The sequence below is a fragment of the Dendropsophus ebraccatus genome, chromosome 4 (genome assembly GCF_027789765.1).
Source record: "Dendropsophus ebraccatus isolate aDenEbr1 chromosome 4, aDenEbr1.pat, whole genome shotgun sequence".
Classification (NCBI taxonomy): domain Eukaryota; kingdom Metazoa; phylum Chordata; class Amphibia; order Anura; family Hylidae; genus Dendropsophus; species Dendropsophus ebraccatus.
The window spans coordinates 56747085-56819173 of record NC_091457.1 but is presented as its reverse complement, the minus strand read 5'-3'; the positions used below and the strand labels follow the sequence as shown (position 1 = coordinate 56819173).

Genomic DNA, 72089 nt, shown 5'->3' with positions numbered 1-72089 from the left:
TACGCTACGATACCAAATATGTTTATTTCTTTTTACATGTGCTTTGGGTTTTTTTTTTAAATGAGGAAGGGCTGCAATTTAAACTTTTATGGGGGGGGGGGTGTTTGATATTTTTTACAGTTTTTAAATCCCCCTTAGGGTCTATTACAAGCAATCATTAGCTTGCATACACTGGTCAATGTTTGCCATTGCATAGAACTGATCAGGGTTATCTGCTCTGTTCTCATAAAGTCTGCCTTAGAGGATCACTGATTGAAGTATTTTACCTCCAGCTGTCCAAGAAAACGATTGTGACACCTGCAGTCTCGCTGTGGGGGTCCCGATGGGACAGTGTCAGGAAGAGCTCCTGTTAGTGACACCTAAACACCAAGATCACTGCTGCCTGTCATTGACAGTAAGGGCCCAGCTGCTGAAAGCAGCCTCTATAAAGCGAACTCAGCTCCTGATTTGATTATGTAGATGTACATCATGGGTCCTAAGTCACAGGCTCCCAAGACATACATGTACGCCATGGGCTCTTAAGGGATTAAAGTGACTTTCAAAGTTCTGACTTACTAAAGGTCCTTATACAATATAGACTATTGTCAGATTGTGGCAGGTTCAGACACCAATCTAAAGTGTATGGGGCTGTCTAGAATGACTACCGACATATAATGTCAGTGGTGTCAGTGGCGACCCCTTTGTTTAGAGAGAGATAAGCCACAGTGAGTGCGCTCTCGCTGCAGCTTACCCCTCTCCATCCTATAGAGAACGCAGGAATGCTCGGCCGTGCCAAACATTACTGGGTATAGGGAGGACAGGGGGCGGTAGACATAACTGACGGTCATCAGTTATTGAAGGTGTATGGCCACATTAAGGGCCCTATTCCACCGGACGATTATCGTTTGCATAATCGTTAACGATTAACGATCTCAAACGACCGCTATTGCGAAAGACCTGAAAACGTTCACTCATTTCCATGGAACGATAATCGTTACTTATGATCGTAATTGCGATCGTTTGTCTTCGCTATTTATTCGCTATTGCGTTCGTATCTATTGCGAACGACCGAACGATGTCTTATTCAATGCGAACGATTTGCGAACGAGCAACGATAAAAATAGGTCCAGTTCTTATAAAGCGATCAACGATTTCTCGTTCGGTCGTTAATCGTTAACTGCATTTCAACCGAACGATTATCGATTAGATTCGAACGATTTAACGATAATCTGAACGATAATCGTCCGGTGGAATAGGGCCCTAAGGCTCATTTGCCTAAACCTATCATGCTGTCATAATATGAAGCATACCCCACCTAGTCATTGTTCCCAAGATTGGTCCAGACATTTGTACACAATGTTCTGGCACTTCTAGGTATTTTAGTGACTCACTACTTGTTTCCATCTCAGTTAAATATATATAACTTGCATGCCAATTGCAGTCTCAGATACAAATAATAATAATATTTATTTCTGTAGGGCCTATATAAATAAATCCTTTTAACACAGTCCCAATCCACAGTGTCTGAACCGGATTCTACTTCCTTAGGGTACACAGTTGGTGTTTCTGTCAATTTTTTTTACATATCCAGAGACACGTCAAAAGTTTTGATCAGTCAACAACTGGGTGTTCAGATCCCCCCCACCAATCGTTAGAAGAATTGTCAGAGCAAACATTTGTCTTAGCTTTTTTTATCGCTTTGTGTAATAGAGAGAACGATCAGCCGATAAAGCAATCACCTGATCGTTTCTTAAGGTCCAGACCGTAAATTGTTGGACGTGCATTGCTACGTGTAATAGCGATCTGTGGCCAGTGATTGGCTGAGCGGCCATTGGACTAGCAGTGTAGAGACTGGAATAGAAGGCACAGCTGCAGGCCCAAGAACACAGGGGAAGGTCCAAGGACACCAGAGAACGTGGTAAGGTAAGTTAGTACTTGATTATTTTACACTTAAGGCAAGGGCTGCACGGACATCGCCAATGATGTTCATGCAGCCCTTGCTGCCCGATAGTTAGCCTGTGCAATTGCTCAGTAAACTATTAGGACCCTTATAATAGACACTGTTTTCTGCAGTGAGATAGAAAAGGCAGAACAGGAATCACTTAGCCAAGTGTTCCTCTTGGTTCTTTCTAACAATCTCTAGGACATGTCAAAATCTTTTTAAAGTGACATCGCCCATTTAACTTGACAGTATCAATTTATTTACACCCTACTCTGTTGCTGCATGTACAGTACCCGCCACTCATCACTAACAGAAGAATTACTACAGACCAGGATCCCTGTGTCAGTCTCTGTATTGGTCTATTGCTCCCCAGCCAATGCTCTCTCAGACACTATACAAACCACGTTACATAAAGAGCATTGAGGATCTCCTCTTAGTCATCCAAACCTATCACATTAAGAAAATCATAAATAGTGTGTAATAGTTATAATACCAGAACATGGTCAATTTGTAGCATTTTCCAGAAGAGTTATTGTCAGCAGGTGGGTTCATGTTAAAGCATGATGAGGGGTTCCTGAACTTTTTGAGTTTATTGGCATAAACATTGCTATACTGTCTCATATGATCAACATTACAGCATTACAACATAACCTAACATTTGCAATGGTTCATATGGTCACTTAGAGATCATCCCTGCAGATTCTAGAGAGGAAAAGTATAAAGAAATATGTACAAAAAAGTATTCTATTCCTGTTTGGGCTAGAATTAAAACTACATCAAACTACTCTGTATAATCCTGGCTTAGTGAGCATTTCCTAAATTTGAGTGACACTTTATAGTTGTAGACCGCTTGGTTGACCTCATACAGTGCCCTTGTCCAGTTGTGATTTCTCATTTATTTTATTTGCATTAATAGGCTGACTCACAGTGTGAGGTGATGTAGAGTGTCTAGGATAATAAAAGAGATTTTTCACAATTACACAGGCACTTTAGGGGCAATCTTATGTGCAGACTAATAAAGAGCTTTTCTCGGAATAAAGATCACACATCCACAACCAAATAAGAAGATCCACAAGTTTACATACCATCAACACCCAATAGCTTATAGACAATCCGAGGCCTTCATTGTTCCCAATCTCTTCCCTCTCTTGTCCAAAGCAGGGCTGTAAGGAGTGTGGAATGTCTATGGAGGAACCCTAACAAACTTATTTCACCTCTCCTATCTTCTCACTATCCAATAACCCAAAACTACACTTTGACAGCTTCTGCTCCCTCCTTAGGCCTAAAGTACATCTGGCATCTTTCCTCAAAAGTGTAAAAAAGAAACATTTCCGGGCTTGTCCTGTGCAGCCAACTATGGACCCTTCTCTAATTTCCCCTTAATCTGTAAGGGTCCTATTCCACGGAGCAATAATCGACCGAATCTGCCTGATTATCGCTCCGTAGAATAGAGACAACGATCAGCCGATGATCGTGTCATCGGCTGATCTATATTTAGGTTCAAACCTAAAATCATCGGGCACCAACCGCGCATCGCTGCGTGGAATAGTGATGCGCGGTGGGCGACCGACGATTTTACAAGCACCATGCTTTACCTAAACATGTTGCAGGGCTTCTCCTGCGCTCCTTCTTCCTCCCAGTCCCACGTGCAGCGGCAGCTTCAATGCGGCCTGTCTTAGCCGCTGCGGCCAGTGATTGGCTGAGAGGTCTGTCAGCTCAGACAGGCCGCACTGAAGCTGCTGCTGCACGTGGGACCGGGAGGAAGAAGATGCGCAGGAGAAGCCCTGCAACATGTTTAGGTAAAGTATGGTGTTTAAATAAGGGCTGCAAGGACATTGGAAACGTTGTCCCTGCAGGCCTCGCAAAATGATTATCGGGCCGTCTAATAGGCCCAGTAAACAAGTTTGCATTATCGTTCAGGTCCCCATCGGCCCGTGGAATAGGACCCTTAACTCCTGGAAAAATTGGTCTACTCTCTTGTAACCGATAACTTTCTTCTTGACCCTGTCTAGTCCAGTTTCTACAGAAACCACTCCAAGGTGTGAAATTACCTATCAATGATTAAATCTCAAAGCAGCTACTCTCCTGGATCTCTATGCAGCATTTCACACTAGATCACCAGATCCTCAATATGCTGTACTCTATTGGCCTAAGCTCTCATCTGGTTTTCTTTCTACCTCTCTGACAGCTCCTTCAGGATATCATTCGTTGGCTCTATGTATTCTCTTCCCTCTTAGACCAGTTTCATACATACAGTATTGGGCTATGTTCACAGTACGTAAGTTTCCGGCCGTATCGCGTTTCGTGAATAAGCGGCCGGAGACTTACATAGTTTGCGTACAATAGAAAGTATACGATGTACGGCTGCACAGTTCACACTACGTATGAACTTACGCCCGGATCGTATGCGGCGCCGTAAAATATGAACCAGAGCATTGTTTGCGGACGAAAATGCCGTAACTTACGCCCGTGCCGATCCAAAAGGTCCTGTGGGGTGTCCGGGGCTAGGCGAAGCTTTCCAAGTAAAATACCGCTGTTAGATCGCTACGTAGGGCGCTCGGGAAGCGTAAGTAGACTACGGGCGTAAGTTCGCGGTCCTTACGTAGCCAGCCGCAAGTAGCGTAAATCTCCGGCCGGAGTTAACCGCGTATATGTCAGGCCGCAAAAATTTTTTCGCAGCCGGACATATACGCAGTGTGAACATAGCCTTGCAGTGGATTTCACACTGCAAGTTCCACAGTTCATCACCTCGCGACGCAGCCTCGCAGAACTGCCAGCCACGTGCCTCGGACCGCCACCTGGTCCTGCCATCCGGTGCCTCACCTCCCACATAGAAAGTGTGGAAACCATTAGCACACCCGGATCCGCTTCTCCAGGCAGGCGCAGCCTTGCCAGCACATCAACCTACAGTCCCTGTTGATATCCACCATACAGACTCCTAGAGAAAGGTGCCTTCACCAAAACGTCGGAATATGTCTGTGTTTACCAGTGTTACAAAATAAATGATGCACACAAGCACTTGCAATTGAATACTCGAGACTACCTTGTCCTTAATTTTCGATTATGGAACCGGTGGATTACTATCTACATCAGAACAATAACACCAATAAACTGGGCGATCCAAAGTCATATCCATCAGGGAAGCTGTTCCCCTAGTGTAGGTGTAAGGAGTAAACCTATTCTTCTGTTTCATTAAAGAGGTACTCTGGCCCGGGGGTATTTTTAAGCTATGGCCGGGGAGAGGGTGGTCTCAAGGCAGCTCAGCCATTCAGCGGCCGTAGCAGAGTCCCGCCTCGGGCGCTGAATGGCTGAGCTGCCTTGAGACGCCACGTCTCATGCCGCAGCTCACACCAGTAAGCGGCCACGGGACGGGTGTATGGGGTGGCGTGATCTGGGACCCGGCGTTGGAACCGAGGAGGTAAGTGATTGCTGCCGTCTATAACCGCCCCCTCCCCGGCAATAGCTTAAAAATACCCCCGGGCAGGAGTACCCCTTAAATACTGGTGGCTTGTATACTCCATGTAAGTTTATTTAAGCTGATACTGATGACTGTGAATCCCCAAGTGTTAGCCAGTTCCTCCACATGTTGCTTCTCCTACTTCTTCAGAGGTCATTTCTGTGTAATCATAACAGTTACAGAATGAGAGCAGCCTAAGCTCTGCTGTAGGTTGTGATATGGGAAGGTCTGGAGGTTACATTCCTGCTTATGGTCTGCAAAAGTCTGGAACATTCCTTTATGATATAGCTGGGTGAGGTATTTAGCACCTTATTGTGGTCAGAGTTTTAAATTAAGTTATTGGAGCAATTCTGGGAGTATTGGATTCCTTCACACAAAGGTATGTAGGGAGACCTCCGCCCCTCTTATTCCTATCTCCATAGGTTTCCACAAAGGAATACCGAGTTGCAATAATTGCAGCTACTTTTGATGTATAGTGCTGCAAGAATTGTATGTTCTTTCTATATATCAAATTTGTTAAGAGCCGCCTCCAAAACTAGCATTGGATTATTCACCATGCCCATAAGCAGCTTAATATATATATTGGCAGGGCCAGTCTGCCTACAATCTGCCTTTACTATCATTTTTAAAATATCTATTTGGCCCACCAACGAGAGGTGACCAACTTTCTTACTTATAACTAAGCTATATTCTCTATTGTTGGAAGTATTTTCGATACATTGAATTTTTGGATATCACTGTCATTGAGTGTTCCTAAATAAGTGACATTAACAGTTCTCGGAGTTCAACATATTGTCCACCTCATCATACATATTAACCTAAATTTGTTTGGTTGGCTTTAAGTAAATTAAGCTATTTTAGAAACTTATTTGGCATACTTTACAGAATGTCCTCCATAAACCTCCGTCATCTTGGAGATACCATCCTTGTCTGGTAGACCAAGGCCATCCCTTTTTTCTCTCTCTCTCTCTTGAGGCAGCCTTCCACTGGGCCACACGTTTCTTCTAGTTATATTCTGTTGGGTGCAGGGTATACAGTATGTATTCTACAAACTCTCTTTAGCTGATCGTTTTCTTTTCAAGGAAGAACCCCTTTCCCATTCTGTTATTAGACTGGATGGCCCATAGTGACTGTGCTGCTAAAGCTATGAACAGAAAGTAACAATATTCACAATATTCTTTACTTCTACAAACACTGCAACATCAAACTAGATGTGCATTTCCAGAAAAAAATACATTGTACTTTAACTGTAACTTTAAGAGCAACTTTGGTACCGGCCCTTTATGAGCAACTTTGGTGCTGCCCTTTAAGACTGACTTTGGTGCTGTCCCTATTAGACAGACTTTATCGCTGTCCCTTTAAGAGCGACTTTGGTTCAGCCCCTTTAAGAGTGACTTTGGTGTCATCCCTTCAAAAAGGATGTACCATCAGGTACATCCTCTTTAATATGACCCACGGATAGAACCGCGCCATCACAGGGAAGCCAGTGCAGCAGTTGGTTTTTGAAACCGCAGACGGCCCGCCCCCAGTGGGTGGAATCCCCTGCCCTTCTATGATGCGGGCCCCATTGATTCTAACAGAGCTGCCTCATCCCTGGTACCAGTGGATAGAATGGCGCCATGCACACGAACCGGGCCGTGGTCCCAAAAAACAAAAGCGGCTTCCCCGTGGCACCGCCGTTCTATCCATGGGTCATATTAAAGAAGATTTACCTGATGGTACTTCCTCTTTAAGAGCGACTTTGGTACTTGCCCTTTAAGAGCAACTTTGATACCAGCCTCTTAACAATGACATCCACAGTGGCTTATAATGGTAAAGAAAATTGCTCAAATTGTTGAAACTTGTAGTTATGTCAGTGAGGCAAAAAAAAAGAAAGACCTGCCATCTTCTATTGGCCAATAGGGGACATGTGACAGCATGGATGGCGTCAGGCATTGACTGAAGGGCCTGCGTGTTTCTATTGCCAGTTACATTTCAGCTGTTTGGATATGTGCTGTATTTGGCTGGTTACCGCTGTGCGCTGTTTGAATTCCTGAACATTCTGCCATTAATTTCTATGGGAATTTTTAGTCTTTCAATGTAAATTTCTTAACCCCTTCAAGACCAAGCCTATTTGCACCTAAAAGACCAGGCTCATTTTTCAAAATCTGACCTGTCTCACTTTATGCGCTTATAGCTCAGTGATGCTTTAACGTATGCTAGCGATTTTGAGATTGTTTTTTCGTCACATATGGCACTTTATATTAGTGGCAAAATTTGGTCACTACTTTGTGTGTTTTTTGTGAAAAACATCAAAATATCATGAAAAATTGAAAAAATTAGCATTTTATGAACTTTGAAATTCTCTGCTTCTAAAAAAAGAAAGTTGTATTACATAAATTAGTTACTAAGTCACATTACCAATATGTCCTCTTTATTCTGGCTTCATTTCATAAACATATTTTACTTTTTTAGGGTGTTACGGGGGTTAGAAATGTATCAGCAAATTACCACATTTTCGTGAAAGTTTCCAAAACTGATTTTTTTAGGGACCAGTTCTTATTTTAAGTTGATTTAGGAGGTTTGTATACTGGAAACCCCTATAAGTGACCCCATTTTGGAAACTAGACACCTTAAAGAATTAATCTAGGGGTATAATGAGCATTTTAACCCTACAGGGGCTGGAGGAAAGTATTCACCATTCGGCCGTAAAAAAATGAAAAATAAAAATTTTCCAATAATATATACATTTAGATTAAAGTTTCTCATTTTCAAAAGGAACATGAGAGAAAAAGCACCCCAAAATTTGTAACACATGTTCTCTTGAGTACTACGGTACCCCATATGTGGGCGTAAACCACTGCATGGGCACACAGCGGGGCTCAGAAGGGAAGGAGCGCCAATTAGCTTTTTCAATGCAGATTTTGCTGAAGAAGTTTCCGAGCGCCAGGTGCATTTGCAGTGCCCCTGTAGTGTCAGCAGAGAGAAAAAAACCCATAAGTCACCCCATTTTGGAAAGTACACCCCTCAAAGAATTCATTTTGGGGTGTGGTGAGCATTTTGACCCCACAGGTATTAGAGGAAAGTATTCAAAAGTAGACAGTAAAAATGAAAAACTCGAATTTTTCCAATAATATGTTTGTTTAGTTTGAAATTTCTCAATTTCATGAGGAACAGGAGAGAAAATTTACCCCAAAATCTGTAACGCAGGTTCTCCTGAGTAGAACGGTACCCCATATGTGGGCATAAACCACTGTATGGGCACACAGCCGGGCTCAGAAGGGAAGGAGCGCCAATTAGCATTTTCTCTGCAGATTTTTCTGAAGAAGTTTCTGAGCACCAGGTGCGTTTGCAGAGCCCCTGTAATGTCTACAGAATAGAATTCCCCCAAAAGTCACCCCATTTCGGAAAGTACACCCCTCAAAGAATTCATCTTGGGGTAGGATGAGCATTTTGGCCCCACAGGTATTAGAGGAAAGTATTCAAAATTGGCCAGTAAAAATGAAAAACTTGAATTTTTCCAAAAATATGTTGGTTTAGTTTAAAATTTCTAAATTTCACAAGGAACAGGAGAAAAATGTACCCCAAAATCTGAAACGCAGGTTCTCCTGAGTACAACGGTACCCCATATGTGGGCATAAACCACTGTATGGGCACACAGCAGGGCTCAGAAGGGAAGGAGCGCCAATTTGCTGGAGCAAAACCGCAGCTAGTAACAGTTATTAGAATAGCACAGTTACTAAAATACAATAAAAAAAATTAGATTACAGGTAATGTGGGGTGGTTACGGACAGTCTGGGGTGGTTCCGGGTAATCTAGAGGTGGTTACGGGCAGTCTGAGGGGGTTACGGGCAGTCTGAGGTGGTTACAGGCAGTCTGGGGTGGTTACGGACAGTCTGAGGTGGTTACGGGTAATCTGGGGTGGTTACGGATAATCTGGGGTGGATACGGTCAACATGGGGTGGTCACAGGCAACCTGCTGTGGTTACGACAACCTGGTGTGGTTAGAGGCAACCTGGGGTGGTTAGAGGCAACCTGGGGTGGTTGCGGACAATCTGGGGTGGTTGCGGACAATCTGGGGTGGTTACGAACAATCTGGGGTGGTTGCGGACAATCTGGGGTGGTTATGGACAATCTGGGGTGGTTACGGACAATCTGGGGTGGTTACGGACAATCTGGGGTGGTTACAGACAATCTGGGGTGGTTACAGGCAACCTGCTGTGGTTACGGATAAACTGAAGTGCTAATAGGTAATCAGAGGTGGGTACCTGTAATCTGGCGTGGTTACGGGCAATCTGGAGGGGGTCACTGGCAATTTGGGGTGGTTAGAGGCAAGGTGCAGTGTTCAGAGGCGACGTGCGGTGGTCAGAGGCGACGTGCGGTGGTCAGAGGCGACGTGCGGTGGTCAGAGGCGACGTGCGGTGGTCAGAGGCAAGGTGCAGTGGTCAGAGGCAACCTGCGGTGGTTGCGTGCAATCTGGGGGGTTACATGTAATCTGGCATGATTACGGGCAACCTGGGGTGGTTACGGGCAACCTGGGGGGGTTCAGACAATCTAGAATTGTTACGGATAGAGTGAAGTGCTTATAGCTAATCTGGGGTGGTTACATGTAATTTGGGGTGGTTACAGGCAATCTGGGGTGATTACGGACAATCTGGAGGGGGTCACTGGCAACGTGCGGTGGTTACTGGCAACGTGCGGTGGTTACGGGCAACGTGCGGTGGTTACGGGTAATCTGGGGGGTTACGTGCAATCTGACGTGATTACGGACAACCTGGGGTGGTTATGGGCAACGTGCGGTGGTTACGGGCAACCTGCGGTGGTTACGGGTAATCTGGGGGGGGGGGTTAGGGGTAATTTGGGAGTAAACTGCAATTATTACTATAATAAAAAGTGTGTGTTTTATTTTTTTGTATGTTTGTCACTTTTTGTACTTTATACATTCATGTTCACTGTATTACTATGATTACTGTGATATTTTCTATCACAGTAATCATAGTTCAGTGACAGAGACCAAATTGGTCTCTGTCACTTTAAATTTTCAGAGCTTGGCTGGTTGTGGAGCGCATGCGCACTTCATAACCAGCCAGGACACGGAAGAGGAAGGAGCTCCAGGAGCAGGTGAGTATATGGGGAAGGGGGGGGGGTGACTGGGGGACGGGGGTGACAGGGGGGGTGGGGGGCGACTTGGGGGGTGGGGGGGACATCACTTTTTATCCCCTGTCACCAATCATTCATGGTGACAGGGGATAAAAAGTGCCGGCGGCACATGGCACAAGCAATCAGCGGTATATAGTATATACCGCTGATCGCTTGTACCGGGACCCCACAGGGGGGGTCCCGATGACTGCCCCATGCTCTCCGCTACCTCCGGTGGCGGAGAGCATGGGGCTTTCATTCATGTTTCTTTTTTGATCACTGTGAACAGACATTAGTCTGGGGGGAGGTGGGTTTAGTGACTGGGGCACTAGGGGGCTGATCTGGGGTCTGATTTTTACTTATTTCATCTCCCCCCACCGTGGATTCACGGTGGGGGGAGATGAAAAACAGCGGCGGCACCAGCCCATTAGTGACCGACGTTTCGGCGGTCACTAAGGGGTTAATGGGGGTCAGCTGCGGAATCGCAGCTGATCCTCATTATCTCCGGTGCTGTACACAGATGAGAGCGGGATCGCTGTCCCTGCAGCGATCCCGTTCTCATCACAAAGCCCCTGTCAGTCAGGAACGTATATGTACATTCCTACTGCACGGGGCATGTGCAATAGGAACGTATATATACAGATGGCTGACGTGAAGGGGTTAAAAAAGACAAATTTGATCGAAACCAAAAAGTACTTAGCTCACCTGTCACCACGAGGGCTTTAAAACGCAGAGTCTGTATGCAAATCGGTTCAGGCTGTATTAAAAGAGAAGTCTGGACATATTTAAAATCTGGCAGATGGCAGGGGGAAATTTAATCTGGAGTATGAATTTACCTTCAACATACCTCCATCCTCAGCAACGTTTCCATGCACTTAGTTGTTTACTCCTTGGTCCAGTAACACTGTTAGGAGCACAGGGGCACTGTTAAGAGTTCTGCCCCGCTGGCTGGCCCATTCCATTGACAATCATTAGAAGGGGCGGGCCCGTGACGGATTACCACTATGGGGGCGGGACAGTGCTCCTAATGGTGCCCCAGTCCTCAACACGATCTTACCGGCCCGTTGCAGTGTGTGGGAACGGCTCCAAGGATGAAGGTAAGAGACATACCTTCATCCTTGGTGCCTCCTCCACAATAGGAGGCTCTCAGCAGGTAAGATTTGTCTAACCTGCTGATAGTTCCCCTTTAAAAACACATAATAAATGCAGCATAAATCATATATGTCATTTATAAGTCTAAAGAGAAGATGGAGACCGCACTTCCAAAAGAGTTCACACTTTATTCACACCAAATGTAATGTTTCGGCTCAATGTGTAGCCTTTCTCAAGCATCGATCACTGCTTGAGAAAGGCTACACATTGAGCCGAAACATTGCATCTGGTGTGAATAAAGTGTGAACTCTTTTGGAAGTGCGGTCTCCATCTTCTCTTTGGATATCCTATACGAACCTGGGTCCGGTTTGGTGAGACGTGCACCCGCATACTGCAGTGCTGCTGAACATATGTTTTTGGATTGATCATTTATAAGTCTGACACATTAACTTTTCAGGACTTTTGGTGTTGGGCAATGAATGTTGATAAAAACGAATCCTTTATTGTTAAATCTTTTGTTTCCCTATAGTTCTTAATGGTGTTTAACACTAAGTTAATAAGAGATGGTTAATAAGTGATCTATTTGTAGTTTCTCTCTAACCACAACACTTCCAGACCGCTGGTGGTGTTCATCATAGCCCTACAGATGTAAATAGCAGTACTTAAAGGACATATCTTGCCTTAGGTACACATCTCAAGTTTACATTGGTGCGGTATACGTAATAAATTCCAGACATAGGTCCATGGCAGACTCATCTAGAAAATCAGGAGATGTCTCCATTACACGGAGGGCAAAAAGAGCCGATTCCTAGTAGCCTTCACCAGTCAGTTTCTTGCAACCATTTCTACCCATTCCCAGCTGCAATACATAAAACATTGAGAAGATCTAACGCATACCTCCTGCAAAACAAACAAGGTTATGTGTACAGGGGATTACGCCGCTATTGCTAACACATATAACAAAAACCCTAGGACACATACCTATCCAAACCCCACCCCCACCCAACCTCCTCCCTCCATTCCCTCTTGTTCCTCCAAATTCCAAATGGACCTCAGACAATTAATGTAGCAAAATGTTGTGATTCAAGAAATTTTACCCAAGGATCCCATATTTTATATGCTCTGACTTCTCCATTTACGTGGAATAACTGCTCTAGCTGCTAATAGAAAATAACTAAATAAGCCCTTTCTCAGAGCTGGTAGGGAACCTGGGGTAGCTACAATTTTTTCCTTCGAAATACATTCATTGGCCAAAAAAAATCTGTAACATAGTGCATCCCCACCATATGTGAAGTATAGTTCCATATGTGAAGTATGGTTCCACAGCACCAACATTTATCCGAAACCTGAGGGGAAATGGCATGTAGTAATACTGGGCTTCTATACCATCTCATTAATAATTTATAGTTTCTCTCTTGTCCTATGCAGGCCAGAGGCATCTTATGTGTGAGCGGCATTTGATTAGCTGGGGCTGCTGAACTTGGATAAAACTCTAAGGTTGTCTGGAAAACATGGCAATGACTATATTCATGTTTTCCACATATCCTTAGGGCTTTATCCAAGTTCAGCAGCCACTGCTAATCAAATGCCGAAAGTTCGGGTTCGAATGGACTCGAGCATGCTTGAGGTTCGCTCATTTCTACAAAAGAACCAAGCTGATTATAGGATATAATTATTCATTAAATAACACACATTACAAAGTTATACAACTTTGTAATGTGTTTTATGTATGTGAATGGCCCCCTTCCCCATGTCTCCCCCCCGCTAGACCCGGAAGTGTGATGCACTATGCTCACCTGATTCGTGTCGACCCCTGTCCGTCATCTTGGGACAATGATGTCATCTTCGGGAGGCCAGCCGAACAGCTCCATTCGTCCCTCATGCCGGCCCCCCATGCCGCGTCATCAGCTGCTTAGCCGCGATTGGCTGAGCACAGTTATGGGCCATTCACTAACATAACATACATTACAAAGTTGTATAACTTTGTAATGTGTGTTATTTAGTGAATAATTTTGAAACGCCGCACTACCCCTTTAATAGGCTACATTGTCTGCTACTATCTGAGCATGAGTAATTCAGGTCTATATTGCCTTTGTATTTTTCTTCTTTTCTTTGCCAAAATGGCAACAGATCTGAGCAGAGGTAGAACCAGTGAAGATGAATTGAATTATACTCATGTGACTAGAAAGTACAACTTATGACTGAACTCTTGCAATTTTCTTTTTGGATTTATTAACCACAGTTTTTTTGTCCTTTAATAATTGCAGACTTTAGAATGAGCGGGAGCGAATGGGGTCAGACCTTAATAAAGCCACATGCTGATCTCACTGCTAATGAACACACTGGACTGGATGAGGATTGACAACACAACATGATCTAAGGAACCTTCAATTAAAATTTCTGTCACTTAACTACTATTCTTAAAGGAACTTTCTAGGCATACATAATTTTCTAGGGCTTTTGGGGTTATAAATATTAAGGTTAGACTTTTTATTAGATTACAATGCCAAAAATGGATGGATGACTAAAAAGAAATCTCGCATTTATTTTGGCTTCCATAATAATTAGAGATTTAGGGTGCGTTCACACCTACAGGATCTGCAGCAGATTTGATGGCATCAAATCAAATTTGCTGCGGATCCTGTACATGTAAATGCACCCTTAAATTTAGGCTAAATTAGAACTAACAGATGTTTTACCGTTAATTTAAATGGGATTTTAAAGAGTGGTAAAAAGGGGAAATTTTTGTAAAGCAGACGGTTCTTGGACATTATCGGAGACATTTTTTAGTGTCTGTGCCTAATGAGACTAGATATATTATGACAGCATGCTGCCTATTGCCAGGTCACTAGGTCTACTCAATAGTTTACCACCTTTTTTCTTATGTCGTAGTATACAATGTACAATTAGAAAGAAATAGGTGTCACCTTTCCCAGGTGTGTCAGGCTTTGCTGGAATCCTGACTAAGGGCTGTATTACACAGTACTATTATTGTTCAAAAAATCGTTAGATCATTTAGATTTAAACGATAACTGTTTTGTGTAATAGCAGGCAACGATTAAACCACCACCGAGAAATCGTTGATTGTTTGATAGAATCTGGACCTATGATCATCATTGATCGTTCACAAATCGTTCAAACATCCTTCAGTGTAATAACACGTCCTTCGGTCATTCCCTTGTCTATCAGCCAGGAAAGGACGAGCGCAAGAACGACTGTAAGTAACTATCATCGTCCTGTGTAATAGGGTAAACGATTTAAGATCGTTCGTCATAGCGGTCGTTTGAGATCGTTTATCATTGACTGCTGAAAAATTGTCCAGTGTAATACCACCCTAATAGTAGTTATTTTATAGATGGTGCTCAGCAGTACATAGTAGGTAGCAGCCCATAAAAAATTCAAGAACACAAGTTAGGGGCTTCCTCTCTCTTTAAAGTGACTCTGTACCCACAAACTTAACCCCTATAAACCACTTGTACCTTTGGATAGCTGCTTTTAATCCAAGATCTGTCCTGGGGTCCATTCGGCAGGTGATGCAGTTAATGTCATAAAAAACAACTTTTAAACTGGCAGCCCTGTGCCCTTTGGCCATGGCTTACATTGTGTATGCATTAGGCTGGCACAACCTCTCTGTCCCTCCTCCCCACCCTCCTCATCATTAGGAATGCTCCAGGCAGATTGCCTACTATTCATGAGCTGTGTGAGCACGGCACATGGGCTGGATCGTTAAGGCACCTGTGTAGTTTTCACTGCAGAGGAATAGGAAAAATGGTGAAGAGGGTGGTGAGGAGGGACAGAGAGGGTGTGCCAGCCTAATGCATACACAAGCTAGGCCCCGCCCGTTGGGCATGGGGCTGCCAGTTTAAAAGATGTTTTTTTATGACAATAACTGCATCACTGGACAGATCTTGGATTAAAAGCAGCTATCCGAAGGTATAAGTGGTTTGGGGGGTCAGATTGTGAGTACAGAGTCTCTTTAACATATCAGCACAGTGACATACTGCTGAAATCCCCTTTCCTGACAATACTTTTTTGGTTGAGTACTGTTTTCAATACCATAATCCTAGCTAAGTATTATACACTATCCCTAACTAAGAAAATTGGTAGAAACTGGTAGAAAGAAAGCTGAGAGAAATCTATCTCTCTGCATGACAATTTTATGGTTCTTCTTTTATCATGAATGAAGATTGGTGTATGGATGATGGATGGAGGTGTGCAGGGCACGCAAAATTATTGTCTAAAATGATTAGAAATGAGTGAGTTTTTCTCTGTTAGACTCCAACAAGAAATTCACTCAAACTAGGTTTGCATGGATGGAATTTTGAGGTTTGCCTGAATACGCTGCCCTCCTGAGGGACATGGGCCCCAGGGAGGTCTTTCTCCTTGGAGACATCACCTCTATGGCGGCATTGGTGTGAAGTCTGATTGTAGCATAGTCCCATGTTCTTCTGGGACTCCTTCCCCCTGATATTTGCCTGAGGGTCGGATATGTTCCTCTCATCCCCACTCCTCCTTTCCTCCCCTACCCCCCCAACCCATTTTTTTCTTTTATTATTATTATTCGCCCCTCCCCTATTCCCTTTCCTTCCTCTTCTTTTTTTCTTCTCTTCTCTGATGGAGGATTCTCTTCAGAGATCACTTGAGGTTCCTTGGAACCGCTCTTAAATATTAAAATCTGTTGAGAGATGGGGGGGGGGGGGTTCGGTGATGTTTATGTCATGAAACTTCTTATGTTATTTGCACTAGATTTATTGTGTGGTTACAGTTGGTCCTTTTTCCTGTAAAGTGTGCTTCATTACTTGTATTGATGTGTTGGATTGTTGTTGTACCATCTGAGTTCACACTCAGTACACATTTAAGGAGAAGTCCGGCAACATTATTTATTAAAGTATTGTATTGCCCCCCAAAAGTTATACCAACCACCAATATAGACTTATTACGGGAAATGCTTATAAAGTGCTTCTTTCCCTGCACTTACTACTGCATCAAGGCTTCACTTCCTGGATAACACGCTGATGTCACGACCCAACTCCCAGAGCTGTGCAGGCTGTGGCTGCTGGAGAGGATGAAGGCAGGGGGACACTGAGGGACACAGGGTACTGGAGGGACACTGAGCATCCCTCTGCCATCATCCTCTTCAGCAGCCACAGCCCGCAGAGCTCTGGGAGTCGGGTCGTGACGTCTCCATTTTATCCAGGAAGTGAAGCCTTGATGCAGTAGTAAGTGCAGGGAAAAAAGCATTTTATAAGCATTTCCTGTAATAAGTGTATATTGGTAATTTGTATAACTTTTAGAGGGCAATACATTATTTCTCCTGTAAAGGGAACCAATCACGGCAAAAATGCCCCTATGGTACATCATCCAGCACACTTCCCAAACATACCCTGTACTCTCTGTGCCCTCCATGATTACACCGTATACTTACATTTCTGAAGTCCTGCACTGTATGGTAATTAGGTGTAAGTAGTCACGGTGGGCTGATGTAGTCACGGTCCTGGGCAGTTGTGAGCGCTGTAATCACGCCCAGACGGGCGTCATTTAGACCTGCGTTCCGCTGACGTCACCCGGGGCCTGCGTTCCACGTCGGAGGCGCGGCTACGTCTTTAGTACGGCAGGAGAAGACGCTGACGTACAGCGCATGTGCGGCGTGCTAAAGACGTCACCGCTCCGCCGACATGGAAAATAGGCCCCGGATGACATCAGCGGAATGCAGTTCTCAATCACGCCCCACTGGGTGTGAATACAGTGCTTGCAACTGCCCAGGACCCTGCCTAGCTACGCCCAGGACTGTGACTAGATCAGCCCAACGTGACTAATTACTCCTAATTACCATACAGCGCGGGACTTCAGAAATGTAAGATTATCAGGGAGGGCACAGAGGATACAGGGGTATGTTTGGGAAGCGTGCTAGGTGATGTTTCTCTATCATTAGGGGCATTTTCGCAGTGATTGGTTCCCTTTAATGTGTGCCAGCTTCCAGAGTGATGGGTTTAGCCATCAGTATAAAGTGTATGGGGCTCTCTGGCGACTCCACCAACAGATGATTTTAGTGGAGGTAGGGCTCCGACATGATGGAAAATGTTTGCCCAACCCCTTTGTTGTCTGGCTGTGACTTACCCCTTCCTATATAGAACACAAAAACATTCAGCCAAGCCATACGTTCATATGTATGAGGTGAACAGGAGTTATTGAAAGTGTATGGCCACCTTAACTTAATACATTCCTGTACTTACTAGTGCAGTCATTGGGCCAGATGCATATTGTATCTGAATTGGGTGTTAAATTCAAATTTAATCCAATGGCCAATTCAAGCTGCTCTACTGGGCAATATTCGCACATCTCTAATAATAAGGTAAATTTACAGTGCCCCAGACTGCCATTCCCTTTATAGTCTTTTCTATTTTATATTCACACACATACTAATACTACAGTTGTAGAAAAATTCTTTATTGTCTTTATGATGATCTTTCTAAGGGCAGAAAGTGGTATTGACAGGCACTAGGATTTGAGCAGTGTGTTGCTTATGTCTCCCCGTGGTGGACTTTTTCAGGAATGTATGCTTATAATAGTCACAGCAGGGATCAGCTACAGGAGGACATATGGAGCTACTGTGTATGAATATGTCCGACCCCAAGATTACAGCGGGGGGCAACAGATGGAGCTAATAATCTACTTTTGCTGAAATGTATATTTCAGCAAAAGTAGACTATAGGCACTTACAGTGGGGAGAATAAGTACTTGATACACTGTTGATTTTGCAAGAATGGAGAAGTCTGTAATTTTTATCATAGGTACACTTCAATTGTGAGGGACAGAATTTATTTGAAAAAATCCAGAAAATCACATTGTATAATTTTTAAATAATTATTCTGCATTTTATTGTATGAGATAAGTATTTGATACAATAGAAAAACAGGAAGTTAATATTTGGTACAGAAACCTTTGTTTGCAATTACGGCCTCATCCCGTCCCCTTTGCAAAAAAGCACCCCAAAGTATGATATTTCCACCTTATTGTTTACGGTTGGGATTGTTTTCTTGGGGTTGTACTCATCCTTCTTCTTCCTCCAAACACAGCGAGTGGAGTTGATACCAAAAAGTTCTATTTTGGTCTCATCCGACCACATGGCCTTCTCCTATGCCTCCATTGGATCATCCAGATGGTCAATGGCAAACTTCCAGTGGGCCTGGGCATGAGTAGGGGGAACTTGCATGTCCTACAGGACATGCAAGTCCCAGCTCTCTTCAGGTAAATGACCAGGTCTTCCTATGTAGTTCTTGGCTAATTCCTGACCTTTTTCAGAAGAATTCTGACCCCATGAGGCGAGATCTTGCATGGAGCCCCAGACCGAGGAAGATTGACAGTCATCTTGTGTTTCTTCCATTTCCTAATAATTGCACCAAAAGTTTTTTCCTTATCACTAAACTGCTAGTCTATTGTACTTTAGCCCATCCCAGCATAGTGCAGGTCTACAATTTTGTCCCTGATGTCCGTAGCTCTTTGGTTTTGGCTCTTTGGTTAGAGTGCCATTGATTCAGTATATGGACTGGTGTTTTTTTTCTACAGCTAACAGGTTCAAACAGGTGCAATTAATTCAGGTAATCAGTAATGAGTAAGATGAGCTTCCTAAAGGGAAACTAACAGGTCTGTGAGAGCCAGAATTCTTGCTGGTTGGTAGGTGATCAAATACTTAATTTATGCAATAGAATGCAAATGTGATTTTCTAGTATTTGTTTTTAGATTCTGTCTCTCACAGTTGTGTACCTACAATAAAAATTACAGACCTCTCCATTCTTTGTAGGTGAGAATACTTGCCAAATCAGCAATGTATTAAATACTTATTTCCCCCACTATATAATCATCCCTTTTTTTATTTGCCTGTTTGCAATGGCATGGCAAAAAAAGATCCCCAGATCTCCAAGATTACTGTCAGAATTTTTGGCAAAATATGCCAATAAAACTGTTATGTAAACAGGCTGAAAATTCATCCTCTTTTAAACATTTGTTTACACATCACAACATAAGCTCCTGTATTTGAATTGTGTCCACGTATATGACAGGAAGATAACAGGCTATTTCCAGGACCATTGTGTTCACATTCCGATAGATGGCAAGTCATTTAGTTTCTATATACAGGGTCCACACTATGATATTGCATGTATAGCTCTTAAAATATAGCTCTTAAATTATTAAATTATATAAAATCTTAAAGGGATACACACTTATACCTACAAATTATGTCTGTGCAAAAGAACTTCACTTTTATTCAGGCATACTAAAACCTTCCAATGTATTAAAATACATGCCAACATGTTTCAGAGTAACAACTCCTTAGTCATGGCATTACAATGATAAAAGGGTTGCTACTCTGAAACACATTGGTGTGTATTTTAATACATTGGAAGCTTTTAATATGCCTGAATAAAAGTGAAGGTTTACTCTATTGGACCGGTGTATTCACCTTGTTTTGCTTGGATTAGATCGTCAGCTTCCACATGCTTTTTCCTGGGAACCAGTTGGACAACTTTTCTTTATTCCCTGTGTAACTCTATGGACGCAATAACACGTAGCTATAATCTGCTTAATCAGGCTGATATAATAAAGACAAAGATCAGCCGAAGAAATGATCATCTTTTTTTGTCTTTTGATATGTTTAAAGACCACAGGCCTCCGGCTACGCATCGCAATTACAGGTAGCCGTTGGCTGGTAAAGAAAAAAAATAATGATTATACTTACCTGTTCAGACTTTCCCGGTGTCCTCCTGCCTTGTTCCTACATTCTCCGCTCACCGCAGCTGTTTCTGGCACTTCCAAACCAGTGATTGGCTGAGCAGCATGTCACATCAGAGGTGATTGGGGAACACAGGCGAAGGAGGATACCGGGAGGAGCTTGAACAGGTAAGTACATCTCTTTTGTATTTTACACCAAAGCAAGAGCTGCATGGACATCACTAATGATGTCCCTGCATCCCTGCTACATGATCATCGAGCCGTGTATAGGCCTGGTAAGCGAGTGCCGATCTAGTAGTGCGGGCCGCGTAATACAGTTCTATGTCTGTACAAAGAGTTGTCTCTTTCATTTCTCACTTTTGTGTGTACCTTTCAGGACTTGGTTGGGTGGTGGTACATAATGGTATATAATGCTTTAATCTTTATGTATTTCTGCTATTTGGTACATTTGTTCTGTTTTTAGTATGTTTTATACCACTTTTCTGCTGTGCTGTACGTTTGATACTTTTTAGTATGGGGTTAACTCATGCACTACAATTGGGCCCATAGACCTTAATTTGGAGAATTCTAGAGTGGAAAGCAACAAGCTCTAGCCCAACCTCTTACTGCAGAGAGAGTACATAGAGCAGTAGTTTACTGAAAAGTAAGGATGATAGAGGAGCATCCTATCCCCCTCCTTTCATAGTTAGGCCAAAACCGAGCATATTTTAGTGCTGAAGTGCTCCTGCAGAGATTTTATCCACTAACATTCATTCTCTATTGGAGCTATGGAGAAAAACGAAACACTGTAGGCAGCTATCTCTGGCAGCTCCAACAAAGAAAGGGCGGCCTGCCACTCAATTCTAATGGGAGACTTGGGTCCCCAATCTCAAGTTTGTGGGGGCCTTACCTTTTTTTTAAAACTGAACCTGTTGTTAGGGCCCCATAGTGGTAAAAGTTGTAGAGACGTTGAGAGGTATGTCTCAGGAAGTCATCTGCAGAAAACTTTTACATGCTACTTTTATTGACTCACTGATTCTCTCTTTGCAGACTATCTAGTGCCCTCTTGTGGTAATAAGGACAATAAATTGTAAGTTACACTGAATTCTCCTTTCTAGTGTAGCAGATCTGTTAGAATTGGTCAGGTAGATACTTGGATGCCATCACTGCTTCTAGAAAGAAAGTCTTTAAAATCAGAAGGAACACAGAGAAACATCTTTGGGAACATTTGCAGAAATCGAAGGAACACAGAGAAACATCTTTGGGAACATTTGCAGAAATCGAAGGAACACAGAGAAGCATCTTTGGGAACATTTGCAGAAATCGACTAATAGCCTATGGACCGGTGTGCTGTGTCAGTTAGTATGTTACCTGTTCTTTAGCAAAGCCACAATAAGATATCTGAAAAAATCATTAAGCATTATAGATATTTTTAAGAACTGTATATTATTTGTCCTAGAGCTCTCAAAATCTGAGATGGAGTACTTTGGGATAAAGGTGCTTTATGATGCCCTGAGATATGACTTTTAGGATGTGATTGTAGGGAAAAGGCACTTACTGTTCCCATGACTTTAGTGAACAGGGAGAAATATGTGTGCAGTTATTGAAGGCATCTGAGACACCACGACACCATTTTGACCACTTTGATTGGGGGGGGGAGCCTGTAGAGGGTCTCTGTGCTTCTGAAGGACCAGGGACCACTACAGTGGGGAGACACCAGAACACAGAATGCTATGTGTTTTGGTGAAGTTTCTCTCTTTCCTCAGTTTAATAAGAAGCTTTTAATATTCACTTTGTTTTTTTCTCAATAAATAGACACAGCATAACATTCACAGCATGTAAACCTTAAGAGACCTGACCATAAAGTGCTTTCTGGTTTACAAAAGAATCCTCCATATTGTATTCATATTTGCAGGTTTGCTGAATGTGTGGTACAAGATGGCCACCAGGAAATGGCCCAGCCATTACAGACGGCAAATGGATGGTATAATTTTTCATTGTCCATTCTACAAATACCAACTAAGTATCTCCTCTTTTTTTAGCGGCAAGGACTTCCTACAAATACTGTATATGGACCTTGAGAAAACCTCCAAAAGCGAGTGTTCATTTTCCCATACAGATCAACACATTTTATACTATCCATAAATGTAGACATTATACAGACTGAAGGTGGCCTTAGTTGGGGATTTTTGGAGCTTCAGTCCCCTGCATATACAGTATTAGAGCAAGACATTATAAAGTTAAAATAACCAAGGTTTTTTTTTTTTTTTTTTAGAAAAAAACTTTCCTGGGGTGGTAGGGGGGAGAAAAAAAGAAAATTGCCCGGAGCCCCATTTTAGCTCTGGTGGACGTGCGCATCTCCGCTGGTCTCATAGGCTTCATTCTATGGTTTGTCAGATTTCACCGTCCCCCAAAGAATGAACCTGCTTATTCTTCAGGTAGGCTGCGGAATCTGGCAAACCATAGAATGAAGCCTATGAGACCAGAGGAGATGCGCGCGTACACCAGAGGGACCAGAGTCCACCAGAATCCATGGCAGCTAATCCTATGGGATTCCGTAGTGTGCACATGTCCTTAAGTAGTAAAGTATACTGTATAGTAAAATTGTATGGCTTTATCACATTAAATTATATGATAAAGTTACCATGGGTGAGGTATTTATGAAAGGGTTAACCGTGTTCTTACCATGCCTGCTTTCTTGGATTGTAGACATCTTCCCAGGTCTCCATTGTTGTCACTAGAGATGAGCGAACCTGGAGCATGCTCGAGTTGATCCGAACCCAAACTTTCGGCATTTGATTAGCGGTGGCTGCTGAACTTGGATAAAGCCCTAAGGCTATGTGGAAATCATGGATATAGTCATTGGCTGTATCTATGTTTTCCAGACAACCTTAGAGCTTTATCCAAGTTCAGCAGCCCCAGCTAATCAAATACCGAATGTTCGGGTTCGGATCGACTCGTTACCGAACCCAATTTGCTCATCTCTAGTTGTCACCCTTCTCATCTAAGTCTAATGTTTACCTGCTGGATATTGTATTACTTGGAAACGGATTGGGAAGTGTCTATTGGATGGTTTATAATGTTAGCCATGTACCTGTTAGGGGTTGAAAATCAACATTTTCTACTGGACCAATTAAACTGGTCTGCACTTGCTTAAATTTAAAGGAGGGAGGTATTCTGGCATTCGAAACAGAAAAGGTGCAGAGGGCCTCCCCCAAGACAGCTTTTATCTTTATTAATAGCCAAGTATATCTTGTTCTAGTTTACTTCTTATCATATTGCCTCTTGCTTTTTCTTTATTACTACACTAAACTATGTTTTTTTTTAACTTAGCTATTGAGTCCAGATCTATTTATTCATGCATCTTAGAATCCCCTAAAACAACGTGCAGCCCAAACAATTTAATGGTTGTTCCAGCAGCCCCTCCCCACAGTATGTGTGTGGGGAGCACAGGCAGCAAATGGGGAATGAGGGAGAAGTGAGTGCTGGGCTAACAGGTCGGCACTCTCTTTCCCCGGAAAATCGTACAGTGTAAAAGTGTAACTTGGTTTATGTTTTTGTATTTATTACTACAGTAAATTATATTTTCACTTTTCTATTGTGCCCAGACCTATTTATTCACAAATCTTAAAATCCTCTAAAACACAGAGACTGCCCAAAACTCCAAGAGGGTATGGGCGGGGGCCGGTATATATATATATATATATATATATATATTTTTTTTTTTTTAACTATTTTTATTGAGATATAGGGTACCTTTGGTTTCTATGCATCTTTCAGGCCTTCAGTGCAGTACAGTGGCACAGTTGTTTTCAAGAGGTATATGTGTGGTATTATTTTTTTTTAGGTAACTATTAGAGATGAGCAAATTTAAAGAAGCAAAGCCCTTTGTTAGCTTAGCAGTCAGCTTAGCAGCTAGCTGCCTGTGAACTCAGCGCTTCTCCGCTTCAGGTGACTGGATCCAGTCCTGGGAAAAGTTAATACTGTAAATTAGCTCATCTCTAGTAACAATATTCTCACACTGTTACCCTAAATACAGTGTTTTGGGGCATTGGTACAGTAATACAAATGGCAAAAGCAACAGGCACAGAATTGAGAGTAGCAGCAGGAAGAACAATGTGTTTGTTAGGAAAATACAGCAGGACCAGGAAAGCGAGGATCCACAGATGTCTGAGCAGCCAACTCTGCAGACACAACTCATAGCAGGATTTATCCTTCCTTATCTGAACCAGACAGAGGAGGACAGGAAATGTGAACTAGAATCAGAAAAGACACGACCTGTGAGTCATTGGATTTAGCTTTAATGTAATCACTTATATGATCATCAGGGTGTCTGTGTACAGCTGGTATATATCACTATATGGTGGAACTATTAATTTTTGTACAGTAGTTTTGATCAGTAATAGTAAGATAAAATGATGGTAACTGATACCACCTTAAGCCTTTTTTAGGTCTTCATTTGATCTGCCCTCCGCTCATCAAGGGTCCGGACTGTTATCGCTGCTCCACTCCCTGCCGCTCCTTGCAGGATGCCGGGAAAAGCTGCATCCAATCCTGGGAAACTTCTCCCAGTTTTCCAGGATTGGATCCAGCTTTTCCCAGACATCTGGGGTGAAACGGCAGGAAGTAAAGCATCGCCGACAGGCCGGTGGCCTGATGAGTGGACTGCAGATCAAATGAAGCGCTTTACTTACATCAGCAATTTACTTATTTCTAGTAGTGTTGCCAGCTTGGCAGACAATGAGATATACTTGCACAAATAAAGAGGCACACACAATCTTTTAGTTCTGTGTAAATTACCTTTATTGTGTATAAAACAGAGATCAATGTCAAATGCAATTTTAGGTCTGTTTCTAGTACGATTTTCCAGGATACTGGGCCAAATTCAGGATAAATATTGTAACAAAGTAAAAAAAAAAAATCTAAGTTTGGCAATCATTGAATGTTATGTAAAACAGAACTCATACAAAAAGTGTTTGCTTTAATACATGCAAAATTTGCTATGATACAGAGATCATTTTACAACATAGTTAAATCAACTTTATTACATGTAGAAAGGAAAGACTATAAAAAGATAAAGAAGTGGTATCATTTATAAATAGCTTCACATTTTATAGAACTCTGACAATAAAGAATGGAAGTCCACTGCTTAGTTATTGCCAGGTAATAGTACATCCTTCTATTTTATTGTCATCTCCTATAACCATAAAAATACATACTGCATTTTTTAATTTACAAAATAGTTCTCAATGTACAGACTATTAGCTCATATATGATGGGATAATATAAATGCCTTGCTGGGTTTTGCAGTGCTTGTTAATGGTATTCTGATTGCTTAAATGGGGTTTCCAATCATATGATGTGATGGCAAACCCTGTGACAGTGGTGCTGTATCTTCTTAATTTTTGTTTCATGGGGGTCGCAGAGGATGGATTCCCCTCCATCATAAAGTGATGGCATATTATATTGATAGCAGTCATTTAAGAGGATGGAAAAACCTCTTTTAAACAGAGCTTTTCAAATCCAAAATACATAAAGATTAAAAGGCGTATTCTGGCCTTTTATTAAAAATATGTTCCCAAGGGAGCAGAAAAACAGCCTGTTCAACCAATCACTGACCGCAGTGGTGCCCCATCTTGGCCAGCAATTGGCTGAGTTGGCTACTCCTTCACCAAGTGCTCGTGCCAAAAGCAGGAAGACAGGAGATTGGAATGGGCTAAGGACCAGATAATTATAGCTTTTTATTTTATATTTTTCCCCACTTAGCAGCATATTTGTTTTTATTTTACAAAAGTCTAGAACAGCCCTTTAATAGAGATGAGCAAAACTAAACTAAGTTCAGTTTTACAAAACGCTGACGGCTCGGCCTTTGACTCCCAGTGGCTGGAGAAGATGGATGCAGCCCCTTCTCCAGCCACTGGAAGTTGAAAGCTGAATGGTCGCCTTTTTCCGAAACTGAACTTACACTAGTTTCACTCATCTCTACCCTTTAAGCAACTTTGCTAATTGTCCTGATTTAGAAAATCAAACCAGAGCCATAAAGCAGTGGTGCTAAGTTGTGGAGATAGCGGCGTAGCCCAGCCCCTGCACATCTCGGAAGACTTACTTTTGAGACGTGGAATCTGAGGAAGCATACTATTTGCAAAGTTTCTCAATTTTTATTTTAGATTTATTGTGGAAATAATATGAGCATTTACATGATTTAAAAAAGGTATCCAGTTAGTAGGCCTTCTAAAATCAGTGCATCACCTTTAAGATGCTGACCCATCAGCAGAAGAAGCTGCTATTTTTTTTTTTTTTTTTTGGGGGGGGGGGAGGGGAGTGTAGCCCATTTAGTCTATTGGGCTTTATAACATCAAGCCTGCGGTAAGGACAGTTATAAAGACAAGAATGCTTTAAAATTATATGAACCTGGTCCTACTCATTTAAAACGTCTAGGTCGGTATACACGGTAGTCCCTCAAGTTACAATATTGATTGATTGCATCTTCAGACCACAGCTCTATGGAAAACTGGTAATTGGTTCTGAGGCCCCCAAAATGTCAACCCACAATGAGACAAAATGAATATTTAAAGGAAATCAAGCAAATAATTGTAAATTGCTTTCTATAAAGACTAAAGTGTTTTCATGCTACTGTACAGACCACGCAGGGTCCCAGAAAATAACATGAAGCCATCTGCAACTGACCCTGGGACAGGTAAAGATCAGTACAGGACATGTAGTATCACACTGTACTGTAGATTGGCTGTGTAGTATCGCCTATCACTGCATGCACTTCACTAATACTCGGGCTTTACCAATAATACCACTTTCATTGGTAGATCATCTAGTTATTCCTGAATATCTGTAACATTGTATGTGGAGTTTGGTCTCAAGTTATGATGGTCCAAAAAGAACCATTGTATGTTGAAAATACTGTAACCTGAGGCCATAGCAAGTTGAGGGATATTCATAAAGATACTGTAATAAAAATATTTAAGCCGTCCAATTCCAGCAAATGTCAAGTATCTCCTGAATACAGAAGGGTATATTGGCAGAAAAATGGTCCAGCTTTTTGTGCATCTAGTGTACAAAATATTTCTGGAATAAAATCCAGATAGAATTGAACTGCATAATACACAAGTAAAACAGCTTAGTGTTGAAAACATGTTTGCATGTTTGGGCACATAAATCGTTGAAAAGCAGTAATGTTCAAATAATTTTATTGCCATAAAGTTACATGCCTAACTTTTACTGTGTGTTACCCCTTTTGGTCTGTCTGACTACTGTACCCCTAAAGAAACATTTAGCACCTAAGTCAGGAGCTTTCTGGAGAACATGCTAAACGTACACCTAATTTGTGGTGTGAACCTAGCCTATGGTAGGTCATTGAGCTGATGAAACATGTAGTTGCTTTGAAAGCTAGTACAGATTCAAGCTTAAAGAAGTGAGTGCTAGAAATTATTTTTACATTCATACAATGCTTTATAAAGGGAATACCCCAGAAACACAGCAGCCACACTACACATACTGCAGCCATCTACGTTTTGGTGGTCACGTTATCCTGGGTTTTTTAGTGGCTCCGAGTAGTTTTTATTTGTTTATTCTAGATCTTGTTGCATAGCTCCGATATACTAAACAGGAAATATTATCTATACTGGTACTGGTTAACTTTCAGGAAGCTTTGGTCCACAACAGAAGGCACTGGAAAGTTTAATCACTATAACTTTTGTACAATGTGCTCATCCATAGTAGTGCTGCTGGTAGCGCAAATTAAGTTCACGCAATTCTCGTTCTCTTACACGCCGTGACTTCGTTGACTTTGTCGAGCGACTGGAACGAACAGACTGTGCAGACTTTGTGCTCTGACAGCGTGATGATGCTCTCTTGAGAAGGTTTTGAGAGATGGATCTGTGTAGATTTTTCATAGATGAAGAAGCAGCCATACTTACTACCCAGGGGTGTTTAAGAGCCTGTGTAGCACTCATCCTCTCAGATGGCTCTACCATAAGCAGACGATCAATAAAGTCTTTTGCCAGGTTTGAAACACTTGGCCATGGCTGCAGAATGAAAAAATAACAGTTTGAGTATACATTGGGTATTTTATACTGCACCAGTTATTTTCCCGATATCACATTATGATTTCTTATTTTGCAAGGCTAGTTGTACATGAGGTTGGTGCTATGTCCTGGTACATACACAGGTACATTAAAACTTTCTGAATATGTTATCGATGTCCCAATTCCAGATCCCTCCTGGCAGTCCCATCACACCTCTCTCTATGTTGGTGATGTGCTTGAAGGAGGCTTTTTGGCTCATTGTCAGTCAGCCTTCTTCTCCATCATTGCTGATGCAGAGACAGAAAAGGGAGCTGGCTATATATTCTTGCGCCTGCCACAGTGAGGCCTAGTAAACTTACTTGTTCAGAGGCAGCTGTCTCCAGATTTGGTTTTGAATGAAAACATCCTAAGTGTCCATTCACCAATAATAATAATGATACCTGGTGAATGTATGTGTGCACACATCCATTCACCTGGCATCATTATTATACTACTATGTGGCTATTATAGTGGCGTACTAAGGTATTGTGCAATGATTGTGTTTCCTGGAGTTGGTCCATTTGGAGGAGAAGTGCAATAGAGTATTATATGGTTTACAGACTTCTGTGCAATATAATGGTCAAGAGCTATTGTACCCCATACAGTGTGTTACTTTACCTGTGTGCATGACTACAGGTTTTTTAACTTCTTGTTAGATTATGATCTTACAAGTGATTTAATAAAATAGTATTTTTGGACTGAAGTTGTCCTTTTTGTAGGCTGGATAGTGTTTTAAAATAGTTGATCTATTCTCTGGACAGGCATCAATATTATAAAATTGGGGGGGGGGGGGGGGGGGGCTGACTACTAGAACTCCTGAAATGAGCTTTTTGAAGGTGCCGCAGTACTCAGCACCATTGCCTCTTGTTTACCACTGGTCGTACCATCATACTTTTTGGACAACAATACAGTGTCTAGCACTGTCACTGATAAAAATAAAGTGATGGAAAGGATGAACTACAATAAATGTTGAAGAGGCAGCGGCACCCGCACAAGGGCTGTGGCCCCCTCAAACAGCTGATCAGAGTGATGCCTACCTATTTTTTTTTACACTTGAGGGTGCGGTCACACATTTGATTTGCTTTGAATCTGCAACTTCAAATATGCTGCACATCCTGTATGTGTGAACGCACCCTCATTGGATATAATCTAGTTTTTTTGAAAAATACATAACATACCTCCCCAGAGTAGCTGTATTTTCCCTTTAAAATTTGTCGGTACAGACGAGTTCTATTATCATCCTCAAAAGGCATGGTGCCACTCAGAAGAATATAGGATATGACTCCTAGTGCCCACATGTCCACAGAGTTTGTGTAAGGTTTCCTTACAAGAATTTCAGGGGCAATGTACTCTGGTGTTCCACAGGTAGTCTTCATTAAGCAATCATCCCCTTTCTTTCGAGCACTTGCAAGACCGAAATCTGTAATCATAATTTTGGAGTCTGTTCCTGGATGATAATACAGAAGGTTTTCTGGCTTTAAATCTCTGTGTGTAATTCCAAGAGTGTGCAAATATTTCACTCCTTCCAAAACCATCTGTAGTACATGAGTGGCATCCCTCTCTGTAAAGGAACCCTTGGCAATTATTCGGTCAAAAAGTTCTCCACCCGTTGCCAATTCCATTACCATATAGACTCTTTCCTGTGTCTCAAATACTTCAATCAGCTGGATGATATTTGTATGTCGAACTCTCCTTAAGACACTAAGTTCAGACTCACAAACCTCCCTACCTTCTCGGTATTTCGTTTCAATCATTTTAATAGCATATGGCTGCTTAGAAGCTTTGTGTTCCACTCTTACGACACGGCTGAAGCTTCCACGACCAATAAGGGCTTTTATATCATATTTCGCAGTTACTCTTGGATCAAATTTCGCTCTGTACTTGGCTACTTTATGTCTCCGAGGATCAGCAGTTTCAGCATGATTATGTGGGTAGCCATTTGAGTAGGGAGGAGCCGGAGAACCCCCTTTACTGTCCATTCGTCCATGATCTGTAATAAAATGCTTATATTGATCATTCTTTGAGGCTAGGTAAGGTTCCACTTTTTTTACTAAATCTAGTTGGATATTCTTTGGAGGTTCGGGAAGCACTTTGCTTGTCCCACAGCCCATCATGGGAAAAACTTAGTCTTCCATGTGGCATTGTGTATGAAAATATATATTAACCGATGTACTTGTCTCAACTGCACCTAGGGAAAGAAAAAACAGTAGTTTGTAATGGAACATAATGCTAGACGTGCTTGTGCTTTCATGCAAACAAATTAGAAAAAAAAAAGAGTGCATATCTAGGCCTTATTTTACCTTCCTTGAGAAGTGGGACAATCGCACCCCGCCCCACACAGAAACCTAACCTCTCTTCTCCTTTATTGGGCCCATTCATTGTAAAGGTGAACGGTGAACAAAGACAACCAAAATTATTAAAGGGGGTTTCCATTTGTTTCTAACAGTTAAATAGGAACATATTATGTGGTGCAAAATTACTAGCAAATGATGCAGTGAGGGCTCCATTTTTTTTGCAGGGAGGATTGCATCCCCATTCTTGGGATCAGTGGAGGTCCCAGCATTCAAACCTCAGTGATCAGCTTGTTATCTATTAGATAGGGGAAAACAAGATGTTTGAAAATACACTCAAGTGGGTCCTTTTTTAGCCATTCATGTGCCAAAATATGGTAGTATTGTGGCAAGTATTTCAGGCCGTAAACAGCCTAAAAAGTTCCCCAAAATAAAAATAGCCATTTCTGGGGCAATAACTTTTGCTGTAGCCCAAAACATGGCTACAAATATGGCTGAAAAATGCAGCAAAACTGTGAAAGAATGGCTCAAAAAATAGTAAAAATCTATTTTCAGTCCACCTGTGGTCTTTAGCCATAGCTTCCTGAATGATGACAGCTTCCAGTTTCAGGGCGTGATCTAGTTTACAAACTTTTATACCGTGTTAACAACATTTTGTGTGTCATAAACAGTCACCTTACTTATACCAGGTCAGACCAGTCATATACTGTTCTCTATAGGGTAGACACTGTCAATTTTCCACTCTTGCTAATTTGGTTCATGTCAGGTTGATTTTCAGTAACAAAAAACACTTCCATAAACGTGTGAAACACTAGTACATTCTGTGGTTAGTGTGGGTACTATAGTGCTAGTTTTAGTTTCTTGGGGACTTACCAGCACACTCAACATTCAGCTACTAAAACACTCACATTTTTTTGTAGGTGAGCATCCTGATATTTTAGTTTGTGCTCTAGAGCTTCTGTTACCAGTAAAGTCACCTGAGAAGCAATGTATACAGCTGTAAACAGGCATATATATGGTAGGCCTGCAGGCCATCAGAAGGCTCCCAAGCACTATGCAACTGTACCCAATTTATATAGCGTTTACTTAAAAAAAAACAAAAAAAAAAACTCTTTTTACAACGCCACTGAAAATTTAGTAATATACTTTACTCAAATTTCTAGCGCAGTAGCTGCTGCACAGTGTAGCAGAATAAGTCTGTCAATAGCAGCTCACTTGACTACAGGTTGCAGCGATGCATTCAACAAAAAAAGCTATACGTAGCTGTGTCATGACCAGTCCCTGCAGTTCCTTACCCAACCATTGATGGCAGCAGAGGAGTGTCACTCCTTACTGCTGCCACTCAAAGATTAAAAAATATATATATATAATAATACGGTGGTACCTTGGTTTAAGAGCTCACAGTTTTTCAAAATTGTAACTTTGTTTAAGAGCATTGCTTTGGTTTAAGAGCTCCCTGTACTGGGTGGGAGCACGAGTGGGACAGGGGCATGGTCTGCATAGCGGGGTCTACAGCCCTGTACTCTGACCCAGGAAGTCTCCCTCACCTTCCAAATCACAGCAGATCCACTTCAGGCTGGGGCTTGCATCAGGGGACAGGACTGTGGAGGTAATCTCTCCATAGCTGTAACCCCTCCCTCCCCAGACAGAGAGTGCTGCATGCATGTGCCCACATCTGCCTTGCTCATTCCTTCATGCTCCCTGCAGTGTGTCAGCCTTTGCGTTTCCCATCCTCTCTATTACTGTACAGTAACTTATAATATCTCATATTCTGCTGTTTCTGAATGTTTGTTTCATCTGTTCTTCATGTTATTCAGAATAATAATTTATTATTTTTGGGGTGTTGAACCAATTGTCATCATTTCTATGATTTCTTATGGGAAAATTTGCTTTGGTTTAAGAGTGGATTTGGATTACAAGCATGGTCCGGAACGAATTATGCCCGGGGGATCGCTGCTGCCGACGCTGCTATCCCACGGAGCGACGGCAGCAGATCGTTGCTGTATTAGTCATTTGTCTTTCAACAGGTCTTTCGGCTGATCGTTGCTGTCAATTCCACGGGACTATTATCGGCCGTAACATCTGATATTGGCCGATGATCGTTCTGTGGAATGGGGCCTTAGGGTGTGAGGACTGGTGTGTAGCAGCAATAGCAAGAATGCTATTAGTTGCAGAAAAAGTAACGCTCAAATATATTGGCAAAAGTAAAGTTATCAGTATCCAGATGGTACAAAACCTAGGGTGTCATAGCGATGTAACATATTGAATATCCTTTAGATAATGTACATTAAAATGTATTGTGTACACTATACCCCATATCTATCCCTGATGTATATTTCACCTAAAGGCTTCCTTGTGTTATAGGAGCTTTATATTGTTATGATACTATCTCTGTACATTATAATTATATTCTCCTGTTACAGCACTTCATTGCAGCTTGCACACTTATATTGTGGTAGTTGTTACAAGACGCCTGACCTCCATGGTCTTTATTCTATGTGTTTATATATATTTTAATGTAGACAAACTCTGTTAACAATATAGATGAAACTATATTCACACATTTTTGCATTTCATGTGTATTGATGGGTGGGGACATATAGGTGTTGTCTGTGTAAGGTGTCCCCTACCTTCGATTAGAAAACACATGCTTCAAGGTTGTAGCATTTGTTTAGGCTTCAAAGTCAGAGTTAAAGAGTGAATCGCAATAGTCCATGTAATGTATTGCTTTCATTTAGCTGCACGCATACGGAAAATAGCAATTTTTGACAAAATGCTTCACCTTTTGCGCTGCATAACCTGTTACACAGTATTGCATGTTTGTGTTGATCTGTTCTTCTGTCACCAAAGTGACACAATCTCTTCACTTAACACTGTGTCTATGGTCACATAGCAGTGTCTATGGTATCAGCATCACAAACATATAGAGAGGACTATGTACATACAACATGATAATTGTGATAGTTGATGCCTACAAGTAAAGGAATACTCTGGCACTTAATTTTTTTTTAAATATATATGGCTGCCCTTTTAAACAACATAATCCTTTTTACTGGGGTCCCCTGCTGAACGCTGCCACTTCTGAAATGAACTCATCTTGGCAGTGACAGCCCGCTCAGCCAATTACTGACTGAAACAGGGCAGCGTCGTGGCTGTCAGGCTGTCACTGCCAAGACGAGGACCCGAGGGGAGCATGATGAGGCAGGAATAGCTGTTTTCATGTTGTATATAAAAGCAGCCATATATATAAAAAATTTAACAGGCCAGAGTACCCCTTTAAAGCTTGAGGGCCCACAGGTCCTCCTTCACCATACTGATGCTGACTGACATTTTATTTTACTGCACTGTGAAGCAACGTGCATATTCTGGTTGCAGGAGAGAGGATTACCTATGCCACCTCATGAGCTGTCAGGCAGCAATGCTGGACCAATACTTGCAGTGCACTGAGGCTCCATAATGCTCAGGTATCACAGCTTCAGCTTTCCTGCATGGAACATATATGGCCTGCTCCATGATACCATCACTATAGCAGCTTCCACCTCTCATCTCCTCCCTATCATCAGGTTTTGTCTGCTAGAAACACTCTGCACTGAGGCCCAGGTTCCTGTGGGTCAGTCAGTATTGGTGCACAGCAGGAGAACATGGTGCAAAGGTTTATACTGCCGACCAGCCTGGAGAAGGAACGGCTCCTACAGTATCAATTGGAATAACACAACTACCTTATAAAACATCATATCCAAAAACAGTGTGTGCAATGGAGTCATTTTGAGGGATTGTCTGGTTCCCTAATGTAAAAACTGGCTGAACAATCAGTAATGGTAAACTGTTACTTTGTGTTGATGGGGCCCAGGTGCTGAGCACATGATGTCACTGGCATCGCCCTTGTATCGCTGCTGTCACATCACTGTCATGGTAATAATCCGCCATCATCCAGCTGCCCTGGAGTTCGTGTCATTTTCACATCTAAAATAAAGATGGACGCATAGCCTTGGTCCCAGTTCCCAGAACATTTAGATATTATTGCCGTAACGGCCAAATCCAGTGGTCAAGGGCGAAACCCCCCAAAATAAGTTTTTTTCTAAGCCTATAAACACTGTGTATGCTACTGGTGCATCATTGGGCCAAAACAGGCGGCCATGATGAGGACTGGGCAAAGGGAAGCCAAGCTGAACCTCTGCACCACAGCCCATAGGCCTCCAGCTACTTCCCTGTATAAAGTACTGGCTATCCTCAGCCTCTGACTCCCCAGCTGTGGCAATACTACAAGTCCCACTATGTAGGGCATGCTGGGAGCTGCAGCTTGGTTACAGATGGACACTCACAGGTTGGGGCCAATGACTCCAGACTAGGAGCTGACACGGAGAGCAGCTATGAGCCGGGCCCGACTACACCTCCCCGAGGTCAGCAGCAGTACAGGGGCTCTCACCTCCCCCTCACACAGCCGGCACTGCACCAGGTCACAGAGGATGATCAGCAGACACAACAAGGACATGACGGGTGCCTATAGCGGGTCACCATCCTCCCGCAGCCCGGCCATGTAACACGTACTCCAGCTGTCCAGCGGGCCTCACCTTCTACACACCGCACACAGCCGCTCCCGCCCCGCACCAGCTCGCACTCCGACCTCCATAAAGTTGACAAACAAACATTGGCTCCCCTCAGAAGTTGCCGTGAACCTTCACAAAGCGGAAGCGGCCTGACGTCACGTATTCTCCCACGGAGCTGAGCGGAGCCATGGCAACAACACCATAAAGTTCTTGGAGCGCGAAAGAAAGACCCGTGACGTCACGGAGACTCCTCCAGTGAGGGCAGCTGCGTCAGCTATACTGACTGCAGGGGGAGCGGAGAGACAGCGGGGGCACCGGGGTATAACGGGACTGCCTCACCGGCGCTTCTTCCCCGGGCACTTATAAGACACAGTTATATTGTCACAGCCAGGAGGAACATTCATCATTGTATTACAAATTATAACTTTTAAGTGCAATAGCTTACCTGAGGAGAGCAGCACCGCCTGTCACAGCTGTACAGTAACCATCACAGACCTTTATATAGAAATGGTCAATAATCTCCTCCTAGAGAGCCTGCATATTGGGCTGTGTTCACACTGCTCCTGGTCCATAGGCTTCATGGACGTTCTTTTGGCACGAGGCTGAAGTTGGTTTCTTATTCAGCAGTTCCTTATTCAGAGGATTTTTCTTTTTCCTGTTTTAGCTATTATTCTTATAGAAAATGTATAATATTCATAACCTACTCGTAAGTGAGGAGCCCTGAGGAGATTGGTGATAAAAATGGCAAAAGGACCCTATGGTTGGCATAAAAATGGGCATCAAAGTGAAAACACAAAATTATGATTTAAAAATAAAATTGACTTCAGGCCACTGATCTCACACTGATAATATACAGAGAGGGATGCCCCGCATCACATCCAAGAGAGTCCAGCCTGGCCCAAAGTGGTTCTGGGTATAAAAACTGGCATCAAAGTGGGCACATAGGCATTTTTCATGATTTGAATAAGTAACAGGTGTTTTCAAAGGGTTAAATGAGTTTGGGCCACTGATCTCACACTGATAATACACAGAGAGGGATCCCCCGCATCACATCCAAGAGAGTCCAGCCTGGCCCAAAGTGGTTCTGGGTATAAAAACTGGCATCAAAGTGGGCAGACGGGCGTTTTTCATCATTTGAATAAGTAACACATGTTTTTAAAGGGTTAAATGAGTTCGGGCCACTGATCTCACACTGATAACACACAGAGAGGAATCCAGCATCAAACTAATAACACACAGAGTAGCTCCAGTGCTCCTAATGGTTTTACCGTAGAGTGGAGCAAACACCAAACTGCACCACAACAGGCGCGCAATCCCTCCCATAGACAGACGGTATGTCACTGAGGCAGGCGGGATTCGGCAGCGGAGAGTTCCGACGCAGAATTCTAGTGATTTTACTCTGTGTGAACTGGCCTTAAAGGGGAACTACCTGGATGTGATAGTAATCTAACCAGGGCTGTGGAGTCGGAGCTAGTTTTGGCTGGAGTCGGAGTTGGAGTTGGGAAAAAAATGTACCGACTCCGACTCCAGCTTTAAAAAAACTTTAACTACCGTATAGGGTGTCCAAATGTGCTAATCATCTAGAGGCGTCAAGAAAGTTATTATACAGATGGTATTATACCCCTTATAGATTGTCGCGTATCTACCCCACTTCCTCGCCACTTTGCTGGAGGTGCGGTAAATCAATAGGCTCCCTTCTTCATATATGGTGTGTGAGAAATTAGATGATATGCTTAAATACCCTATCCCTTGGGGACCAGAGGTGGCACTCCTGACAGTGGGGCTGGACAACCTCCCCTTATCCCACCTGACGGTTGTCTTCCATGTTCTCACGGTGACCCGCACGGCCATAGCACAGCAATGGAAGTCAACAGACGTACCGACGTTAGCACAAATCATAGCTACAGTCCAACATAACTACATAATGGAGGATCTAATAGCTAGACGGCAGGGAAACTACGCCTCTTTTCAGAAAAGATGGGAAATATGGTCTAATCTATACTCCTCCCCTCAGTAGACAAATACATGTATAGCCTAGTCCCAGGCCACTCACTTTGTATTGGTATATGACTGGCCATTTATGAAGGAGCAGGAGTCGGTCTTGATAAAATTCAGGAGTCGCAGTCAGTCCTGATAAAATTCAGGAGTTGGAGTCGGAGCTGCGGCTTAACGACTCCACAGCCCTGAATCTAACCCGCTGATATGCCCCTATTACAGCGCATAGCTAGTAGTGGTCGGCACTGCGACACAAGGTGGTGCCCGGGCCAAGGTACAGTACATCAAAGTTTTTCAGCTGTTATGACGTAACAATTGAGCGTCCACCACATGTATAAAACTGTGACTATCATAGCATGAAATAGACTTGTTGAGAAAGGCTGTACGCCGAAACGCGTCCTTGATCCGTCTGTATGTATATGCACTTATGTAAATAAATCACCTTGCAGAAGTTTGGCGAGTGCCGGGATTTTCCTATTGCAGCGAAGACGCCATGGATGAAGTGATGTCTCTTATCTTCATCCTCGATGCTGTTGTGGTGCAGTTTGGCGTTTGCTCCACTGTACGATAAAACCATTAGCAGCACTGGAGCTACTCTCTGTGTATTATCAGTGTGAGATCAGTGGCCCGAACTCATTTAACCCTTTAAAAACACCTGTTACTTATTCAAATCATGAAAAATGCCCATCTGCCCAATTTGATGCCAGTTTTTATACCCAGAACCACTTTGGGCCAGGCTGGATGTGATGCGGGGCATCCCTTTCTTTGTGTTCGCAGTGTGAGATTAGTGGCCCGAAGTCAATTTTATTTTTAAATCATAATTTTGTGTTTTCACTTTGATGCCCATTTTAATGCCAACCATGGGGTCCTTTTGGCCATTTTAATCACCAATCTCCTCGGGGCACCTCAGTTACAGCAGGTTATGAATATTATCAATTTTCTGTAAGAATAATGGCTAAAACAGGAAAAAGAAAAATCCTCTGAATAAGGAACTGCTGAATAAGAAACCAACTTCAGCCTCATTCTTTTGGCACCTGCTGGGTTGCTATACCGTACACCATTCTAGCTTTTCTTTACCACATAGAAAAGTGCAGTCAGCGCCACTGTGTATTTCTCAGGTCTAGGCATATTTGCAAGGGGTCCCCATGCCAGTGGTTGGCACAGCGGGTGTTTTCTGCATGTTCACACATCAGGAGGAAGTTGTAAACAGCAGTAGAAGCATCACCTGATGGGATGTACTGGCAAGCAGTTTGTCCATTATGGCATGGGTTAGAACCCTCGGCACCCACATTGACTAAAGGAGCAGCAGTACTTTTTGTTTACTTTTTAACAGGCCCAGTCCATACAGTTTGTAGTGGTTGTGTCTGGTACTGCAACTTACTGCTACTTTATCCTGTTCACGTGCATGGGACTATGCTAGGTGTTGTACCATGCAGAGCTGATAGACAATGAACAGAGTAGTGTTAAATAAGATGCTGCAGCAGAATAGTGAAAGCAAACAGTTCATCCAGCTCACCTGCTGAGTGCACGACCTGAGGATATCCCAGTCCTCAATGCAGCACGCACTGCAGGGGCTGCAGCACTCACAGGGGTGGATTAAGGTGTACTCTGTGTCCCTTTTATGCACCTGGATAGTATAGACCTCTCTGTGCATCCATATAGTAGTTAGACCTTGCATCCCTAAATAGTAGTTGGGGTCAGTAGTGGATTATAACAAGTCCGTTTCGGGCGGTAGCTCAGGGCCCTGAGCTCCTGTGGGGCCCATGGCCACTCAAAAAGAGTTATACTTTTGGTGGTGTATTGTCTCCTGGCTACAGTTCTGCCATGATTTGCAAAAAATCATTACCTCATTTACCACAATTTTGCACAAATCAGAGCAACATGACATTATCTATCCTGTACTATGAACACCATGCTAATGCTGCTATAGTTACAGTGGGTTGGGGGGCCCAAGCTTGGTGAACAGCCTGGGGCCTATGGTAAAGTTAAAGGACAACTCCCACGGGACCCCCCCCCCCAAAAAAAAACAAACACAGACACCATACTCACCATCCCTCCCGTGACGATCGCCACTCGATTCGCCCGCTGCCCGCCTCACCATCACCTCCGTCCGCCGTCTAGCGATGTCTCTCACTTTCGGATCCATGGGAGAGAAAAGGCTGCCAGTGTGCTTGCGCACCGCCAGCCTTTTCATTGGCTGGAGTGCATCACATGGCTTCCAGCAAGCTCAGCCATCAGGGCTAAGCAAGCTGGAAGCCATGTGATGCGCTCCAGCCAATAAAAAGGCTGCTGGTGCGCATGTGCACCGGCAGCCTTTTCTCTCCCATTCACTTTCCATGAAGACGCAGAGGAGGAAGAAGACCCGGACCGCCCCCCGGCTCTGACGCCGTTGTCACCAGATGGCGCCCGGGAGAAGAGGACCGTAACGACCGTAATCGGTAATGTATACATTCTTTAACTTACGGGGGGGGGGGGGGGGGGGGGTAGTAAGCCGCCCCCACCTAAGTCCTCTTCCAATCACCTTGTAAAACACAAAAAAACAACAAGCACATATACTCACCTGGCTTCTGAGCCAGCAGGCTGCCGCATCTTCTTCCTCTCCCCGCTCTGCCTGCACGTCACTCAAGCGCCGGGGAGCTGGGAAAGGGAGCGTCCTTTTGTGGCCGGAGGTAGTAAAGTTGCCTCCGCTCACAAGAGTGCAGAGTGGTGAGCCGACGACTCTTATTTCTGCTAAAATAAAACAAAAAGATCCAACAGCACCTTGGAGACACTCCGATTATGACCAAAAAGTAGAAAGCTGGGATGCACGCAGGAAGGCTCACAATCCTAGGTATGAGCGCTAATAGACTTCAGAAAAAAGGAATCCCACAACATCCAAAATGCAAAATGGTGTGTTTATTCACACATCAGGGCACAAAAAATGCAACGTTTCGGCCTATTGGCCTTTGCATTTTTTGTGCCCTGATGTGTGAATAAACACACCATTTTACATTTTGGATGCTGTGGGATTCCTTTTTTCTTATTTTTGCTAGTCAGAGCGCCATGGTCGCATTGTTTAACTGTGAGCGTTCATCAGGAACACTCACAGTTAAAGGGCCAGAGCACAGCACCATGGCAGGGGGCGCTGTTACTTCTCCCGCTGCATAATATAACTATGCAGCGGAACAAGCAGGCTTTTAACCAGTGGCGGTGTTATAATGGTGGCAATCTCACTGGGCCCCCCTGGAGCTCAGGGCCCCAGGTGGTAGCCCAGATTGCCTTCATTATAATCGGCCTAAGAGCACTCGGCAAACTGTTGGACCCCCTCTCATCTGATACTGATGACCAATCTTAAAGGAGTTTTCTGGGTTTGTAAGATCCTTAAGATAACCCCCACCGATCAGCTGTAGAACCTACAGAGTGTCTTGAAGATTTTTGAAGCCAAAGCTAGGAATGGATTGAAAAGAGGAGAAATCTCAGTCTTTCATTTATGACCCGTTCCCTGTTTATAGTCTGTTACTGGATTTGGTTAAAAAATCTGTCAGATAAATCTCTCTGTGTAAAGGCACCCTTAGGGTATTATTAGACGGGCCGATAGGGTCCCGATAACAATTGTAAATTGTTTACTAGGCCTGTTACACTGCGCGATAATCGTTTAACAAGGGCTGCAAGGACATCGTTACCGATGTCCTTGCAGCCCTTGCTTAAACTGTATACATTACCCATCCACTCTCCAGGTCTGCTGCTGCGGTCCCGGCCTATGATTGGCTGAGCAGCCTGTCAGCTCAGGCAGGACGCTTTGAAGCTAGAGTGCTCGGGACCCGGGGAGAAGCGGACCGCAGCAGCAGCCCTGGAGCGTGGATAGGTAATGTAGATTGTCAGTCACCGACCACGTACCGCTATTACACGTAGCAGTGCGCAGCCGGTGCCCGACAATTATAGGTTATGACCTATATCAACGATCAGCCGATGACAACGATCATCGGCTGATCATTGTCTTTATTACACCGAGCAATAATTGGGCCGATTAGGCCTATTATCGTTCCGTGTAATAGTACCCTTACACAGCAAATGGTACCAAAAGCCCCATACTACTGGGTATTGGTGGTGCAGGTTACTGCAGCTCAGCTTCTACTGAATTAAAGGGGTTTTCCAGCGAAAATCTTATTCTTTCAAATCAACTGGTGTCAGAAAGTTAGATAGATTTGTAATTTATTTTTATAAAAAAATCTCAAGTTTTCCCATATTTTTTAGCTGCTGTATGTCCTGCAGGAAATGTTGACAGGAACTGTCCAGAGCAGGAGAGGTTTTCTATGGGGATTCATAGAAAACCGAGACAAGAGTTCCTCTGGCCAGAGATGTCAGCAGAGAGCTCTGTGTCAGACTGAAAATAAAACATTTCCTGCAGGACATATAGTAGCTAATAAGTATGGGAAGACTTGAGATTTTTTAATGGAAGTAAATTACAAATCTATATAACTTTCTGATTTCAGTTGATTTCAAAGAAAAAGATTTTCGCTGGACAACCCCTTTAAACAGGAGCTGAAGTACCTGGTGTGAAGTTCCAGGCCTGCCATGTATGTGCATCTATGTCCAGCTCAAGAAAATAAAATTTAATTTATTGTCTTTCAATGAATTTTTATAAACAAAAAGGCTTTTTACTATGCTAAACTAGTAACCCAGAAAATAAAAGTATAATGTTGTTTTATCTGCCTTTTTCACCCCCCACCTCAAAAAAAAAACAAAAAAAAAACATTTGCTAGCGTCAGCATAAACTGTTTTAACCCCTGAAAAATAGTTATAGCTCTAAGGCTATAGAGCCATTTAATATGAATGAATACCTAGTGCTGCCCGGAATTGCGTGTCCACAATTATGGGCGTGCTACGGAATGTGTGAATGTAGCCTTAGAATGTGACAATGAAACAAATTAAGAAAACACGTTGGACAATGAGCCAAAGCCAGGAATGGATTTGAAAAGAGAAATCTCAGTCTTTCCTTTATCACCTGTTATCTGTTTATAGTCTGTTCCTGGTTTTGGCTTCAAAAATCTGTCAGATAAATCTCTCTGTGTAAATGCACCATTAAGGGTTAACACATAATGATATATCCATAATATCATGCAAATAAATAAGCAGATAAGCACAGGGCAAGAAGTAGCTTACAAGGTTGCTGTAGACCCAGTGAGTCAAATGCTATATACATCCAGGGGAAAATTGTTAGGATAGGGACAGGGAGACACAAGAACAGGTGAGCCCTGACACTGGCACCCGTCCTGCTGTCCCTGCCTACTTGCCTCAGATGGCCTAAACGGCAAAGGACAACTGGACGGCAGTCCCTGATCTTAATCAGAGTGCAACGTGCAACACAGACCAAAACAAGACAGACACAATACAATAGGAGCAAAGTCATAAGTCCGAGTCAATAACAGCTGAGCGATGTAGTACAAAAACGTGTCCAAGGGGGGTAGTCAGAAGCCAGATAAACAGGAAATACAATGAAGGATAAATGCTAGGTCAAGATACACTAGTAAACGAGGCACTATCGCAGGCAGGAAACTAAGGACAGGGGAGGGTTTATATGGAGTCCAGAGTCCCAGCCCCAGAACTGAATGGAGCTGAGACTCCAGCTCCATAGCACATACTGTCACCTGGCCGGCTATGTCAGCCGCCAGTCATAATTAATTTAATTAACAGCAGTGGCAATAAATAGGGATGCCGGTGGCTCCCTAATGCCCAGTCGGGTCGGTCGCCAGGGACGCCTGCGGCGTGCTCCTAACAACCGCACACAGAGAAACCAGAAGCCAAGCGTGTGTCCCGGCTTCTAACAAAAATATTGTACATGATAACAATTTTACAGATCTTGGCTATGGTCCAACAATGTCTTATTTTGGCTGTTTTACAACCATATTTCTTGGACAGCCATATTTTGGCATCAAAATGATGGCCGTCAAACGGGCAAAAGAAGATATTGTGGGAACATACCACAATGGGAAAATGGCAGCTGGCTTTCTGGATAGCCTTCATTTTAGTAATGATAGACGCAAATAATGTTCATGATCATTATTTGCGGCTGTTATTACAAAAAATGTCTATTGGTGATAATATAATGGCCGCAAAAAGGGCATAGTGTGAACATAGCCTTGGGATGATTTTTCAGGCTCTGCCCCTCCGATATCTTGAATGATCTAAGCTTTTACTTTATTTCTCTATTTAGCTATATTGATTTCCTTTTATTCCTTATTATTTGATTTCTTATTATTTGATTACAAGACATTACAGAAACTTCCCATTTCACTTCATATTTATTTGCCAGTACAGATCCCCAGCCTTTACAGTTCTTTACACACTTGATACAACTTTGTTTTTACAGAATCTAAGGCTTGATACCATAATGTGTACACAATCAGAAAGGTACTTGACTTGGCAATAAAGGGATGATAAAATAAAACCCGTAGCCAACCATACCCTTTGGCATCTAATCATCAGGGCATTTGTGAATGGAACAGTGAATGTTTCCAGGTAGAGATCTTAAAAACCATGCAAAATCGAGCCACAAAATACAATGGAAAGTTATGAACCCTTTCATGAAACCTTTCATTAGTTGCTGAAACTGGTAAATATTTTAGTACATACTTGTATTCCCCAGAAAACAAATTCTGAGACACCCTTCCTTGTAACCCTCCTTGTGCCATTATTCTTCCTGGAGTAAACTGACAACTGAGCATTACCATTTACCTTGTCAGTAGAGTCAGATTGTGCAAGGACAACTCCTTGCCTCTTATTTTTTACCTATATGATTGGTATCTTGTTGTTCACCCTTATGTTACTCTGCTGTGTTATTACTGTATATATCAAGTTAAACCTTTTTTTTTTTTGCTTTCTATCACTCTCGTTATGTACAGCTATTACTTTTTTCGATAAACAGCATGGCATTTACCTTAAATGACTCTAACCTGCTGATAGCCCCCTATAGTGCCGGACACGCTGAGTAGGAAGGTATGTGTGTTACCTTCCTCCTCAGTGCCGGTCTTGCGCTCTTAGTCAGGGTAAACTCCACTTCGGAGCGCCATTAGGAGCACTGCCGTGTCATCCAGCCCACCCCTTCTAGTGATAATTAATAGAGGGGACGGGCTGGATGACGTAGCAGTGCTACAAAGGGTGCTCAGCCGCCAGTCACAATTACTTACAGCGGTGGAGCCACAGCCGTGGCAATAGGGACGCCGGCAGTTGCCTAATAACCAGGCTTGACGCTTGGGACTTTCGCAGAGGAGGAAGGTAAGACACATACACATCTACTGTCAGATACCACCAGCTGTTTAACACAAGTGCGCTGTCCTAATGTTATTGTGGTGACTGATGAGAAGTGATCTATACAGATCAGAATTTTTCTGAGGATACATTCTATGTAAGGACTAGTGATTATGCCGCACTGACTCTGTGTCTCACAGTATCTATAGCTCTGTATGACAAGCACTGTCATATGTATCACGCTGAATGCTGTCACTGGAGCTGCTAGGAGAAGGTTATTATGTAGTATGGAAATCAATGCTATGTGCCACATTTATCCGCCTGGATCTGTATGAAACAGAGGAAGAAACTCTAATAAAAAAACACCAAGGCACAGAATGCATTCAGAGCATACTATAGATTAATATAACACACATCTGTAATACAGCTATATGCCCTAGTCAGCCATAGCTGAGAGCCAAATGTGCTTGTTTATGTCAGGAGTGTGAGGAGAGAAAGTTTCTGCCAGAGGGGTTATCTCCTGCTGAAAACAGATCAGGCATGCTGAAAGTCAACATACACACAATATCGAAAATCACAGGGTTTACACAATGGTTTTATTAAAGGGGTTATCCAGCACTACAAAAACATTGCCACTTTCTTCCACAGACAGCCGCACTCTTGTCTCCAGCTTGGCCAGGGTTTTGCTGCTCAGTTCCATTAAAGTGAATTGAGCTTAATTGCAAATCGCACCTGAACTGGAGACAAGAGTCGTGTTGTGAAAGTGGCCATGTTTTTGTAGCACTGGATAACCCCTTTAACTTATCAGAGCCAGATACTAAAACATCCTCTTTTTTGTCACCTGTTTATATTTTATTATTTAAATTTTTGTAGTGAGCAACAAACATGGCATGTATATGGCATGTTATCTATATATTGGTATTACCTGTCACTGTAATCCTGGTTTTGATGATAAGGAGGTCACTGCTGGGAAATGTTCTGTAAAGAACAGGAAGTCTTTTGGTTTTAGGCCTAGTGGTCAAAATAAAAACTTCAACATTTCAGGATAATTATAAAAGGTAAAAAGAAGGTCAACAAATGTTAACATGTGTGTAACATAAAAACATGATTTATACAGAAGGTAATTTTCTAATATCACATTTACTCGAAGGGTACGAAAACACAGGGCAGATCCACAGCGGATTTCTTGCTGCGAATTCACAGTGATATCCACTGTGGATCCATTGCCTGTAGTTTGTATAGGAAGACATACTCACCGTGGGATGGACATCCAGCTGTGAGTATGTAAGGACAGTGCCCCGCTAACCCCCCCACCGGCCGGAGCATACTGTACCTGCTCCACGATTTGGCTTGCTTCGGGGGCTCCCGGCATCTTGACGTCCTGCTCAGCCAATCAGTGCACTGCAGCAGGGCAGCCCACTGATTGGCTGTACGGGACGTCCACCCGGGAGCTCCCGAAGCAAGCCGGATTGTGGAGCAGGTACAGTATGCTCCGGCCGGCGGGGGGTTAGCGGGGCACTCTCCTTACATACTCAAAGCTGGATGTCTATCCCACGGCGAGTATGTCTTCCTATACAAACTACAGCACAGGGATCCGCAGCGGATTTCGTAGCAAATTAGCAGCGAGAAATCCACTGCGGATCTGCCCTGTGTGTTTGTTCCCTTAGGTTGGGTTCACACTACGTATATTTTAGTCAGTATTGTGGTCCTCATATTGCAACCAAAACCAGGAGTGGATTAAAAACACAGAAAGGATCTGTTCACACAATGGTGAAATTGAGTGGATGGCCGCCATATAACAGTAAATAACGGCCATTATTTCAATATAACAGCCGTTGTTTTAAAATAACAGCAAATATTTGCCATTAAATGGCGGCCATCCACTCAATTTCAACATTGTGTGAACAGAGCCTTTCTGTGTTTTCAATCCACTCCTGGTTTTGGTTGCAATAAAAGGACCACAATACTGACTGAAATATGCGTAGTGTGAACCCAGCCTAAAAATAAATCGTCCACATAATGTGGTGTGGACATGTCACGGGAAAAGTGCTCGAGGGGATGTACATCTCACCCAGGTTGATACATAGTGTGAGATGGTGAGTCCAGGAGGCATCTGTGCTCAGCAGTGTTATGCTGCTGAGCTATTATTTATTATTGCCGGGCCTGGACTTACATGGAATGGCAGGTAGGTTTTGGTAGTGGGACTTGCCATTCCCTCCCCCTCGATCCAGTGTGGATTTTGGGATCAGGTGAGCTCTGATCCCAATCAGCCTGAGAAGGCAAAAGGTGTGCTCAGTGTACAGGTCTCTCTCTCTCAGCCAGGAGTGAACAGCCTGCATGCTGTTTGGTGAGAGCTGGGAAGACAGCCGCTGCTGGGGCCTGTTCACACCCCGCAATACTGCCGACTGAAGTGTCAGAGAGGTAACCTGCTTTTGTTAGTTAGCGCCCAGACGGGCAAGACCTTTTGTTTTGTTCTTAAAGCACAGTGTTGCTATATTTCTGTTACGGACTGTTTATGCTGAAAATAAACGCCAAGCTGTTGTTTTACAAGTCCAAGTCTGCTGTGAACTGTGTCCAAACACACCATCCCCCGGGAAGATCCCTACAATTGGTGCTGCGGAGCGGGCAAAGCGGTTGCTAGGGGCAACGGTGTGCATCAACTTGGCTACAGCTGGGTCCTGGGTGAAGGCTGCTGCTTCACTCCAAAAACAGTCAAGCAACATGGAGGAAATGATGAAGCAGCTAATGCAAGTGAGTCTGCAACAGCAACAGGCGTTGGTCGCACAACAACAGGCTCAGGCAGCCGCTAAGCAGGATCAGGAGGCTGCTATCCTGCGCCATGAACAGGCATTGGCTGCACACCAGCAGGCTAATCGGCAGCAACAACAGGCTCTGACAGACGCCAATCTGCGCCATGAGCAGGCTAATCGGCAGCAACAACAGGCTCTGGCAGATGCTAATCTGCGCCACGAACAAGCGATGGCTCAACAACAGAGACTTATTGAGCACCTGATAGCGAAGCAAGAGGCGTCTGCAGGTGCTAATCCCCAGCTGGTGGCAGCAGCCGCGCCAGAGACTTTGTCTGTGAGAAGAGCTGTGCAGCGTGCGCTGCAAAAGATGACTGCTGATGACGATGTTGAGGCCTATTTAACTGTCTTTGAGCGTGTGGCTGAGCGAGAAAAGTTACCCTCCCCTGAGTGGGCAGAGGTCATTGCTCCCTATTTAACAGGCGAACCTCAAAAGGCTTACTATGACCTCAGTGAGCAAGAGGTCAAGGACTATCCTCGGCTAAGAGCAGAGATACTCGCCCGACTAGGAGTTACTGCTGCTGTCCGTGCCCGGAGAGTCCGCAACTGGAGCTACAGTCTGGACAAGTCAGCGAGGTCCCAGATGTACGACCTGATTCATTTGGCAAGAAAGTGGTTGGAGCCAGACACCTCTACTCCTGCACAGATCCTAGAGAGGGTCGTGATGGATCGCTACCTCCGCGCACTTCCTGCTGATCTGCAACGCTTGGTGGGACAAGGCGACCCTAAGAGTGCCGACGAACTTGTCAGCCTTGTGGAGAGGTTCCAGGCGACCGAGGACTACCTCCGTGATGTTCCTGCAGCACCGTCACCTCCCCGGAGTGCCAGACCTGTGCCGTCAGCTGGTAAGAGACTTCCATCTATTGGGGGAGTGTGGAGGGGTGCTGATAGAGGGAAGAGCGCTCAGGAGGCGTCTCAGGGGCAAAAGACTGGTGGTGGTCCCCGGTGGCTAAGTGGCCCTAAAAAGGACTCCCTGCCAAGGAGACCAGGCCCTATCCAGTGCTGGAGATGCCATGAGACGGGACATATGTCTGCCCATTGCCCTCTTACCACTGAGCCCATGGAGTGTGACGCTAGCCGGCGTCAGTCGCTATTTGCGGAGCCGTCTTTTGTTGCAGTCACTGGACTAGAGACTGAACCACAAGTCTGCAACATTACTGTAAATGACTTTCCTGTTAAGGCGTTGCTGGACTCAGGAAGCCTTGTCACCCTGGTGCATGCCAGCCTGGTGACTGGGGACTTTGTGCCAGCAAGACATATGAGTGTGGTATGCATACATGGTGATACAAAGGTTTACCCTATAGTACGGGCTAATGTCGGGACTGAACTAGGCGCTGTACAATATGAAGTGGGTGTGGTTAAAAATCTTATGCATAATGTGATATTGGGGCGTGATTTTCCTTTGTTCTGGGCTCTATGGGGAAAACAACAATCCCCTGAAAGGAGTGAGGAGACCCCTAAGTCTATTGCATTACCCACGGTAAATGATAAAAATGTACAGGATGAAAATGATGCTTTTCCTTTGCAGGTCCTGGCTGGTGAGGAAGAGGCTCCTCCCACTGCGCAAAATGTTCCAGACTTAGAGGTGTCTAGGGATAATTTTGGTACTGCACAATTACAGGACCCCACTCTCAAAAATGCGAGAGAGCAGGTCACTGTTATGAATGGGGTACCTCAGGAACCAGAAGCTGAGAAAAAATTTCCACATTTTTCTATGACTAATGATCTCTTCTATAGAGTCACTAAGATTAATGATGAGGTGGTGGAACAGCTTCTGGTGCCTAAGTCGTACCGGCGTCAGGTACTCGACATGGCCCATAATCATGTCCTTGGGGGCCACTTGGGGACAGATAAAACACAGGAGAGAGTCCTCCAGAGGTTTTATTGGCCTGCGATTTATGCTGACATAAAAAAAATACTGTGAGTCGTGCCCCACATGTCAGCTTAGCGCTCCAGTGTCGCATTTTCGCAGTCCTTTGGTCCCACTCCCCATCATAGAGGTACCTTTTGACCGGATCGCAATGGACTTGGTGGGTCCCATTGTAAAGTCGGCTAGGGGACACCAGTACATTCTAGTGGTGTTGGACTACGCGACCCGCTATCCTGAGGCTGTACCCCTAAGAAACACTACCTCTAAAACAATTGCACGGGAATTGTTTTATATGTTTTCCAGGGTGGGGATCCCCAAGGAAATCTTGACTGACCAAGGTACCCCATTTGTGTCAAAGGTAATGAAAGAGCTATGCAAACTGTTTAAAATCTCACACCTACGTACCTCTGTATATCACCCACAGACAGACGGGTTAGTGGAGAGGTTTAATAAAACCCTGAAACATATGTTAAAAAAAGTGGTGGAAAAGGATGGTCGTGATTGGGATCACTTACTACCTTACCTGATGTTTTCTATTAGGGAAGTACCCCAAGCGTCCACAGGGTTCTCTCCCTTCGAATTAGTCTATGGTCGTCACCCTAGGGGTTTGTTGGATATAGCGAAAGAGACATGGGAAAGTGAGTCCACCCCATACAAGAGTGTTATAGAGCATGTAGCACAAATGCAGGACCGTATAGCCACTGTAATGCCCCTAGTAAGGGAACACCTCCAGAGGGCGCAAGAGGGCCAAAGCAGAATTTACAATCGTTCTGCAAGAATCAGGACCTTTAGCCCAGGTGACCGGGTACTCATACTTGTTCCCACGGTAGAAAGCAAATTCTTAGCCAAGTGGCAGGGTCCCTATGAAATTGTAGAGAAGATCAGTGAGGTCAACTACAAGGTACACCAACCATGTAGAAGGAAGCCTTTCCAAGTTTATCACATAAACTTGATCAAGCCCTGGAAAGACAGGGAATCCTTGGTGGCGACAAAGCCTGTTGGTCATCTGTCACCACCAATCCCTCCGGTCAGGATTGGTGACACCCTATCAGTATCCCAGAAGCAGGAAGCTAAGGAGTTCCTGCAGAGAAATAAAGACAAGTTTTCTGACCTACCAGGGCGTACGCATCTCATTAGTCATCATATTGAAACTGAGCCTAGAAGCAGAGTAAACCTGAAGCCCTATAGGATACCAGAAGCACGGAGGGAGGCGGTATCATCCGAGGTAAAACGTATGCTTGACCTAGGAGTCATTGAGGTGTCCCAGAGCGAGTGGTCCAGCCCGATTGTGTTAATCCCAAAGCCCAATGGAACTTGGAGGTTCTGTAATGACTTTAGAAAGTTAAATGAGATCTCCAAGTTCGATGCCTACCCCATGCCCAGGGTAGATGAGTTGATAGAAAGGATGGGTAATGCCAGGTACATAACTACCCTCGATCTCACTAAGGGCTACTGGCAGATCCCACTCACTCCTAAGGCTAGAGAGAAGACTGCATTCTCCACCCCTGATGGGCTCTTCCAATACGTAGTGATGCCATTCGGGTTACATGGAGCCCCTGCCACTTTTCAGAGGTTGATGGACTTGATTCTGCGACCACATCGTGATTACTCTGCTGCCTACCTCGATGATGTGGTCATTTTTAGTCCGGATTGGGAAAGTCACCTCTGTAAGGTCCAGGCGGTGTTAGATGCCATAAGTGATGCGGGGTTAACCATCAATGCAGAGAAGTGTGCACTAGCCTTAGAGGAGGCCAAATACTTGGGCTACATTATTGGGAGGGGGTTAGTGAAACCACAACTAAATAAAATTGAGGCAATACAGAATTGGCCTCAACCCCTCACAAAGAAACAGGTCAGAGCTTTCCTGGGTATTACGGGCTATTACCGAAGGTTTGTGCCGAATTTTGCTTCAGTTGCAGCCCCACTAACTGACCTGACAAAGGGTGCGAAGTCCGCAATGGTGACATGGACTCCAGAGGCTGAGAAAGCTTTTCAAAGCCTTAAGTCTGCCTTGTGCCAACAGCCTGTGCTAGTTACCCCTGACTTTAGGCGAGAGTTTCTAGTACAGACAGATGCCTCTAACACAGGGTTAGGTGCCGTCCTCTCACAGGTCGTGAATGGCGAGGAGCACCCGGTGATGTACTTAAGCAGGAAACTATTCCCGGCCGAGAAAAACTACGCCATAGTTGAGCGAGAATGTCTGGCAGTGAAGTGGGCCCTAGAATCCCTGAAGTACTACTTACTAGGCAGGAGGTTTAAGTTAGTGACAGACCATGCCCCCCTAACATGGATGAAATTAAACAAGGAGAAAAATGCAAGGGTGACTAGGTGGTTTCTTTCCCTCCAAAACTTTAATTTCATGGTGGAACACCGGCCAGGGAAATTACAGGCAAATGCTGACGCCCTATCTAGGGTACACTGTCTGTGGGGACAAAATGCTCAGCCCTCCGGTCTGAAGAAGAGGGGGGGGATATGTGGACATGTCACGGGAAAAGTGCTCGAGGGGATGTACATCTCACCCAGGTTGATACATAGTGTGAGATGGTGAGTCCAGGAGGCATCTGTGCTCAGCAGTGTTATGCTGCTGAGCTATTATTTATTATTGCCGGGCCTGGACTTACATGGAATGGCAGGTAGGTTTTGGTAGTGGGACTTGCCATTCCCTCCCCCTCGATCCAGTGTGGGTTTTGGGATCAGGTGAGCTCTGATCCCAATCAGCCTGAGAAGGCAAAAGGTGTGCTCAGTGTACAGGTCTCTCTCTCTCAGCCAGGAGTGAACAGCCTGCATGCTGTTTGGTGAGAGCTGGGAAGACAGCCGCTGCTGGGGCCTGTTCACACCCCGCAATACTGCCGACTGAAGTGTCAGAGAGGTAACCTGCTTTTGTTAGTTAGCGCCCAGACGGGCAAGACCTTTTGTTTTGTTCTTAAAGCACAGTGTTGCTATATTTCTGTTACGGACTGTTTATGCTGAAAATAAACGCCAAGCTGTTGTTTTACAAGTCCAAGTCTGCTGTGAACTGTGTCCAAACACACCATCCCCCGGGAAGATCCCTACAGTGGGAAAATCTGCACAAAACCTGTACTTAAAGGTAATGTATCACTTAGATTTGTTTTTTCAGCTCCAGATACTAAAGCAAGTTCTTTTCTCTGATGAACTTTTTCTTGTGATTTTTTTGTACATTATTATAGGGGCAGCCAACATGCTTGAGCTGTTTTAGAGATATGCTTTACAGAAAGCTCCATAGCACCAATAGAAAGCAGCTGTTCCTTTTACATGAATGGAAAAGGAGTCTGGGCAAGCTCTGTGATCTTTGAAGAGGTTATTCCACAGAGAAGCTAAGCTGTGAACATCTTCTATTGTTGCCTCCATCTAATGGTGTCACCTTTTACTGTAGTTCTGTACAGGTTACTTTACAGCAGCCTCCAACTTACCATCACCTACAGAAAAGAAAGTCTTAGCTTAGCTTTGATGTAGTGGTAAGAGTGGAATCCTGGCAGATTCCAGAAATATTTTAAAATATTAGTACTAAGACGAACAATACTAGATTTATTTATTAAATCTATTATTATATAATATTATATTATTATAATCTAAAATTATTTAATAAATTTATTCCAAATTTTTCCCTGACTTTTTTCCAAGAAGTAAAAATATTTTATTTACTCTGTGATAGCTGTAACGCCTGGAGTAGTGGATCCACTGGACCGTCACTAGCGATGGCACTAACCTCACCAGGGAGCGGAGTCTAAGGGGCCGCTGGTTTTCACCAGAGCCCGCCGCAAGGCGGGATGGACTTGCTGCGACAGGCGACCCCCAGGTCGCTACCCCTGGCTTGGTTGCTAGTGACGGCAAGCGAGGCGTGGCAGGAGCAGTAGGCAGGAGATGGTGCTGGCAGAGGTCTGTAGGCGTAACCGCAGGTGACAGGCTGAACACAGGAGCAATGGAGTGACAGGGGAGCAGGAACCAGGAACAAGGACTAGGGACCAGGTAGCGGGTAGGAATCAGGAACAAGGACTTGGGACCAGGTAGCGGATAGGAATCAGGAACAACAGGGGGCTGGGCCAAACGCTATGGGAAGCATGTAGAGGCTCCAACACCTGTAGTGGGGCAGGGCTGGAACTTATAGGGGAGTGATTGACATGTGGACCAATTAGGAGACACTGCCCCTTCAAATCCGAGACAGCCGGCGCGCGCGCGCCCTAGGAGGCGGGGACGCGCGCGCCGGCCGGCACAGTGAGAGACAGGAGCGGAGGAGAGGATAGGCGCCCCCAGGGGCTGAACTAGCAGCAGCGCCGGGCCCCTGCACAAGGACCCCGGCGGCTGCATGGGGCAGGAGGAGGTCGCGGCGGCGGCCCGGAACACGGGACGCCGCCGCGGCCGTGACAGTACCCCCCCCCCCCTTTGGCCTCCCCCTCTTTCCTGCCTGCAGATGGAGGCATCAGGCAAGTCTTTGTATTCCGCCGGTAGGCCGGATAAAGGCTTGGCGGGCTCGGGTGACAACATAGAGTACTTGGGCTGAGGTGATCTCAGACACTGGTTGGAACAGACCTGACCCCAACTAAGAATCTTTCCGGTTCTCCAGTCCAGCTTAGGGGCATGTAATTGCAGCCAAGGGAGTCCCAGGAGGATGGTGGAAGAAGAATGGGGCAGGACGTAGAAGGAGATCTTTTCCAGATGTGACGTGCCCACCTGGAGGACTAGAGGTGCGGTCTGGTAGTGCACATGGTCGTTAAGAATCTCGCCCGTGACCGAGGAGATAGTCAGGGGTCTGGCTAGTGGGGTCACGGGTAGCCGCCATCTCTGGACCAATGTAGCTGCAATAAAATTGCCTGCTGACCCAGAATCGAGAAAGGCAGTAGTCTGGTGAGTTTGTCCTGAGGATGTCTGGATGGAGACTGGCACAGACAACTTTGGAGAGGTGGCATTCACACTTAGGGAGACCTCTCCCACCGGACCTAGGTGCTGGCATTTCCCGGACGCTTGAGGACGTTGGGGACATCTCAGTCGAAAGTGATCCGAACCACCGCAGTAGAGGCAGAGATTCAGCTCCAGACGACGAATTCTTTCATCAGGCGTCAGGTGAGCCCGTTCCACCTGCATAGGAATCTCAGGAGTCGACTGCGACTCCGGAACGTCAGGATTCTGGAAGAACGGCGCCAGCTGGTGATGGCGACGGGACAGGCCTAGTCGCCGTTCATGCCAGACCTCCTCCTCTCTCTCAGAAAAACGAGTATCGACCCTGGTGGCCAGTAGGATGAGTTCGTTCAGGGAGGTAGGTAGGTCTCGGGCGGAAAGCACGTCTCTCACCCGACTGGACAGGCCCTTCTTGAAGGGGGCTATTAGAGCGGCCTCATTCCAGTCTAATTCTGCCGCCAGGGTGCGGAACTGGATGGCGTAGTCACCAACAGAGGAAGTTCCTTGGGATAGGTTGAGGAGAGCAGTCTCAGCCGAAGACGCATGGGCAGGTTCCTCAAAGACAGAGCGGAACTCGGCCAGGAAAATTCGGAGATTAGCAGCCACAGGATCATCACGGTCCCACAGTGGTGTGGCCCAGGCCAGAGCTCTACCTTCCAATAGGCTGATGATGAAAGCCACTTTAGAGCGCTCGGTGGCAAACTGACTACTTAAAAGTTCAATATGCATGGTGCACTGAGTCAGGAATCCTCTGCACAACTTGGAGTCACCAGAGTATTTGCTTGGGAGAGCCAGTTGAAGTGTAGAAAAAGCAGCAGGAGGTGGTGTGCGCTGGGCTGTAGTATGCTGCTGTAAGGCGGCAGTCAGTTGTTGGATCTGCTGCGACTGTTTCTGGATTTGTTGCGCCTGTAGGGCGACCACTCGGGCTACTTCGCGGATATCAGGCACCTCGCCGGGATCCATGGTTGGAGCCTACTGTAACGCCTGGAGTAGTGGATCCACTGGACCGTCACTAGCGATGGCACTAACCTCACCAGGGAGCGGAGTCTAAGGGGCCGCTGGTTTTCACCAGAGCCCGCCGCAAGGCGGGATGGACTTGCTGCGGCAGGCGACCCCCAGGTCGCTACCCCTGGCTTGGTTGCTAGTGACGGCAGGCGAGGCGTGGCAGGAGCAGTAGGCAGGAGATGGTGCTGGCAGAGGTCTGTAGGCGTAACCGCAGGTGACAGGCTGAACACAGGAGCAATGGAGTGACAGGGGAGCAGGAACCAGGAACAAGGACTAGGGACCAGGTAGCGGGTAGGAATCAGGAACAAGGACTTGGGACCAGGTAGCGGATAGGAATCAGGAACAACAGGGGGCTGGGCCAAATGCTATGGGAAGCATGTAGAGGCTCCAACACCTGTAGTGGGGCAGGGCTGGAACTTATAGGGGAGTGATTGACATGTGGACCAATTAGGAGCGCACTGCCCCTTTAAATCTGAGACAGCCGGCGCGCGCGCGCCCGAGGGGGCGGGGACGCGCGCGCCGGCCGGCACAGTGAGAGACAGGAGCGGAGGAGAGGTGAGGCGCCCCCAGGGGCCGAACTAGCAGAAGCGCCGGGCCCCTGCACAAGGACCCCGGCGGCTGCATGGGGCAGGAGGAGGTCGCGGCGGCCCGGAACACGGGACGCCGCCGCGGCCGTGACAATAGCAAATATGCAATTTTTTTAAATATTCACTATTTTCCACCCAACCCCCTTTCCCATTATCCATAAAAACAACATATTTGGTATCACAGTGTGCAGAATTGTCTGAACTAAATGAAAACATTCCTGAACGGTATAAAGTGTTTAAAATGTCATATAGGATGCCTGTAGCATGCTCAGCTCAAGAAAGGAATTTTAAATTGATAACAAGGTGGTACACAAGTCTATCCTTGCTGCATTCAATATACTCTTTAGTACCCAAGACCTGTTGGCACTGTGGAACTGGGAGGGGTACCATGTTGTATATATAGTGGGACTGTCTTTCTCTGCAGCCATTTTGGCAAATAATATATGTAGCACTTGAAGTAAATGTAAGCCCAAATTAGAATTGTTATCAATCTTCTAGGGATGGTCCGAACCTGCCGAGGTTCGGGTTTGTACGAACCTGAACTCTCGGCAATGATTCCCGCTGTCTTCCACCTCCGCGAAGAGGGTGGATACAGCCGAAGGACCGCCTGGAAAACTGAGATACAGCCTATGGCTATAGCTGTATCCCAGTTTTCCAGGCTGTACCAGAAGCAGTGAGATCCTCAGCTCCTCACAAGTTACCACCATGCTGCCACTTTACACTGGCAGAGACTGACAGCAGGCTGGGCACCCCTCCGGCTCCCTTGTACTTTGTGGCCTAGAAGATTGTAATATGGGCGGTCTGGTTGGCTGTCCGGACTGCCAATATTATAATCCGCTGCAATGTCCTGCAGGTCAGTTTAAGGGTCTGTCACCTAAGTCATCCATTAGCACATACATAAGTCTCCTGTGCTGTGATTGGCAAGACAACTAAGGTAAATGTGAAACCTGAGCATGTATTATTGACGAACAGCCCACGCCACCTCTGGTACAGCTCACCTCTGGCCCTGCCACCTCTGGTACAGCTCACCTCTGGCCCCGCCACCTCTGGTACAGCCCACCTCTGGCCCCGCCACCTCTGGTACAGCCCACCTCTGGCCCTGCCACCTCTGGTACAGCTCACCTCTGGCCCTGCCACCTCTGGTACAGCTCACCTCTGGCCCCGCCACCTCTGGTACAGTCCACCTCTGGCCCCGCCACCTCTGGTACAGCCCACCTCTGGCCCCGCCACCTCTGGTACAGCCCACCTCCGACCCCGCCACCCCTGGTACAGCCCACCTCTGGTACAGCCCACCTCTGGCCCCGCCACCTCTAGTACAGCCCACCTCCAGCCCCACCACCCCTGGTACAGCCCACCACTGGCCTCGCCACCTCTGGTACAGCCCACCTCTGGCCCCACCACCTCTGGTACAGCCCACCTCTGGCCCCACCAAAATTACAGGATTCTTCGGGTATCTCCCTCTACAGGCCTGTTCCTCTGATGAGAGTGAGCAGAATGGGCACTCACTGCTCACACACCGTCAATATCTGCACATATATGTAGAGTAAAATCAGATGGTTAAAGGGGTTATCCAGTGCTACAAAAACATGGCCACTTTTCCCCCTACTGTTGTCTCCAGTTTAGGTGCGGTTTGTAATTAAGCTCCATTTACTTCAATGGAACTGAGTTTCAAAACCCCACCCAAACTGGAGACAACAGTAGGGGGAAAGTGGCCATGTTTTTGTAGAGCTGGATAACCCCTTTAAGCATGGATGGAATGTTTAAGAAAGGGTTAAAAGCTTACTTTGCTTTTACTATTTTCCAGACATCCTTCAAGATCTCCCTTGTTGCCTCTGTCCTTATCTTAGTCTAATGTTGATCTTACTCTTCTGCTGGATATTTGATTACTTATTACTTATAATTTCTGAGCAGTTTTTTACAGGACACCAAATTGCAGGTGGTCACACTTTTGAGCAGTTTAAAGTTACGTCAGAGAAAATAATTCAGTTTTAGAGGGGTTTCTCATTTAGGAAAACATGGCTTGCTGCTCCCCTTTGGCCTGTTTGTAGCTGCCAAAGGTGTCTTACTCAATTTGTGTAAGTCCCATTGACATTAAAGGGAAACTATACGCAGGTTAGAAGAATCTAACCTGCTTATATGTTCCTATTGTGCACAGGGAGCCTCTATGAAGTCTCTTACCTGCATCCTCTGTGTTATTTCTGTGCTATTAGGAGTTTAATTCCTATGCTAACGTTTTGGTGCACTGGGGGAGGTACTACCGTCCCCAGTCCACCAAACTGCACCGGTCAGTCTGCCCTCTCTTCTAATACTTATTAGAAGGGTCGGCCAGGGGCAGATTGTGTACTGGGTCGGTAGTACCTCGCCTAGTGCACCGAAATGTGAATTAGCATAGGAATTAAACTCCTAATAGCACAGAAACGGCAGCAAGGATGATGGTGAGAAACTTAGCTTCATCCTCAGCGCCACGTGCACTATAGGGAAAAATCAGCAGATTAGATTCCTTTTTATGGTATAGCATAGGGCATGCGCTATCGTATAGTGTTAAGCATAAGCCATGGTATAGTGTTCAGCATAAGCCATGTATAAAGTTTGGCATGCGCCATTGTATATTGTTTAGCATAAGCCATGTATAACATTTGGCATAAGCCATGGTATAGCATAGGGCATGCGCTATCATATAGTGTTCAGCATAAGCCATGGTATAGTATTCAGCATAAGCCACAGTATAGTGTTGGGCATAAGCCATGGTATAGTGTTCAGCATAAGCCATGTATAACGTTTGGCATGCGCCATTGTATAGTGTTCAGCATAAGCCATGTATAATGTTTGGCATGCGCCATTGTATAGTGTTCAGCATAAGCCATGTATAACATTTGGCATAAACCATGGTATAGTGTTCAGCATTAACCATGTATAACATTTGGCATGCACCATGGTATAGTGTTCAGCATGCGCCATGGTATAGTGTTCAGCATAAGCCATGTATAACATTTGGCATAAGCCATGGTATAGTGTTCAGCATGCGCCATGGTATAGTGTTCAGCATAAGCCATGTATAACATTTGGCATGCGCCATGGTATAGTGTTTAGCATAAGCCATGTATAACATTTGGCATGCGCCATGGTATAGTGTTCAGCATAAGCCATGTATAGCATTGGGCATGCGCCATGGTATAGTGTTCAGCATGCGCCATGTATAACATTTGGCATGCGCCATGGTATAGTGTTCAGCATGCGCCATGTATAACATTTGGCATGCGCCATGGTATAGTGTTCAGCATAAGCCATGCTATAGCATTGGGCATGCGCCATGGTATAGTGTTCAGCATAAGCCATGCTATAGCATTGGGCATGTGCCATGGTATAGTGTTCAGCATAAGCCATGTATAACATTTGGCATAAGCCATGGTATAGTGTTCAGCATAAGCCATGGTATAGTGTTCAGCATAAGCCATGGTATAGTGTTCAGCATAAGCCATGTATAACATTAGGCATGCGCCATAGTATAGTGTTCAGCATGCGCCATGGTATAGCATTGGGCATGCGCCATGGTATAGCATTCAGCATGTGCCATGTATAACATTAGGCATGCGCCATAGTATAGTGTTCAGCATAAGCCATGGTATAGCATTGGGCATGCGCCATGGTATAGCATTCGGCATGCGCCATAGTATAGTGTTCAGCATAAGCCATGGTATAGCATTGGGCATGCGCCATGGTATAGCATTCGGCATGTGCCATGGTATAGTGTTCAGCATAAGCCATGTATAACGTTTGGCATAAGCCATGGCTCTGATGTAAATGTTCAGTAGAAAGTAAAGGTAGTAAAGCATGAAGAAGCTGTAAAGCAGCGCAGTGCTGCATGAGAGCCGGGCTCCCCCATAACATGTCGGCTCCATCTCCCAATCATTAACCACAGATAGGAGGATAGCCCCTGTACATTGTCCCCGCACAGCTCAGCGAGAAGCGGCAGGAAAACAACACGTGACCGCCCGCTGTTGTCTTCCAGAGTCCAGCGTCTAGGTACAGGCATTACTAATCGATCGCACGCCTGGAGGGCTTCAAAAAGGATGCACTCCGTCATCTATTGCTTCTGTCTGAAACGTCGAGCAGGGATTGCATGGCAGCGACCGGGGAGAGTGTCGGGCTGTCTGTGAGCGCTGACACATAGAAGGAAGTGGCCGCCCGGCGCTCACCTTATTGTTGTCACTCTCGCAGTCATCTTCCTCGGGCTCTGCAGACACTATGCGGAGGCAGACATGTCTATTGGAGTAGGCTTGTCGAGTGTCGCTGTCTTCTTCTTGCTATGGTTACCGCCAGCCTCCAGCGCTCCATCCTGCTCTAGGTATGGCTGCATCCCGGGGCCACCGGTGCTGTTGGGTGAGTAGATGCTGGTCCTATGATCTCGTATATGGATAGCTGGTGTGTAGTATCAGGACACTGCTCAGAGTGGTAGAAGCATCATACAGATCAGTGTACTCCTCATCCCTGATACCATGCCTGCTGACAGTCACAGCGTCCACTACAGCCAGTCCAGGGGTTGTGGAGCCCATCCTGCTAGAGTGGTGATACTGGACAAAGCCCATTGAGGCTACACAGAGATTATAGCCACAAAGGGATCATGCAGCCCAAAACCAGCAGGGGTCACACTATGGGGCAGCTAAGGTCAGGGAATGGGGAATGCTGACACTTAATAGCCATCCTGTCTGTTAGGTGGTGGGCACTGGTCACAGGCCTCATTTAGTTACCTTTAACCCATATGAAGCATGATGTACATAGAACAAAATCTTTTTTTTTTTTTTTTTTTTAAATCACATGACTTGTGGACAGTATTGCCATGTTGCCCTAGCCTTAAACAGTGGGTCCCAAACCTTTCCATTTTATTTACACAGCTGACAGCAGCCTTGATCAGGAATACCTCCGACCAATAGGTTAGATATAATACTAAGTCATTTCTGTACAACTGAAATGCAAAAAGGCAGGGACTAAAAAAAAAATCAATGGGGAGAAGGGGTTAAAAAACATTTTGGGCAGAGTCCCCCGTTATATAGAACGTTGCACATTCTATATTATTCATCTGTTGAGCTCTGTGTAAAAGGTTGTTCGGAGTTATTATGTTGTACAGTGAATGATGTTTTACTGCCTGAACACTACATTCAGAGTTTTGCTGGCTTCCAGATAGCAGAGAGCAGTGCATTGTGGGATAACTGTGTTGTCAGGTCACATGAGCTGAACCGCCGCCTGCTGCACATGTAACCAGCAGAACTGTGAACCAGTACTGAAAGCTTCTATGTATAGTAATGGAGAAGGCAGTGGTGGGAAATGGCCTCAAATCTCTTCTGTGAACATACCTTATGGAAGCAATGCAGGAATATAGCTGTGTGTTATAGAAGATCACAAGACTGCAAAGGAATAAAGTTTCAAAAGAACAAAAAACAGTAGTATAATAAAGAGCAAATGACCCAAATGTGATGGTGGCATAAACATAACACTTCATAGAATAGAATGGAAACCATATTCAGCTAAGTTTCTTTTTTGTTTTTAACAGCATGGAAAAATAGTTTTGTGAAATAACTAAAAATAAGTTATGGCAAGTGACTGCTATTGTTGCGAGGCTGTAGCTTTGAGCAAGTCGGATACGATATTACCTAACCCAGTATAGCACAGTATGAGATATTATATAACTTCCTCCTTGTGGATTGTATGAAAGGGACTTCTGACAGTAAGTGATACAGCGATGTACTGTGACCACACCAGCCATTCACATGACTACAGACTTCAGCGATTAGTAGGGTCACATGCGTGTCTTCTTTAGGAATTCAATGAAAGCAATGCTAGCCTTGCTTCCTATGGGTGGGGTATAATTGCCATGTGATATGTACCACTGTGCAGTGTGTTGTACTGCAGTCTTATACAGCACTACAACTCAGGTTACCATGCAGTATGCTAGATGGTGTATTTGTAGGATATGTACGATAGTTAGGTGGCCTAATCACATACATGTAACCTCCCATAGACATGCAATCCAAAGTAGTGCTTTACCATAAGCTATGTTGCAGTGTGCTCTGCTGGGCACATGCAACTGTCTATTTAGCATGTATAATAACTGGGGATCCCTGGCCTGACAACTCAGTGACCTGTTCACACGTCCATAGTGCAGCCTGCAACTACAGACTTCACTACCAATGTGAATCAGTTGTGCTCTGTGATTCATTGGCCACTACACAGAACATAGAAATCCATGCCACAAGTTTGGGTCCACACTAGGACCTGGACTTGTACACACAGGGTCAATGAAATCTATTGGTCTTATGTTCGGTCAGCAACTGCAGAACTGCAACACCTTTTCCCCTTCAAACCATTTTGAGCTGCCTAAATACAGTAAGCAGGTGCTAGCTGTGTTATATAACAACCTTGATCTCTGTCAGTCCTGTAGCATCAACTAGAGCAATGGTCACTGAAGCACACTGTCACTCCACGAACCTCTGTTCTGTGATCATAGGGGTCTAGGTGGTTGACCTTTCAGCGATCAAACTTTTTCACCTGTCCTGTGCATATGTGTTAAATGCTTTAGGGTACAAACCCACTTGACGTATTTGCTGCGTGAATCAGTCTTAAAAATAAGCAGGCAAAACGCAGGTTGGCTTTATACGATTGTTCTGCGTTAAAATACGCAATTGCGTATTTTTGAAGCGTGAAGCTTGTTGTTAGCAAAGCATCAGTTGTTAACAACCTGTGCGAAAAACGCATGTAGCTTCACGCTTCAAAAATACGCAATTGCGTATTTTAACAACTGATGCTTTGCTAACAACAAGCTTCACGCTTCAAAAATACGCAATTGCGTATTTTAACGCAGAGCAATCGTATAAAGCCAACCTGCGTTTTGCCTGCTTATTTTTAAGACTGATTCACGCAGCAAATACGTCAAGTGGGTTTGTACCCTTAGGCCGCGTTCCCACTGAGGAAAGGTAGCTGAATTCCGCAACGGAATTGTCCGCCGCGGAATGCCGTTAGCCTCCCGCTCATAATGGGAGTCTATGGGAGGCGCGCGCTCCTGCCCTGTCCGCGCTGAAGAATGAACATGTTCATTCTTCAGCGCGGACAGGGCAGGAGCGCGCGCCTCCCATAGACTCCCATTATGAGCGGGAGGCTAACGGCATTCCGCGGCGGACAATTCCGTCGCGGAATTCCGCTACCTTTCCTCAGTGGGAACGGAGCCTAAATTGGAAAACCCTTTGAAGGCTAAAATGGGCCTGGACCATAAGGTAAAGAATAAACACAGTATTTAAAATCAGTGTTTAAAATCTAGTCTAGCTTTACCATTTCTGCCGCTTGAGTCAAAGACTAAAATGGCTACTTAATAAAGGTTTGTGTGCTGAAAATCTGCATCATATACCTGTATAAACAGTTTATTGTATACTTCCTATATAATCTTCATGTAATTATCAGTTATATTACTACATTCTCCGATCTGACTGCCTTGCATTTCCCATCTGTGTCCAGACATCATTTGCAGGTCATGTGGTCAATGGAGCCAACAGTACAGAAGACGCTAGATAGTATGGTTTATGGCCCCTAATGGCTCCTGCCTCCCCTCAGGGACCCTGCAGTCTACCCCACCCCCTAGGTGACATACAGATCTTGCCTCTGGCATCCGAAATGCAAAAAGAATTGCAGATCTTTTAACTAGTTTTCCCTTGTTTTAGTTCTGTTCCTGGTTTTAGCTAAAAAATACTGTCTACGTTACTTAGGGGTTAAAACGTTGTAGTTACAACACCCCATTTTTGACTCCTATACTCCCATCAATCAGACAGGCTGTGAAAGTTCCCGTTCCTGTCTGTAGAGAGAATGCAACCTGTCTCCATAGAAGTGAATAGGAACATGACAAATAACTAAACCTTGTTGTTCAGCCATTTCCAAAATCTCCAGAAGTCAAACCCTCACTTATCTTACTTTTATACCTGGTGTCATTGAGGGGTTATAGAGGTAAAATAGAGGTTGGCATTGAGAGACAACACCTTGTAATTGCCCGTGTTTCCTCCTCAGCAATGTGGAAGAAATGTGGCTGGACAAACAATTGTGCAATGACATATGACACCCAGAGAAGACATGCATATCTATCTATTTCTGTCTTCTACAACACAGTGCTTCCTCTATCGGACTGAAGTTCTACACAAACTTTTTGTATACGTAGGAAGTTTTTCTAATTAAAATTAGATGCAGTCTGGAAACACACATTCGGCTTTCTCAGGGAGGACAGAAAAAAGGAAACGGCATCGTTTTTGGATCCTGTTACATCCTGTTTTATTGGTAAATTTGCCCAACAAATGAACAGGATATTTTGAGAGGATGCAGTATCATGGTATGAACCTAGCCTTATATATTTTTTCTATCCTGGATCAATGTCTGGTCTTGACTACAAAAAAATTGCAAATATTTAGCAACAAGTTTCAGAAACTTTAACTCTTCTTTTTTTCTGAAAACAAGCGAATAGTGTAGAGAAAAATGTTGGTGTCAGCAGAGCCTGCGGAGTGTGCACAAAGTGTGAGAGGAAGATGTGAGAAGTTCAGTTTACACTTAGGTTTAGAAACTTCTATCCTACGAACGGTATTTCAGTGTCAGTATATAGTATACACTTATATGATAAAGAAATGAAACCAATAAACCACAACTGGTGCGTCACAAATATTCATCTTTGTAGAAACTTTATTTAATCTTTGTAAGTGATGTTTGGACATTAGACCTATGTGAGCATAGTTATAGTGCATTATAAATGCCATCAGGCGGAATTGTGGCATTGTGTGTTATGTTACTTTTTCCTTCTTTATCTACATTGATTTATCTTCTTTTCTTGTATTTCCAGTACCAGGTGACTTGGGAAACCAGCTGGAAGCCAAGCTGAATAAACCATCTGTTGTACATTATATGTGCTCTAAGAAGACAGACTATTACTTCACTCTTTGGCTCAATCTGGAGCTCCTACTGCCCTTAGTGATTGACTGCTGGATAGACAATATAAGGTGGGAACAAATGGTCACTGGCCCAGATATTACAGTGTCAATAGGAATAGGAGTAAAAATGACTCTTGAAAAAGGAACCGGTGCGGTTCCGAAACGCGTTGGGTCTTATTAAACTTTCTTATACCCTATTTCCATCATTTCTCTCTGGACCTGCGCCCCTTGATCCGTGATTTGTGGTGTTGGAGGTTTTTACATTAATAGGAATAGGAGAGAAGTGTAAAATAGACATTTAGGGGGAGATTTATCAAAAGGTGTAAAATTTAGACTGGTGCAAACTGCCCACAGCAACCAATCACAGCTTAGCTTGCAGCTCTGGTGAAAGGAAAGCTGAGCTGTGATTGGTTATTGTGGGCAGTTTGTACTAGTCTAAATTTTACACCCTTTGATAAATCTCCCCCTTTTGTCTTTAGGTATACAGGGTGATGAATCATCTACAGTTTCTATACTCTCGTAAGCTAAATCGCTTTGTCTGCATGTTAGAACAATAAGTTGTCATAGACAGGCTGGTGCAGTGAACTTTACAGTATACCGAGTAACTGCTGTATGTTTTATCCCCTACTGTACTACTTATAGGGTTATTCCCACCATAGACATTTATGGCATATCCAGCCACACACATCTATAGATTAGGGGTCCCACACAAATTACACCTGCTGCTGGGTTGTTGCCCTCCTACGACCTCCTCCACTTCTCCTGGTGTACTAGCCTGACTTCTGGTAGTGCCTCTGGACACTACGCTGACAGGCACAGTGGCATTGATGTTCCATCCTGGGTGAGCTGCACTACCTGAGCCACCTGTGTGGGTTGTAGAGTCTGTCTCATGCTACCACGAGTGTGAAAGCACCACCAACATTCAAAAGTGACCAAAACATCAGCCAGAAAGCATAGGTACTAAGAAGTAGTCTGTACCCCCCCCCCCTTCAGAACCACTCCTTTATTTAGTCTTGTTAATTTCCAATGATTTCCACCTGTTGTCTATTCCATTTGCACAACAGCAAGTGAAATTGATTGTCAATCAGAGTTGCTTTCTTGAGTTGCGTTTATGATCCGTTTACACTAAGCGATAATTCGCCCAATCAATCATTTAACAATTTTGAAGCGATGATTTGGTTTTTATAACGATCAGCGTTTAGACGGCTAAAACGTTAGAAAAATCTTTATTTCAATTGTTTTAAGATCGTTTAAGCCCATCTTACACATAGGGTGAATCATTGAAAGACTGTTTACACGAAGTGATCTGCAAAGTTTAAAGAACACAATGAACGATTTCTCGCTCATCACTTAATCGTTCACTGTGTTTACACAAGCTGATTATTGCTCAAATGTGATTGTTGCGAAAATTTGAACGATAATCATTCTGTGTAAACACTCCATTACACAGAGAGATTTATCTGACCAATTTGGAAGCAAAAGCCCGAAATGGATTTGAAAAGAGGAGAAATCTCAGTTTTTTCTTTATGATCTGTTCTCTGTTTATAGTCTGTTCCTGGTTTTGGCTTCAAAAATCTGCCAGCTAAATCTCTGTGTACACTCATCATGAGTGGACAGTCTGATTTCACAGAAGTTTGATTTCTGCTGAAGTTTGATCACTGAAATGCGATCCTTAGCGTGAAAATTCAAACGATAATCGTTCCGTGTAAGCGCACCATTACTTGGACTTATATTGTGTTGTTTAATGGTGCGTTTACACATAGCAATTATCGTTTGTATTTTCACGATAACAATCACCTTTGAGCGATAATCTGCTTGTGTAATCACAGCGAACGATCAAGCGACGAGCAAGAAATTGTTCATCGTGATCTTTCATCATGTTCTCTAATCATTACTGGTTGCTCACTGAAAATTCGCAAATCACTTTGTCTAAACAGTCTTTCAAAGATTCACGCTAAATGTGAGATGGCAAGCGTTTTTAAAGCGATCATAATAACGATTTATCTCTTCGTCTAAACCAGGGATGGGGAACCTTCGGCCCTCCAGCTGTTGCGAAACTACAATTCCCATCATGCCCGGACAGCCGAAGCTAAATCTTCGGCTGTCCGAGCATGATGGGAATTGTAGTTTCGCAACAGCTGGAGGGCCGAAGGTTCCCCATCCCTGGTCTAAACGCTGATCGGCATGAAAACAAAATTGTCCTAAAAAAAATCGTTAAATGATCGATTGAGCAATTTAAGTGTTCTCTTTATTTTTTTGAGCAGTGTATAAAAAGTAACTTTTGTGTTGCTTTGTTTGTTTTTTTTTTTTCAATCCCTTTCACTCCCCAGAAGGACATTAAGCCTTCCGGGTCTTTTTCTTTCTTTTCTTTGTTCTCTAGTATTCCTGGAAGGACACACCATGTGCCATTTGGAGGCCAGTGACTTACTTGCACTGTCACATGCTTTTATGGCATTGGTCCCAATGCAGAAAGGAATATTTCAGCATTCAGGTCCCAGTGCTAAACATGGCACACCCTTTTACTGCTGTGCTTACTATTTTTTTGTGGCAGGAAGCTGATCATTATAGCTGTCTGTCACTGCAAGAAGATCAGGCAACAATGTCAGCCTGATCTCTTTAACAGTTGAACCCTATACATAGTGATTTGTCCCTAAAGACAACAGCTTGTGTGAATATTTCCAGCAACATGGAGCATCAGCAGCTAGAGCAAAGTAGTCAAGGTTTTGGTCATCTAGGGGTTAACCTCTTAAGGACCCATGACGTACCGGCACGTCATGGATCACTGTCACTTAAGGACCCATAACGTACCGGTACGTCGGCCCTTTAAACGGGCGCCGCGGCCGGCCGGGTCCCGATCGGGGGAGATAGCCTGCTATAATACATAGCAGGCCATCTCTCCCTGTCGGCATGGAGGGTTGTTAACCCCCCCCCATGCCGACGATCGCCGCTATTGGCTGATAAGCCCATAGCGGCGATCGGAACCTTTCCGGGCCATCGGTGGCCCGATGACCCGGAAAAAAATGGCGGTCGGTGCTGTCCGAGGACGGCACCGACCGCCATTACTGTAAAAAGTAATGGTGGTCACGGTACCACCGTCCCGATCACCGTGAACGGCCGGCCAGCCGGCCAGCCGTTCACGGCGATCAAAGTCCCCACAAGTAATAAATACCTGCTCCGGACCACTCAGCTAGGTAGCTGAGGGGTCCAGAGCAGGTATTTGTACATTACTCACCTGTCCCGGGGTCCTGATCGGCGTCTTCCGGGTTCCCGGCGTCCTCTTCATCTTGTCGGGACTTCGGCTTCTTCCGTGAGTCCCGATCGGCTTTTTCCGGCTCCAGCGTCGTCTTTTTTCGTATTTTTCCGGCTCCAGCGTCGTCTATTTTCGGATCTTGCGCTCTGCTGCCCCCTAGCGGCTGATAAGTGTAATACACGTATCAGCCACTACAGGGATGTTCAGAATGTAGTAAAAAAAAAAAAAATTTTTCCCAATTTTTTTTTTTTTCTATTTTCCCGCACCCTATCGCCGCTGAGTGTTGATCAGCATCGCACGAAAGTGCGCTGCTAATCAGCAACTCCTCCTTTTTGGCGTAGGGTGGTTTTTTTTTATATCCTACTGCCACGGTCTGCTGATAAGTGCCGAACATAAGTGCGGCATTTATCAGCAACACCATTTTTGGCGTAGGTTTTTTTTGTATACTTACTGTAAAAAACACGTAAAAAAACACTACATTACACCACACTACATTGAATAAAGTTTTACACTACACCACTACATACCCCATATACCAATCCCCATATAAAGATGGCCCCCAGGGTGTTTTCGGTATCGGACGCATACGTTATTATTGCCTCCGACACCGAAACAGCCAGTGAGGATGAATGGGGGGTCCTTTGTTCCTCCATTCATCCTCATCCTCCTCATCATCCAGTGACGTGTCTGGGAGTAGCGTAGCGTACGCTGCCCCCCAGACACGTCTTTTCTGCCAGTACCGTCCCAATAAGAGATGACGGTATGGCGTGAAATTCTACAAACTCTGTGAGAGTACCTCAGGGTACACTTACAGATTTAGGGTACGTGCTCACTGTGGAATGGCGAAGGATAACCCTTCGTGCATTCCGCAGCTGGCACCCGCCGGCGGACTGATGCAGGGGCGCGTCTCCGCCCGTGTCATAGACTATCCTATGCATGGGCGGATTCCATCATCCGTCATTCCATCAACACGTTGGACGCAGAGCGGAATCCGCCCGTGCATAGAATGGAGTCACGGACGGAGACGTGCGCCTGCATCAGTCCGCCGGCGGGTGCCAACTGCGGAATGCACAAAGGGTTATCCTTCGCGATTCTGCAGTGTGCACGTACCCTTAGAGTGTATGAAGGAAGGGACACTCGAATCCAGCCCCCAGATGCCCCCTCCCCCCCCATCCTCGGAGTTAGTGGGGACATCGTCCGGGAACTGATCTTCCCACTGCTGGATAAAGGTCACCACCTGTACGGGGATAACTTTTATACCAGCACCCCCTCTTCCGGTCCCTCACTGCCCGAGCTACTGTAGCTTGCGGCACGATCCGAACATATCAGAAGTAGTAATAGAGCCCTAATATTTAGCAGCCATGGAGCGGACCCAGCGCTTCTGGATATGAAGGACCCCGTATCGCACCAGGACAACATTTTCCAGGTGACGTCCCCCACACTGGAGAAAGGGAGACCCCAGAAGAAGTGCAGAGTGTGGGGTAACAGGGGGATCAGGAAGGACACCATCTTCCAGTGTGACACCTGTCCTGATCCCCCCAGCCTCTGCATACTGGATCGCTCCAAGGCGCACCACACGTCATTGGGGTTCTACATTATCTAAATTCTGTCCCTTATTCCTATTTCAGGGGTCACGTTGATCCAGGGATTATTCTGATCGCCATTATGGAGTCGGGAAGGAATTTTTCCCCTGTGATGAGGCTACTGTCGTCTGCCTCACGAGGGGTTTTTGCCTTCCTCTGGATCAACACAGGTTGAGTTTGATGGACACCTGTCATTTCCAACCTTATAAACTAATAATTGGCCTAATACCCCCAAATAAATTAGAATTGTCCCTTTTCCCCAGCTAAATAGGTATGGCCGCCATTCCCATTAGAGGATGCCATGATGCAATTACAAAGCCTCTGTGCGGCCAGGACAGTAGAAACCCCCCACAAGTGACCCCATTCTGGAAACTACACCCCATAAGGAATCTAACAAGTGGGGCAGCGGGTATATGGCCCCCTGGTGACGGCCACATTTGGGACGTGAAAATGAAAAAAATGGTATTTTTTATTTTCACGGCACATGTTCTACACATGTGCCCATCACTAGTGGGGTCCATATACTCACTGCACCCCTTGTTAGATTCCTTATGGGGTGTAGTTTCCAGAATTGGGTCACTTGTGGGGGGTTTCTACTGTTCTGGCAGCACAGGAGCTTTGTAATTGCGACATGGCCTCCATCCCCCATTCCAGCCTCTAAATGGCGCTCTGTCCTTTTGGTGACTTGCCCTGTGCCCATATGGCAAATTATGTCCACATGTGGGGTATTTTCGTACTCAGGGGAAACTACCCTACACGTTTTGTGTTCATTTTCTTTTTTAACCCCTTGTGGAAATGGAAAAAAATCAAGGCTAGACCAACATTTAGTGTAATTTTTTTTTAATTTTTACTCTAAATCATTGATCTTGTCTTGATTTTTTTCATTTTCACAAGGGGTTAAAAGATAAAAAAAACACAATGTGTAGAGCAATTTCCCCTGAGTACGGAAATACCCCACATGTGGACATAAAGTGCCATGCGGGTGCAGGGTAAGCCTCCAAAGGGAAGGTGCGCCATTTGGTTTTTGAAGGCTGGATTTGGATGGAATGGATTTCGAGGGGCCATGTTGCATTCAAAAGGCCCCTGTGTTGCCAAGACAGTTAAACCCCCCACAAGTGACCCTATTATGGAAACTACACCCCTCAAGGAATGTAACAAGGGGTGTAGTCAGCATATGGACCCCACTGGTGACGGGCACAAATGTGGAACAATGTGGCGTGAAAATGAAATATTAAATTTTTTACACTATAATGTTGGTCTAGCCTTGAATTTATCATTTTCACAAGGGGTTAAAAGAGAAAAAAACAACACAAAATGTGTAGAGCAATTTCCCCCCGAGTCTGTTAATACCCCACATGTGGACATAAAGCGCCATGTGGGTGCAGGGCAAGCCTCAGAAGGGAAGGAGCGCCATTTGGATTTTAGAGGTTGGATTTGGCTAGAATGGATGATGAACGCCATGTCGCATTTACAGAGCCCTCGTGCTGCCAAAACACTGTAAACCCCCCACAAGTGACCCCATTATGGAAACTACACCCCTCAAGGAATCTAACAAGGGGTGCAGTGAGGATATGGACCCCTGGATGACGGGCACATTTGTGCCATGAAAGTGAAAAAATGAAAATTTTCACTTTCACGTCACATTTTTCCACATTTGTGCCCGTCACCAGTGGGGTCCATATGCTCATTACACCCCTTGTTAGATTCCTTGAGGGGTGTAGTTTCCAGAATGGGGTCACTTGTGGGGGGTTTCCAGTGTCTTGGCAGCACGAGGGCTCTGTAAATGCGACATGGCCCTTGAAATCCATTCCAGTGAAATCCAGCTTCCAAAAGCCAATTGGCGCTCCTTCCCTTTGGAGGCTCGTCCTGCGCCCGCTTGGCACTTTATGTCCACATGTGGGGTATTTCCGTACTCGGGAGAAACTGCGCTACATGTTTTGTGTTTTTTTTTTCCTTTTATCCCTTTGTGAAAATGAAAAATTGAAGGCTAGAACAACATTTTAGTGTAAAAAATACTTTAGTCTTTTTTCAAGCCATATTGTTTGGAAAATCTGTGAAGCACCTGTGGGGTCCAGATGCTCACCGCACCCCTTGTTACATTCCTTGAGGGGTGTAGTTTTCTAAATGGTGTCCCTTTAGGGGTGTTTTTTAGGTTTTGGCACCCCAGAGCCTCTGCCAACCTGAAGTGGTACAGTCAAAAATGACCAAAAATAACGGAGCCATTGAAATTCACTAGGCGCTCCCTTATATCTGAGGCTTGTGGTTGCGTCAAATAGCGCAATAGGGCCACATATGGGGTATTTCTATAAACTGCAGAAACGGGGCAATCAATATTGGGGTGCATTTCTCTGGTAATAGGTTTATAATTATGAAAAATATTGGATTACAATAAAATCTCTGCACAGAAAATTAAAATTTTCAAATTTCTTACACACTTAGCTTTTATTTCTGTGACTCCCCTAAAGGGTTAAAAAACTTTCTGGATGTGCTTTTGCAGAGTTTAGGGGGTGCAGTTTCTGAAATGGGGTGCTTCGTGGGGCTTTCTAACACAGTCCCCTCAAATACACTTTAAACCTGAACAGTTCCCTAAAAATATCTGATTTTGAAATTTTACTGAAAATTTGGAAATTTGCTGCTAATGTTTTAAGCTTCCTATTGTCTAAAAAAAATGAAATATAGTTTAATAA

The 72089-nt window shown here is 44.6% G+C and overlaps 2 protein-coding genes across 6 annotated transcripts in view; one reads left to right on the top strand and one right to left on the bottom strand.

The window, feature by feature from the left end:
* Positions 1–26607: 26607 nt before the first annotated feature.
* On the bottom strand, positions 26608–45443 carry PSKH1 (protein serine kinase H1). 5 transcript variants are annotated; one of them, XM_069965901.1, is made up of 4 exons: positions 35238–35420; positions 34497–34629; positions 29554–30563; positions 26608–28336 (listed from the first exon to the last, which is right to left on the bottom strand). In XM_069965901.1, the coding sequence occupies exons 3-4, from the start codon at positions 30487–30489 to the stop codon at positions 28019–28021; spliced, it is 1254 nt and encodes a 417-aa protein (XP_069822002.1). In that variant the 5' UTR covers positions 30490–30563; positions 34497–34629; positions 35238–35420; the 3' UTR covers positions 26608–28018. The 5 variants fall into 5 exon arrangements, with proteins under 5 accessions (XP_069822002.1, XP_069822003.1, XP_069822001.1 ...); XM_069965902.1 differs by lacking the exons at positions 34497–34629; positions 35238–35420 and adding an exon at positions 45361–45443; XM_069965900.1 differs by lacking the exon at positions 34497–34629.
* Positions 45444–59658: 14215 nt separating this feature from the next.
* PLA2G15 (phospholipase A2 group XV) overlaps positions 59659–72089 on the top strand; it is a 23557-nt gene continuing 11126 nt past the window's right edge. The window contains exons 1-2 of the mRNA XM_069965899.1: positions 59659–59998; positions 64482–64638. Of these exons, the coding sequence (XP_069822000.1) occupies positions 59878–59998; positions 64482–64638 (278 nt within the window). The 5' untranslated portion in view covers positions 59659–59877. The remainder of the gene's footprint in view (positions 59999–64481; positions 64639–72089) is intronic.

Coding starts and splice junctions, on each gene's coding strand:
- PSKH1 (XM_069965902.1), bottom strand. CDS start 30,489: ATGATGGGCTGTGGGACAAGCAAAGTGCTTCCCGAACCTCCAAAGAAT. Junction 28,337..29,553: donor AATACAGCTACTCTGGGGAG/GTATGTTATGTA, acceptor TTCATTCTGCAG/CCATGGCCAAGTGTTTCAAA.